Genomic DNA, 72,089 nt, shown 5'->3' with positions numbered 1-72,089 from the left:
TCCGAGCGCTGTTACGTCCTTACCTTCCCGATTTTTCTGCGGGTTGTACGAAGGAGGAAGCAATTCACTGGATGACTCTGGCAAAGGTAAACTGAAATAAACCTGAGATTTACCACATGTCGCTCTTGTAACCTCATCAAAACGATTGAAATCGATTGAAAAATTTCACATACTCACAGGGATAAAAAGCAGAAAATAATTGTTACAATAAGAATCAATTTCATTTTTAATACACTGTATTTTTAAATCGGACTAAATTGTATGAAATAATTTCACCTAGCCCCATAATACCTGTAACCCCCTACAAGTAGTCCTGCAAATCTGTGATTGTGAATTTTTAATAGCTACGACAGTACTCGTAAGTCATAAAGGCGAAAAACATTCATGCATGAGTAGTTCACATTGTCAGAGTATATTTTGTCCTGACATGACAAGACTCAATATAATTTTTTCTTTCTTTTGTTCTTTGTTCCAGCGATTTTGAAGTGCAGTGGGAATGAGCTATGAATGAATATCCTAAAACACATACATCAAAAAAAGTTGTGCATCACCCCAGTTCCCAGGAATCCTGAAGATAGACGTTGACTGTGGACATTTTATCACAGACACGGTCTTTTGACTGTTCAGAGATGTCACTAAACCCACCCAAAGATGTTACTAGATATGTTTTGTTGGTTCTCGCCCACTTAACTCAATTCTGCATTTTCTAAGTAACGCAACAGATTTTTTTTAAAATTCAGAATATTTAATTAACTCAACCGATTTTAGAGCTTCAGATAAATACCTAATTTTTTCAGTAACTCAACCGATTTTAACTAATTATTTCATTGCCCTCAATAAATGACTGATTTCTAACTTCATCATTTCATTTACAACATGATTGTAAGAAAAAAATTTAATGATTAATTTTTCCTAAGTGATTTTAAGAAAATAAAATGAATTAGTTAACCAAAGTAAATTATGTTAAAAAATTTACAGTTTTAACATAAGAAATAAATAAAATAATTAACTAATGAAGCTAAATTACATTAAACATTTTACATTCTGAATGCAAGAAAATAAATTTAATGACATATTTCCCTATGTGATCGTAAGAAAATAAATATAATATTACATGTTATAGGTTGTAAAATCGCTGATACCCTGAAAATCTTCATTAAGAAAGCATAAAATAAATTAGTTAACAAAGGTAAATCATATTAAAAATTCCCATCCTAAATTCTATACTGCATTTTCTAATTAAAACTGAATATTTAAAATTCAGTGTATTAAATTAACTCAACCGATTTCTAAGGTTTAGCTAAATACCAGATTTTCCAATAACCATCCATTTTTACTAACTACCTGCATTTTCTAACTCAACTTATTTTTAAAAATTCAGTGTATTTTAATAACTCAACCGATTTATAAGCTTCTGTTAAACACATAATTTTTTCAATAACTCTATCATATTTAACTAATTACTTCGATACTGCGTTTTCCAATTAACTCAAATGATTTTTTAAAATTCAGCATATTTTAGTAAGTCGACCGATTTCTAAGCTTTGGCTAAATACCAAATTTTACTAAGAACTCTATCGATTTTAAGTGATTACCCCATTATCCTCAATAACCAACTGATTTCTGAGTTCATTATTTCATTAACAACAAGATCATAAGAAAATAAAGTTAATGAATCATTTATCTCAGTGATCGAATAAAATTAAAAAAGTGAATATCAAAATTCATCAATTTTTTCTTCTTTTTTTTAATTCTGACCATAAGAAATTAAATTTAATATAATAATTTTATAAAGTGAATGTCAAAATTCATCCATATTTTCTTCATTTTTTAAGCATAATCTTCAGAAATTAAAAATAATATTAGTTTCTTATAAAGTGAATGTCAAAATTCATCCATTTATTCTTTATTTTTTAAATGTGATTGTAAGAAATTAAATTTACTATTTTCTTTATAAAGTGAATGTCAAAATTCATCAATTTTTTCTTTATTTTTTAAATGTGATCATAAGAAATTAAATTTACATTATTTTTTTTATAAGGGGAACGTCAAAAGCCTCCACTTTTTCTTCATTTTTTAAACGTGATCGTAATAAATTAAATTTAATATTATTTTTTTTATAAAGAGAATGTCTAAATACATCAATTTTTTCTTTATTTTTTTAAATGTGCTCATAAGAAAATAAATTGTATTAGTTAACGAAGATAAAGTATCCACTCTTAGTTTTTACTTTCCGAAAATACTGTAAAAAATTACAATTTTGGTAGAACCATTCAATCCTACCTAAACACATACAGCAAAAATAAAGTGACTTTGATTATTGATAAAAAAAATTATCCATGTTTTAAAGCAAAAAATATCTCTAAGGTATTAGTGTATAGTCACTGATAAAGCTATTAGAATTAATGTTGATAATGAAGATAAAGTAAAATATGACAGTTTCAAACCCCTCCTTGCCTTAATGTAATTCAGTCTGGCTAACTAGAAGTTAATTTTCTTGCTTGTTGATGCCGGTGAAATGCGCTTTTCCTGTCTTGTTGGGATTTTACGTATTTTTGATGTTTGTTGGTTGTGATTTTCGATGTGTATGTGTGGTTAATTGACTAGTATGTTTTTATTCACGACAGATGGTTTCGTTTTATTATAACATTTTGGTTGTTTTCGCTATTATGTATTTCACCACCTACGTTACGCAAGATTCTCGCGCATTACACTAGTGCCCTCTCTTGTTAGATGTTCCATAGCGCAAGTTTTATCTGTTTGACACTAGGACACATGTAAATTGGTTCTATATTTTCTATTTTTAAATGGCCTGATACGTTTCATTTATTATGACAGAAAGTTTGAATTAACACAACTTTTAATAATTTTTGATGCGCTTATGTATATATTCATGGATTTTAATATGCGCGAGTGTCTGGCACATACAAGTGCCCTCTCTCGGCGAAACCATCTGCCCTAGTGCTTTCACACTCTTGTCTCGATAGTTCATAGGCGAGGTAATGGTGCTAAACTGTTCGCTTTGGCGCTGTGCCCATAGTCATGTTGTACTAATGGAGAAGATGTCTCAATTATTGACAACGCCTTTGGCACAATTGTTTTATTAATCTCCATTACATGATGTAATTTCAGTAAGTAACTAAAGATTTTGTGCCTGTATTACTTTGGTAATTTCACTGTTACATAAGCTTTTGTATCTCACTTCCAATGCTATGGCTTTTCTAATGAAAGTGTCTTCCTGTTCAGGATTTTTTTACTTCTGATGAAGGTATATTTATATGTACCGAAACCTTGGTCAAGAAATTTTAATAAATTTTTATCCTGCAACTGTTTTTGGCTGTCATCCTTTATCGTGGAAAATATGAAGGTATTATAAATCCAGCCCCCAAAGCGGTTTTGAAAGGTAATGAAAAACTTCAATATTAATGAATGAATCTGGATTATAATCTTTAATTTTAAAATAAAAAAGAGAATCAAATCAATTTAAAAGATGAATTACTCATGAAGTTTTACTATCAATCAGAAAACATGGAGAATATAAAATTGAAACTTTTTACAAAGATCAAATAAAGCACTAAGATAATTGTATACAAAAACTACAAGCATTGAATAAATTAAACACAGAAATAATTAAAGTAGAACACAATAGGATTAAAATAAAAAACAATTAAAAGTGAACATCAAGAAGATAAAAAAATAGAAAATGTAAAAAATGGACGAATATGAACAAAAATAACAATTAAAAATTGTAATCGACGTGAAGGTCTAGAAGAAGGGTTAGAACTAATTATTTCCAACATTACAATCGAAAATTATTGTGGAAAAAATAGATATAATCTTAAATTCGAGAATATACCAGATTGTTATTGTTCCAATTATTGGATGGAAGAAGAAATTAGAAATCAAAATATAGATCTAAATTACAAAATTAATATTAAACTCGATAAAATTAAAACAACACCAAATAGGAATAAAGATAGGCCTGTATATGTCGTTTAATATACTTTAATTGTTTCGAATTGATCTGGAATAACTATATTATTCTGTTCAATAAAGTCTAACATTAATGGCGGATATTTCTTAATTAAGTCCAACTAAGCTAGCTATACATTTGCGAATGTAATAATCTGCAAAAATATAATGAGGACGAATTAAATTTCCATCTTCTGCACAATAAATGTGGAAAACGTCATATCCTAAATAACTAAACAATAACAGAAACCATTCCTTTTTCTATAGTCTCTTTAGTTTTGTAAATGAATACATCTGTTTCCCAAGGTGCAACTTCTTTAGGAATAATTAATTTCTCCATGTAATCTAATTAAATTTATTTATAATTTACTAAAAATGTGTAGTAGCAAATGGAAGAAGACAGAAACGCTAAAATTACAGATGTATTTTTGAAGAATAAAACGCATTACCAAGATATCCGAGCAAAAATTAAATAGTTTGTTAGATGAAGAATACCAAATAGAATGTTTGGATTTAGTTTTACTTAAAAATAGTTGCGCAAAAACTACAGTTTACGACAAGGAAAAGGATGCTTTTGTAGAATTTAAGCATTTAAATAAACATAGTAGAAACAAGTATATAAAAAATATTCTTAAAGCAATTGACAAATGTTACTTGGTAGAAAATGATTTGGATTCTAATGAAGAAAGCAAAAAAGATATCGATGAAAATTATAAAGAACCATTAACACAGAAAGAAGTCGTAGAAGAGCACAATGGTGGACGAATTTACAGAAGAAGGATTTAATTTTTGTGTATTTTTAGGTAGCCCTGTTTTGGCACTACCAAAGTTTTTCATATATTTTACAATAGTTTAGGTAGTCTTAAAATGGGACTACTATTTTTTATTTTTGTTCTGATTATTTGTAGGGAAAAGGAGATGCGAGATAAAAATAGTTCAGCAAATTCAAACCTCTGCAATTTAAAGGAAAACGAAGATAAATTAATTAAACTTTGAATGTTGATCAATTAATTTTGAAATGACAATAAAACATCCAAACAAACGTTAAACAAACGTTAAACAAAAGTTCGACATGAAAATTTATGTTAATGTTTAAGTTTGGTTTAACATTCGTAAACAAACCTAAACAAGCGTAAACAAACGTTAACGAACATTAGCAAACACAAAAATTAAATCCTGCTTCTTTAAACTCGCCCAACATTGTGCTCTTTTACAACTTCTTCACGTGTAATTGGTTCTTTATAATATTTATCGGTATCTTTTTTCGTTATAATCCGAATCGTTTTCTTCCATGTAACATTTGTTAATTGCTTTAAGAATCTATGTTTATTTAAATCTTTTAATTTTAGAAAAGCATCCTTTTCCTTGTCATAAACTGTAAATTTCTGCACAACCGGTTTTAAGTAAACTAAATCCAAACATTCTATTTGGTATTCTTCATCTAACAAATTATTTAATTTTTGCTCAGATATCTTGGTAATGCATTTTATTCTTCAAAAATACATCTGTAATTTTAGCGTTTCTGTCTTCTTCCATTTGCTACTACACATTTTTAGTAAGTTATAAATAAATTTAATTAGATTAAATGGAGAAATTAATTATTCCTAAAGATGTTGCACCTTGGGTAACAGATGTATTCGTTTACAAAACTAAAGACACTATAGAAAAAGGAATGGTTTCTGTTATTGTTTAGTTATTTAGGATATGACGTTTTCCACATTTATTGTGCAGAAGATGGAAATTTAATTCGTCCTCGTTATATTTTTGGAAATTATTACAGCCGGCCAGTGTGGCCATGCGGTTAAAGGCGCTTCAGTCTGGAACCATGTGACCGCTACGGTCGCAGGTTCGAATCCTGCCTCGGCCATGGATGTGTGTGATGTCCTTAGGTTAGTTAGGTTTAAGTAGTTCTAAGTTCTAGGGGATTTATGACCACAGCAGTTGAGTCCGATAGTGCTCAGAGCCATTTGAAATTATTACATTCGCAAATGTATAGCAAGTTTAGTTGGACTTAATTAAGAAATATCCATCATTAATGTTAGACTTTTTTAAACAGAATAATATATAATCGGAAGGAGAAACAGCCTTGGTCGTATTTTTTTGTTTTATTATCTGCAAAATCGATTTTTGGTCACTTAGTGACCATCCTCAGTGCTGCAAGATACAATTAAAATTGTTAGGCACTGGTATTAACAATTTTAATTGTGTCTTACAGCACTGAGGATGGTCATTAAGTGACCAAAAATCGATGTTGCGGATAATAAATCAATAAATTCGACCAAGACTGTTTCTCCTTCCAATTATATCCATTATCTGGTCGTGGTGCACAGAACACTCCATGGAGTCGCCAATCAACAGAATAATATAGTTATTCCAGATAAATTCGAAACAATTAAAGTAGATTAAACGACATATATAGGCCTGTCTTTATTCCTATTTGGCGTTGTTTTAATTTTATCGAGTTTAATATTAATTTTGTAATTTAGATCTAAATTTTGATTTCTGATTTCTTCTTCCATCCAATAACTGGAACAATAACAATCTGGCATATTCACGAATTTAAGAGTATATCTATCTTTTCCACAATAATTTTCGAATGATTTGTTGGAAACAATTAGTTCTAACCCTTCTTCTAGATCTTCACGTCATTTAAAATTTTTAATTGGTATTTTTCTTAATATTCATCCAATTTTTACATTTTCAATTATTTTTTATCTTCTTCACGTTCACTTTTTAATTCTATCATTTTTTATTTTAATTCTATCATGTTTTACTTTAATTATTTCTGTGTTTAATTTATTCAATGCTTGTAGTTTTTGTATACAATTATCTTTATGTTTTATTTGATCTTTGTAAAAAGTTTCAATTTTATATTCTGTATATTTTTTAATTGATGGTAAAACTTCATGAGGAACCTATCGTTTAAACTGTTTTGCTTCTTCTTATTTTGATTTTAAAATTAAAAAATATAATCCAGACTCATTAATTAATATTGAAGATTTTTCATTACCTCTCAACACTGTTTTGGAGGCTGGATTTAAAATATCTTCATATTTTACTTTATCTTCATTATCAACATTATTTCTCACAGCTTTAATAGCAGATTTTAGCAACATCTTTTGCTTTAAACCATTGATTATTTATTTTTATCAATAATCAAAATTAGTTGCTTATTGTTGTATATATTTAGGTAGCACTGAAATGATGCTATCATAATTCTCATAATTTCTTACAGTATTTTTGGAAAGTAAAAACTAAGAGTGAATAATTTATCTTTCTTGACTAATTGATTTCATTTGTTTTCTTATGAGCACATTTAAAAAATGAAGAAAAAATGGATGAATTTTGAGATTTTATTTATAAAAAAATAGTATTAAATTTAATTTCTTATGATCATGTTTAAAAAATGAAGAAAAGATGCATGAATTTTGACATTCATTTTATAAAGAAATTATATTAAATTTAATCTCTTACGATAATGTTTAAAAAGTAAGAAAAAGTGGATGCATTTTGACATTCATTTTATAAAAAAAGACGTGTAAAGCATTTGTGTGAGGGACCGATGGCCTTTAAAGTCTGGTCCCTTCAACCCCACAATACCACCCAACCATTTTTGTGACTTCTGGAGAGCTTGATGACTAATGATTAACCCTTCACTACTCTAGTGAAACGCCCCTACAGTAATCCTTTAGTGTGGTTTCGGAGTACCCCAATAATTTAAACGAAACTGTAGTTTAAAGAAATTTTATTTTGAATTGCACTTTTATCGCTGAATATTATAAACATTTATATTCATTTGAGATATGATAACAAGCAATTTTGGCACACTGAATATATGTGATCGGGACAAACATGTTTTGAGCATTTTTCACACACTATTTTGGTTTTCATATCCGCATTTCTTGCACAAATGTAGCATCTTGCATTCCTCATGGGTTCTGGCTCTGAAGATGTTGAGGCGAGAGGAGTACCACCAAATTTAACAACAACGTCTCTCAGTTCACGCATTGCCGTTTAATGAATCAAATACGAGTTTAAGGAGTATCGGAGCATACCTGTGGTTGAATTCAAGACTTCCTTTCAGATAGAACTCAACACGTCACTGTTAATGGAACAAAATCGAGAGATGTAAAGGTATTACCGAGAGTACCACAGGGAAGTGTGACAGGACCGTTGCTGTTTACAATATATATAAATGCTCTAGTAGAAAGCATCAAATGCTCTTTAAGGCTATTCGCAGATGATGCAGTTGTAGCAATGCCAGAAGATTGTAAGAATTTGCAGAAAGACCTGCAGAGAATTGACGAATGGTGCAGACTCTGGCAGTCCTTGAGAGTAAATAAATGTAACATATTGCTCATATGTAGGAAAAAAATCCACTAGGGTACAGCTACACTATTAATGACAAACAGCTGGAGACAGTGTCTGTCGTAAAATATCTGGGCGTAACTGTCCATAGCGACCTTAGGTGGAATGACCATATAAAAATGATAATAAGCAGACACAAGACTCAGATTTGTCGGAAGAATGTTAAGGAAATGTAATCCACGATAGAAGTGGCTTATAAGGCCCTTGTTCGCCCGAATCTTGAGTATTATTCATCTATCTGGGATCCCTATCAGGAAGAGCTGATAGAGGAGATAGAGAAGATCCAACGAAGAGCAGCGCGTTTCGTCACGGGATCGTTTAGCTGGCGAGAGAGCATTACGGAGATGCTAAACAAACTCCACTGGCAGATGTTACAAGAGAGACGTTGTGCATTACGGAGAGATTTACTATTGACATTTCGGGACAGCACTCCCCCCATACAGCTCACATATTGACCACGAGGAGGAAATTCAAGAAATAGAGCCAATATGGAGGCTTAACCTGTGGCCTATTTTTATAAAAACTAAATTCCCATCCTTCTTAACACTTATCGCGCACATCTCATCCTTGGAGGTGACTTCAATTGTGTGCCCAACGACAGAGACTAAACTCCTGACTTGAACAGATTTATCGAACTTGAACATGTAATTCATGGCATGTGTCTTCACGATACATGGGAAAAACTGCACGGTGAATGGGTAGCGTACACCTTCGTAACCAGTCATTCGACAAGTCGACTGGATAGGATCCATGAGTCCGATGCCCTCCAGCAACACACTGTGAACTGTGACATAGCTCCTGTCAACATCTCCGACCATTGTGCATATCAGTGTTACCTTAACCTATAATGTCAGCAAATTTGTACAATTTTGGTAAACATTTTTGGATACAGTGATCAATAGATTATTATATTTTAACCAAAGTTCAGTCTTGATCACAACACTTATGTCTCAATAACATAGGTGTCAACTGACTGACTTCGTAGCAGCTGAGGAGAGCTCTGCCTACCATCCTCCAAGGAAGCCATGGGTCTGAAGATGGTTATATAAATATAACTGAAACCGGTCACCTATGTTATTGAGAAATAAGTGTTGTGATCAAGACTAAACTTTAGTTAAAATATAAGTCAGCAAATTTAACGCGGCAAAGACTACTGGAAATTAAATATCAGCCTTCTGCAGGATGCCGAACTTGAAGAGGAGGTGAACATAACATGGCAACAGCTGGAGCGGCACCGACGTCGTTACGCTAGCGTTCTACAGTGGTGGATTCAGTGTGACAAGCCTAAATTACGCCTTACCCTCATGAGCTACGCCCGACAAAAAGCTTTTGGCACAAACAGACTATTGAATTTTAAATGATGACTAACTGAAAACCTCAGCTGCCGACAGGTGTTGTTGATATACCTCGATGTGGACAGGTGAAAATGTGTGCCCCGACCGGGACTCGAACCCGGGATCTCCTGCTTACATGGCAGACGCTCTATCCGTCTGAGCCACCGAGGACACATTTTCAGCTGTCTTCATCGAGGTATATCAACAACACCTGTCGGCAGCTGAGGTTGTCAGTTAGTCATCATTTATTCCAGGGGAAAGCTGCACGGTCATCAACGGTAACTGTTCTTTCGAGAACAAGTTACTGCCTTCGTATATAATAGTGAAAGGCTACCCAGCCATTGACCTTCGTCTGCGCGAATGCGCACAGGTTGCCCAAACTCTTACGGGAATCGCCAAAGCGTGCGCGAGTAATGAGTGGGTGGGCAAAAAAGGTTCAATGCATATGTAGAATTGTGGACAGTTGGGAATGTGAGTCTCATGGGAAGCGTGCAAGGGATAAGTCCCTGCAGTCGCGCTATTCGTCTGTGTCCTCGGTGACTCAGCTGGGTAGAGCGTCTGCCATGTAAGCAGGAGATCCCGGGTTCGAGTCCCGGTCGGGGCACATATTTTCAGCTGTCCACATCGAGGTATATAAACAACACCTGTCGGCAGCTGAGGTTTTCATTTATTCATCATTTATTCCAGGGAAAATCTGCACGGTCATCAACACTAACTGTTCTTTCGAGAACAAGTTGCTGTCTTAGTATATATTGAATTTTACTATCGCTGTTTGAGCGAACTGTACAGTCGCACTACTAATCCTTCTCGCCATATTGATGTAGAGATCAAACGATATAAAGCGATAATCACGGCGATACAACGCAAACGAATGCAAGGTATCATCGTGCGAGCCCACCCCAAAGACGTTGCCGCCGAAGAACGGACTTCCATGTACCGTATTCTCAGAACGACGAAACGGTGTAAAGCCATGTTGATTGAAGCCGTCGTTGATGACGGCGAGAATGCCATCACGAAGCAACGTGACATCATCTCGCACGTCTACGACTATTACAGTCAACTTTACAAGAAGCAATCCGTTGATGAACACTCGTGCGACGATTTTCTTAGGATCTTGAGTTGTCGCTTGTCACAACAGGATAATGCAAATCTGGAATCTCTTTTCACAGAGGATGAAATCCGACTGGCGGTCCACAGTGCAAAAAAAGGGAAATCACTAGGACCCGACGGTCTCAGCGCTGAGTTTTACCAGCACTACTGGAACCTCCTCGGTCCGACACTCCTCGAGATAGTGAAAGAAATCTAGCACCTGGAAGTAATACCCAAGGTATTTACAGAAGGTATCATCTTGCACTTACCGAAAAAAGGCAACAGCAGGAAGGTAGAAAACATGCGACCCATCACCATCCTTAACGCCGATTTCAGAATCATTACCAGATCAGTTAAGCTTCGGATGCAAATCGTTATGCACAAGGTTTTAGGCAGTTACCAGTACAGTGCAGTGCAAGGCCGAAGTGCAATCTCAGCTGCCTGTGATTTAAGGGACATCATCTGTCCATATGCTGAAACCAAAGGACAGAGAGCTCTGATGTTTCTAGATTTTGAGAAGGCGTATGACCACGTACGTCATGACTTCCTCTTTAAAAGCACGGCGAAACTAGGTTTTGGACCTCATCTCATAGAATTAATTCGCAAACTTACTAGAAACGTCTCTTCCCCGGTTCTCATTAATGGCCATTTTACAAAAGAAGTTTTCATTGGGCAATCCATCCGACAATCATGTCCTCTGTCAATGGTTTTTTGCGCCATTGCAGTAGAGTTGCTACTGAACAACCTAGCGTACAGTGGGATCGAGCTTAGAATCGATTCTGTCACTATCCCATGCATTGCGTATTCTGACGATATATGTGTAACTGCGTTATCATCACAACAACATCTGGCAGCAGAAACTCTTTTACAAACATTCACGTTTCTTTCAGGAGCAATATCAGCCGGCCGGTGTGGTCGAGCGGTTCTAGGCGCTTCAGTCTGGAATCGCGCGACAGGATTCGAACCTGCGACTGTGGTGGTCGCGCGGTTCCAGACTATAGCGCCTAGAACCCCTCGGCCACCCAGGCCGGCGAACAGAGCTAAAACCACAGCTTTGCACTTCGGAGGCGGCATCGGAGATATATACCATGTTACATGGTGCAAGGTAAAGGATTATCACAAATCTCTCGGTGTTACCTTTGAGGCCAAACCAGATAAATTCCTGACGAAGAACTGGTCACACATGCTTAATCGATTACGAGCTGCTTTGATACTTCACTCCGACCGTGACTTGAACATACTACAGAACGTTAACACCATATAGCTCGCCATTAGAAGCAACATGAATTATACTACTGGCCATCAAAATTGCTACACCAATAAGAAATACAGATGATAAACGGGTATTCATTGGACAAATATACTAGAACTGACATGTTATTACATTTTCACGCAATCTGGGTGCATAGATCCTGAGAAATCCGCAGAACAACCACCTCTGGCCGTAATAACGGCCTTGATATGCCTGGGCATTGAGTCAAACACAGCTTGGATGGCGTGTACAGGTACAGCTGCCCATGCAGCTTCAACACGATAGCACAGTTCATCAAGAGTAGTGACTGGCGTATTGTGACTAGGCAGTTGCTCGGCCACCATTGACCAGACGTTTTCAGTTGATGAGAGATGTGGAGAATGTGCTGGCCAGGGCAGCAGTCGCACATTTTCTGTATTAAGAAAAGCCCGTACGGGACCTGCAACATGCGGTCGTGCATTATCCTACTGAAATGCAGGATTTCGCAAAGATCAAATGAAGGGTAGAGCCACAGGTCGTAACACATCTGAAATGTAACGTCCACTGTTCAAATTGCCGTCAGTGCTAACAAGAGGTGACCGGGACGTGAAACCAATGGCACCCCATACCATCACGCCGGGTGATACGCCAGTATGGCGATGACGAATACACGCTTCCAATGTGCGTTCACCGCGGTGTCGCCAAACGTGGATGCGAACATCATGATGCTGTAAACAGAACCTGGATGCATCCGGAAAAATGACGTTTTGCCATTCGTGCTCCCACGTTCGTCGTCGAGTACACCATCGCAGGCACTCCTGCCTGTGATGCAGCGTCAAGGGTAACCGCAGCCATCGTTTCCGAGCTGACAGTCCATGCTGCTGCAAACGTCGTCGAACTGTTCGTGCAGATATTTGTTGTCTTCCAAACATCCCTATCTGTTGACTCAGGGATCGAGACGTGGCTATGCGGATAAGATGCCAGTCATCTCGACTGCTAGTGATACGAGGCCGTTGGGATCCAGCACGGCGTCCCGTATTACCCTCCTGAACCCACCGATTCCATATTCTGCTAACAGTCATTGGATCTTTACCAAAGCGAGCAGCAATGTCGCGATACGATAAACCGCAATCGCGATAGGCTACAATCCGTTTATCAAACTCGGAAACGTAATGGTACGCATTTCTCCTCCTTACACGAGGCATCACAACAACGTTTCACCAGGCAACGCCGGTCAACTGCTGTTTGTGTACGAAAAATCGGTTGGAAACTTTCCTCACGTCAGCACGTTGATACATTAACTTTACTTTCGTCCAAAGGTGGTCTAAACCTCATTAAGGTAGACAAAAAATGTGTAACACCGCTCCTAAATCGCATGAGGAAGGAGTTTCGTACCCGGAGGACCAGTATCATCGCAAATCTCATCCAGCGGTGAAAGCCTCATAGCCTTGATCCACCCGTTGATATCACCGGCATTCCGCTTTCTTACCGACATGTGCGACTGTACTACATGGAACTTAGCTACATTCGACACAACATCGTCAATAACGGAAGCCTGACGAAACTTTATGGCCTTCTCATGACATCAAACCATAGAAATCGTCCCGAAGAAAAACGACCACATACACATTGAAGTATAGTATAGCGGAATGTGCACAGCGAAATGTTAACATCACTCGTAGTAGCCGACTGGTATCTAACAGTCAACGATAAAGTAGCAAAGAATGAAAAGCTACATGAAATAGGCCTTCATCCAGCGCCCAACTGTGACGCATGCGGGAGAGTCGAAACGCTTATTCATAGGCTTACGTGCGGACGTGCAGAAGAAATTACCACATTTCTCTGTCAACGATTATCGGTGATAGACCGTACGACGCCCAACAGTGTAGATCTTTTAGAGATCATTCAGCCACAAAAATTGAGATATCCACGAGCAAAAAATTACCTTGCAACGTGGATCATGGGCCACACAGCATCGTTTATTACGCAGAACAGGCCTGCTACTTTCCTAGATTATTATTCTTACACTAGGCGCTCAGTCCGGAACCGCGCGACTGCTACGGTCGCAGGTTCGAATCCTGCCTCGGGCATGGATGTGTGTGATGTCCTTAGGTTAGTTAGGTTTAATTAGTTCTAAGTTCTAGGGGACTGATGACCACAGCAGTTAAGTCCCATAGTGCTCAGAGCCATTTGAGCCATTATTCTTACATCGAAACTGAACAGCTTAAAAAGAGCCAACATTGTGACTATAGGAGGATATTTGTAAATATGCTGAAAATCATAATTAACGGTTAAATCCTTCAGTCCAATATTTCGGATAGTACAGCTTGCCACTGGTCTGTATGTAAGAATCCTAGTTGCTTCCTGAGACTTTAGTTACTGTCGAAATTTTAAGATTATTTTTCCAGGCGCTTTCCACTGCAGAAAGCAGTTTCTCTTTCCCATTTTTATTCTAACATTTACTTTCTCTGGCAGAGCAGGAGAGCAAATATCCTTCAACAATGAAGTGATACTCTTTTCTATACCATAAGTTTTTCTATTTACTACTTTGGAAAAAAAATTCAAGCAGACATTTCCTTTCTTACATTGCGCAACGACAGCCTGGGATAATGTATACTTTGTTCATTCTATTCACAGTACAAATTTGAAAAAATGTTTATATTCCCTTCCTCATCAATCAAATTTCATTGTTTTCCTTTTTTTCAAAAAATAAAAAATAAAAAAGTAGCACCATGGTGTAAATATAGAGGGGAGGTAGCATCTTTGATTTGTAATGAAAACGACTCCGATCCCGGGTTCTAATCCCGCCGCTGCTTAACTTTTGATTGATAATCGGCATTGGCGGCCGAAGTCTTCCGGCATAAGAAGTCACTCATTCCGCCAACGGCCTTGTCAAAGGGGCGGAGGAGCGGACAGAGGTTCAGGGCACTCTCTTGTCTTAGGGAAACTGCCTCTAATGGCGAAAGAATCATAAATGATCAACAGCATGAGGAAAACAAAAAAACAAACCAAGAAAATCAGAGGTTTACCGATAACCATTCTTCCATCGTACTAATCTCGAGTGGAACACAGTTGGAGGGATCAGATAGTGGTACCGAAAGCACCCTCCGCCACACACCATTAGGTGGCTTGTGGAGTACGATGCAAATGTACACTACTGGCCATTAAAATTGCTACACCACGAAGATGACGTGCAACAGACGCGAAATTTAACCGACAGGAAGAAGATGCTGTGATATGCAAATGATAAGCTTTTCAGAGCATTCACTCGCCGGTGGCGACACCGGCAACATGCTGACATGAGGAAAGTTTCCAACCGATTTCTCATACACAAACAGCAGTTGACCGGCGTTGCCTGGTGAAACGTTGTTGTGATGCCTCGTGTAAGGAGGAGAAATGCGTACCAACACGTTTCCGACTTTGACAATGGTCGGATTGTAGCCTATCGCGATTGCGGTTTATCGTATCGGGACATTGCTGCTCGCGTTGGTCGAAATCCAATGACTCTAAGCAGAATATGGAATCGGTGGGTTCAGGAGGGTAATACAAAACGCCGTGCAGGATCCCAACAGCCTCGTACCACTAGCAGTCGAGATGACAAGCATCTTATCCGCACGGCTGTAACGAATCGTGCAGCCACGTCTCGACTCCTGAGTCAAAAGATGGGGACGTTTACAAGACAACAACCATCTACACGACGTTTGCAGCAGCATGGACTATCAGCACGGAGATTGTGGCTGCGGTTACCATTGACGGTGCATCACAGACAGGAGCGCCTGCGATTGTGTACTAACGACGATCCTGGGTGCACGAATGGCAAAAAGTCATTTTTTCGGAATCCAGGTTCTGTTTACAGCATCGTGATGGTCGCATTCGTGTTTGGCGACATCGCGGTGAACGCGTGTATTCATCATCGCCGTACTGGCGTATCACCCGGCGTGGTGGTATGTGGTGCCATCGGTTACACGTCTCGGTCACCTTTTGTTCGCATTGACTGCACTTCAACAGTGGACGTTACATTTCAAATGTGTTACGACCTGTGGCTCTACCCTCCATTTGATCCCTGCAAAATCCTACATTTCAGCAGGATAATGCACAACCGCATGTTTCAGGTCCTGTACGGGCCTTTCTGGATATAGAAAATGTTGGACTGCTGCCTTCGCCAGCACATTCTTCAGATCTCTCACCAATTGAAAACGTCTGGTCAATGGTGGCCGAGCAACTGGCTCGTCACAATACATCAGTCAATACTCTCGATGAACTGTGGTATAGCGTTGAAGCTGCATGGGTATCTGTACCTGTACACGCCATCCAAGCTCTGTTTGACTCAATGCCCAGCTGCATCGAGGCCGTTACTACGGCCATAGGTGGTTGTTCTGGGTACTGCTTTCTCAGGATCTATACACCCAAATTGTGTGAAAATGTAATCACATGTCAGTCCTAGTATGATATATTTGTCCAATTTATACCCATTTATCATCTGTATTTCTTCTTGGTGTAGCAATTTTAATGGGGAGTAGTGTAGATGCAAAGCCAGATGCAATGAAGTGCAGCGCTGGAGCGAGTGCGGCTGACCTGTAGATGTGGGAGTAGTCGTGCTGCGGCTGCGGCGCCCCCGGGTCCACGGCCTGGGGCGGCTTGCGGCCGCGGCCCAGCGGCAGCAGAGGCAGCCCAAAGGGCGAGGGCGCGCCCTCCTGCGCCCTGCGCTCCCGCCAGTCGGCCCAGCGCGCCCTCGCCGCGTCCCTGACGGCGTGCAGGCGTCCCAGCACGCCCTCGTACTCGGCCAGCTTCTCCGCCATCGCTCGGGCTGCGTCCCTGCAAGCACAGGTCGGCACCTCGTGTCAGAAAAAGGGGCGAATGCGAGTGTAGTATTGCGGGTTGCATACTCTGCACTCGGCCAGCTTCTCCGCCATCGCTCGGGCTCCGTCCCTGCAAGCACAGGTCGGCACCTCGCGTCAGAAAAAGGGGCGAATGCGAGTGTAGTATTGCGGGTTGCATACTCTGCACTCGGCCAGCTTCTCCGCCATCGCTCGGGCTGCGTCCCTGCAAGCACAGGTCGGCACCTCGCGTCAGAAAAAGGGGCGAATGGGAGTGTAGTATTGCGGGTTGCATACTCTGCACTCGGCCAGCTTCTCCGCCATCGCTCGGGCTGCGTCCCTGCATCCACAGGTCGCCGCCTCAAGTCTGAGAAACGGGCGAATGGGAGTGTAGTATTGCGGGTTGCATACTCTGTACTCTGCCACCTTCTCTGCCATCGATCGGGCTGCGTCCCTGCTACCACAGGTCGCCGCTTCGCGTCAGAAAAAAGGGGCGAGTGCGAGTGTAGTATTGCAGGTTGCATACGCTACAATTCGAGGCGCCGCCATTCTGTCACTACTGTACTGCCCACCTTCATTCCTGTCACGGTTCCGTGGTAATGGCAATGCTTTGGTCACACCCCAGTTGTTGGGTCATTCCCATGTGGTCGCTTAGCACAAAGTACACTGACAAGGCAAAGTGACCGACTGTCGAGGCGAGACGATGTTTAATGAAGCTTTATTTTGGATACTAGTATTTTACTTCTGAATAACCAGTAAATTTCAGTATTTTCAGTCTTGGTTGTAATGGGTGTTATCTTATGTTTTCTAATAACCAAGCAAGAAAGCAGCGTACCAGTTAGCCACAGCAGCAGCGCTAAAGTCTTTGGTTTTTAGATAATTTTTTTTAAAAATCGTGTGTTTTTAACCGTAACATTTCCATAAATTTAGACAACATTGTCCTTGGAGCACAGCAATCTAGTGCCAATTTTGATTAAAACAACAGTCGAAATCACAATAACTGAGCCATGCACAGCTCGTGTTCACGTCCTATATTGTTTGTAATCGTGGCTCACCGACCCAGGTCATGAAAGTTGAGTGGTGATTTAATTACCGAACCCATGTCTGCTCCCATTGTCCCCTTGGTTGGTGGTTCACTGTTGGCGGTATTCGTGTTTGAGTTGGTGAAGATTTAGCCACCGTGTGGAAGAATTAACTATATTTGTCAGTTTGAAATTCAAGTGCACCAGCGGAATTTCCTGCCTTGTGGCCGTTAGTGTTCTGTTTACCTGCTCTGGTTGCTGACTTCCGCACCTGTTGTCACTGTCCAACATGGTGTGTAGTTTTTGACAGCTTAATGTATTTTTGGTTGTGGGTGGCTATGTCTGTAACGTTTTGGCTTAGGAATTCTCATATACTGGTCGGTGGTTATCGAGTCATCTTGTCGGTGGGTCCCTGACTGTCTCTTGGTTGTGTTGCCGGCAGATCGAATATAGTTGGGCTGACTTCTTGTCTCACCTAAGCAAACGTTAAGGTTTCAAGGGCAGACCGAGCCCCCCGGAAACTTCTGAGCGCCGTTGCATATACTGCCTTTCATGTTGGCGTTTAACTGTGTATTTTTAATGGCTTATAGCGGATGATTGGAATTTGCATGCTTGTAAACGGTGTTTTTAAAATCAAAGGCCTTCAGTCGTTTTGAAAGTAAGTTTCTCTGAACTGGCCAAGTCTTACATTGTCTGAAGATAAAGCTTGGGTCTTCTGCCCGTTGAAAATTTATTGTATTGTTTTAAAGCATCGGCTTTCAGCCACTTTAAGTTTTAAGGATCTTACTGATCAAGTATTACCTTTTGCAAGACAAAGCTGTGGGCTTTCTGTCTGTTGAAAATTTATTGTAGGTGTATTGTTTTTTAACAGCATGCGCCCTCAGCCGCTTTAAGTCTTAAGATTCTTTCTTATCGATTATTACATTCCTTCAAGATAAAGCTGTGGGCCTTCTGCATGTTGAAAATTTATCATAGTTGTGTTGTTCTTAAAATGATGGGCCTTCAGCCACTTTTCTTTGGATTCTTACTTATCAAGTCCTTTATCACTTGGGCTGAAACACTATTTAAGGTTAAAAGCTTTGGGCCTTCTGCTTTGGAAAATTGGTTGCGTCTTTTTTTTTCATTTAACAAAGGCCTTCATCCGTTTTGGACTAAGGTTTCTTATTGGTCATAAAGCTTGGGCCTTCTGCCTATTGAAAGGTTATAGTAGTTATGTTGTTTTACATTTATCGGCCTTCAGCGGCTTTTGAAAAACTTAATCTATTTGACTCGTCAAGTTTTGCATCGCTTGGCCTTAAATACCATTTAAGGTTAAAGTTACTTTAAGTAACAATGCAAAGGAATTTTGTGAAGTGTGATAGAGGAAACCTTCCAAAATTTCATGCATTTACGGGTTATGCCTGCGTCATTCAGCAACGAAGTCAGCCTGTGTCCCTCTCTCTCTCTCTCTCTCTCTCTCTCTCTCTCTCTCTCTCTCTCTCTCTCCAATGGAATTACATAAAACAATACACTGACAGCATGCGAGTTGTAGTAGCGAAGTAGGTAAGGCGATGAACTGTCGTGGCAAATGGCGTAGGTTCGTATGCTGCTGGATGCGAAAATTTTGATTTTTTTTTTTCGTCTTCGTGTTTGCAACATATTCTGAGACTTCGTTAATCGTCAAAGTTACGCATTTTTCTGAAATAATCGTTGGAATATACACGTAGTGCGGTTTCTCAATAACGAGTAACACCGATTTGGTGACTTCCATATGTTTAAGAAATGAAAGATGAAACAACTGACAGTGACAGCTTGAAACAACTGACAGTGACATGTACTCGTATACTATTTCTTGTCACAAATAATTCACCATTTTTTCGGAATACGTAGCGATCTCCGAGAGTGTGGTCAGACAGGAATCTAAGAACATAACGTAAATTACTGTGAATGAAACTAGTAACAATCGTCTTTATATTCTAGCTTCTCACAAGTTTTTTCTGCAATCGGATCGTTAACAACAGTAGACAGACCATACCACAATACATGAAACATTTTGATTCATCATATGCATGTTATAAATTACAACGAACTTCTATAGCTGCACTCCCCACATGCTCTCGGAAAGGCAATTTTTTAAAAAAAAATTGTTTTTATGAACCAAATCCTTGATGTATCATGTAGGGAAGTAGGCTACTTCAACATTTGGATCTCTAGGAGCGAGCTACAACCACATTCTATGCATCTTCTTATTCTTTGACACTCTCTTAAACAATTTTTCGAGTTCATGGAGATGTGTTCCGCCTGTGCAACTATTTGAAGGCAGTTTATTATCATATGCCTTTTGCTTATTTTGTTTGGGAAGCATCATCATGAATAAAGGAAGCAAAGCCCGTTCGGCAATAAACAAACTGCCTTCAATTAGATGCAAAGACGGAACATACCTCCATGAATTTTGAAGCAACTAAGGAACTAGCCTCTTCGAGTTCGTGGCGCTATGGTGCTGCAGTGCGCATGCTCGGATTTGACAAGGGAACCTCCCCATCGCAACCCCCTCAGATTCAGTTATAAGTTGGCACAGTGGATAGGCCTTGAAAAACTGAACACAGATCAATCGAGAAAACAGGAAGACGTTGAGTAGAACTATGAAAAAAATAAGCAAAATATACAAACTGAGTAGTCCATGGGCAAGATACGCAACATCAAGGACAATGTGAGATCAGCAGCGCCGTGGTCCCGTGGTTAGCGTGAGCAGCTGCGGAACGAGAGGTCCTACTTTCAAGTCTCCCCTCGAGTGAAAAGTTTAATCTTTTACTTTCAGAAAATTATTGTCTGTCCGTCCAAAGTAGCGAACAGTCAACTGCCAGCCAGGGAGCCTCGTTAGCAGGAATACTCTCTCTTCCGCGCGCTGTAGTCGACTGACGTCGTGTGTTTCGATGTTTGTTTAGGTGTAGCGTCCCCATACTACGGCGCAGTTACCTCGCATCGGACGGACGGACGGACGGACAGATAATAATTGTCTGAAAATAAAAAAATTAAACTTTTCACTCGAGGGAAGACTTGAACCAAGGACCTCTTGTTCTGCAGCTGCTCACGCCAACCACGGGACCACGGCGCTCCTGAGTGCACATAGTCCTTGATGTTGCGTATCTTGCACATGGACTACTCAGTTTGTATATTTTGCTAATTTTTTTCATAGTTCCACACAACTTCTTCCTGTTTTCTCGATTGATCTGTGTTCAGTTTTTCAAGGCCTATCCACTGTGCTAACTTATAACTAAATCTGAGGGGCGTGTGATGGGGAGGTTCCCTTGTGAGGCAGATTTCTTCTCATTGAACATCGTTGCGTTTCGCTAGGACCGTTCGGGATCGCTTTCGAAACGCTTACAGAATAATGTTGGGGCTCTGTTTCGAAAACAAGACCGTTCGGTGGGCTCACGTACCGAACCGATTGGCAAAATGGCGGAAAGATACAGAATGGGGCCCCTGGTAGGTGCACCCGTGTTGACTACTGTTCGCTGTACCATCAGGCCAACGCAAAATGTCACAAAGTTTACAGTCTACATACGTCATTCAAAGAGCACCGGGATAACTTTACTGTATTTCTCTCGCCACCGAACTCCCCGGGCTAAAACCCAATCGAGAATATACGCGCCAATACCGCAACTGCACTTCCACCGAATCGCTACGAGTGGCCTTTCACACCAATCACGTTTCGTGCTCCGTCACACAGATGGGAGTTGCCATGTACGGTGCAAAACGTCCGAAACCCTGTAACCAGGATGGTGCCTCGTGGTCTGGGGAATGTTTCCATCGCAGTGATTTAAACATTGTGGGAGGCAAAATGGATCAACAAGAGTATGCATCTATTGTTGAGACCTTGTCGAGTCCTACATACAGTTTGTTTTGCCTCAGCACAATGGCCTGTACCATCAGGCCAACGCAAAATGTCACAAAGTTTACAGTCTACATACGTCATTCAAAGAGCACCGGGATAACTTTACTGTACTTCTCTCGCCACCGAACTCCCCGGGCTAAAACCCAATCGAGAATCAGTGGCAGCACCTCGATCGGGCTGTTGACGTCACGGGTAGTCAGCCGAAGAACCCGGTGCAGCTGACCACGTCACTGGAGTTGTCACAGATCCACATTGCTGATGGTACTTTCCAGATCCTCACTGGGTCTCTTTCTGCACGTCTCGCAGTGGTCTGTGCTACAAGAGGTTCAGCCTGTGTGGGACCCATGTCTTCTGTATGGTAGTTCCTCACTGCTGTCATTGTTTATCAATTGTGTTACAGAATGGCACCATCTCTGCTCTTACAAAGTGTGCAGTCGACAAAGTACAATGTGGAATTTGGTTTAAAAGATTAAAAATGGGGGTCGCCACAACAAAGCTGCGATATCATACAAGTAGAAAACCTAAAAAGTCAATATTGGTTCATAGTATACAATACAAGAAGAACGTACCTGATCTGTGCTCTGTGTGCACACAATATGCTTTTATCCTATTAGACAAATTAACATGAAAAATATAATACTTCAGTCTCACTTTTCAACCTTTAGCACTGACTCTTCGTGAAGCCCAAACATTTGATCCTCCATTACAACATGATTTTTGAACAGAGTTCCAAAAAATTAAAATTAATACGAGAATATGGGTGATTGGTTGTAGTATTCAACCACTTACTGTTTTCGAAAAAAAAAGCAACAAATGATAGCCACATTAACCTTCATTTTATTTGCCTGTTTCATTTAATACTTTTATTCTATGACTTTTGGAACTGAGACAGTCAACGTTTTTCAATAGTTGTTAGCTCTCTACGTTTATTATAGGAAATACGATGGTTGTCCAGAAAGTAAGTTCCGATCGGTCGGTCGGCCGGCCGTGGTGGCCGAGCGGTTCTAGGCGCTTCAGTCTGGAAGCGCGCGACCGCTACGGTCGCAGGTTCGAATCCTGCCTCGGGCATGGATGTGTGTGATGTCCTTAGGTTAGTTAGGTTTAAGTAGTTCTAAGTTCTAGGGGACTGATGACCACAGATGTTAAGTCCCTCGGTGCTTAGAGCCATTTGGACCGGTCAGTCGCGAAATGGACACCACTGGGAAAATCCGGTAAAGCTTTGCAGAGATGTGTTGGGCAGTGTCTCTAGTATGCCCGTCGATCGTGTCGCGTCGCTTTTTTCAGTTTTGAGTGAACAGTGAGCATGTAAAAATGTGCAGGGAATGGCGTCTCCCACCAAGTATGAGGGCCTGGTTAGAGATTTCGCCTGTGCCATGGAGCCCACATAACACAACTGTCGAGCAGTTGCTTCCTCATGCCAATTCTCGGCCGCACACCGCAGGGGCAATGAAGTCGCTCCTGCAGCGTTTCCGATGAGAAGTGTTTGGTCACCCACAGCACAGTCCGTAATTGGCTCCCCCTGAGCCTCATCTCTGCTCGCAAAAACCGCTGGCTATGAAGACAAAACTTTTCCACAGACAACGAGCTGCAGACCAGTGCAGGTAACTGGCCGAAAGCACAGGCGGCTGCTTTCTATGACGAGGATATTGCAAAGTTGATACAATACAACAACACTGGAAGTTGCAGCGGCGACTACGCAGAGAAGTAGGTGGAAGGTGTACCTAAACGTTGCAAATAAAACGTTTCTGGTGTTCACTGTAGTTTCCCGACAGATCGGAACTTACTTTCTGGACAACCCTCGTAATATGACTAAAAAACCGGAAATCTCGCACTGCAGCTGCTCACGCAAACCACGGGACCACGGCGCTCATAAGATCAGATTGTCCTTGATGTTGTATATCATATGCATAGACTATTCGGTTTGTATATTTTGCTTATTTTTTTCATACTTCCACACAACTTCTTCCTGTTTTCTCGATTGATCTGTGTTCAGTTTTTCAAGGCCTATCCACTGTGCCAACTTATAACTAAATCTGAGGGGGGTGCGATAGGGAGGTTCCCTTGTGAGCACTATGGGACTTAACATCTGTGGTCATCAGCCCCCTAGAACTTAGAACTGCTTAAACCTAACTAACCTAATGACATCACACACATCCATGCCCGAGGCAGGATTCGAACCTGCGACCGTAGCAGTCGCGCGGTTCCGGACTGAGCGCCTGAACCGGTAGACAATCGAGGCCGGCAAAGGATTTCAAACGTAAAGACTTCCAAAACGGAACACAACTTCAGAAACGTTAACAACATATGTTTTGACAGAGCACAGAGAACCTTTGTGATTGTGAAACACTTGCGTTCATTTGTTGCAGCTTATGTAACAAATTGCACACATCAAAAAAAGTTCTGCGTTGCGTCGGTTCTCAGAACTCCTGAACATAGGCGCTACTCTGGATATTGTGCCACAGTCCCTTTGACTGTTCAGAGATGTCACTAAACACGCTTGAAGACGTAAACAACCATGCATGAGTAGCGGCTATTACACTACTGGTCATTAAAATTGCAACACCACGAAGATGACGTGCTACAGACGCGAAATTTAACCAACAGGAAGAAGATGCTGTGATATACAAATGATTAGCTTTTCAGAGCATTCACAACAGTCTAATTTGGGGTTGAATAAACTATATAACCTAAAATCGGTTGTTTCAACGATATCTGCCATCCCTGATGTAAGACAAAAATCAAGTGATGCTGTGAATAAAATTGCAGGTGTCTTCCATTGGACAAGGAGTGATGGTGTAGAATAAGTGTCATACTATAGTCCACACTTCAGGCGAACAACATACACTTTTCATCCAGTGCAAAGAAAGTAGTTATATTCTTGTTACTCCACGTCCACCATGAAAAACATACATGCTCCATCAAACGAATAATAGTGCAGAGGGCAACGTAGCTCTCACGTGGCTGTGACAAAAGAGTGTCCTATCTGTGTATTTCTCGCGTTGTGGCAGGTTGCGTTTATCGGGTAACAGGGAGTTGTGTAGACTAGAATTCATTTATCTAGCTTTTTTTTGCAGTAAATTTATTTTCATATTTAATCACCATTTAGAGAATTCATTTCATACTCGTATCATGGTGTCTTGTACTGTCGTTACACATTTCGTACTGTCTCAGAAGTGTGTGGGGGTCAACGTAATTTTAACCATTCTCTGAGCAGTTATTAAATATTTAAATAAAGTTACGGCAGTCTTCCTAAAGGTATTATACATACACTTACTTGTACACATACTTACATAAATAATACCTATATATACGAGGCAAGGCATGTTATCGACAGTTCCTGTCTCTCTGTATCTCTTCCGTCTCCGCACAACATCCCCTTGGTTCACTCCGAGACGCATGGACACTAACCTTGTTGAGGGCCCTTCCTGGTACATAGTAACAATTCGGACGCGATCGAACCGCGGTATTGATCGTCTAGGTACCAACAAGAACCGTATACCTCCTTCCTGTTGGAATGACTGGAACTGATTGGTTGTCGGACCACCTCCATCTACACTACTGGCCATTAAAATTGCTACACCAATAAGAAATACAGATGATAAACGGGTATTCATTGGACAAATATATTATACTAGAAGTGACATGTGATTACATTTTCACGCAATCTGGGTGCATAGATCCCGAGAAATCAGTACCCAGAACAACCACCTCTGGCCGTAATAACGGTCTCGATACGCCTGGGCATTGAGTCAGAGCTTGGATGGCGTATACAGACACAGCTGCCCATGCAGCTTCAACACGATACCACAGTTCATCAACAGTAGTGACTGGCATATTGTGACGAGCCAGTTAATCGGCCACCATTGACCAGACGTTTTCAATTGGTGAGAATTCTGGAGAATGTGCCGGCCAGGGAAGCAGTCAACATTTTCTGTATCCAGAAAGGCCCGTAAAGGACCTGCTACATGCGGTCGTGCATTATCCTGCTGAAATGTAGGATTTCGCAGGGATCGAGTCAAGGGTAGAGCCACGGGTCGTAACACATCTGAAGTGTAACGTCCACTGTTCAAAGTGCCGTCAATGCGAACAAGAGGTGACCGAGACGTGTAACCAATGGTACCCCATACTATCACGCCGGGTGATACGCCAGTATGGCGATGACGAATACACACTTCCAATGCGCGTTCACCGCAATGTCGCCAAACACGGATCCGACCATCATGGTGCAGTAAACAGAACCTGGATTCATCCGAAAAAATGACGTTTTGCCATTGTGCAACCAGGTTCGTCGTTGAGTACACCATCGCAGGCGCTCCTGTCTGTGATGCAGCGTCAAGGGTAACAGCAGTCACGGTCTCCGAGCTGATAGTCCATGCTGCTGCAAATGCACGATCCGTTATAGCCGTGCGGATAAGATGCCTGTCATCTCGACTGCTAGTGATACGAGGCCGTTGGGATCCAGCACTGAGTTCCGTATTACCTTCCTGAACCCACCGATTCCATATTCTGCTTAGAGTCATTGGATCTCAACCAACGCGAGCAGCAATGTCCCGATACGATAAACCGCAATCGCGATAGGCTACAATCCGACCATTGTCAAAGTCGGAAACGTGATGGTACGCATTTCTCCTCCTTACACGAGGCATCACAACGTTTCAGCAGGCAACGCCGGTTAAATGCTGTTTGTGTGTGAGAAATCGGTTGGAAACTTTCCTCATGTCAGCAAGTTGTAGGTGTTGCTACCGGCGCCAACTTTGTGTGAATGCTCTGAAAAGCTAATCATTTGCATATCACAGCATCTTCTTCCTGTTGGTTAAATTTCGCGTCTGTAGCACGTCATCTTCGTGGTGTTGCAATTTTAATGACCAGTAGTGTAATAGCCGCTACTCATGCATGGTTGTTTACGTCTTCAGGCGTGTTTAGTGACATCTCTGAACAGTCAAAGGGACTGTGGCACAATATCCACAGTAGCGCCTGTGTTCAGGAGTTCTGAGAACCGACGCAACGCAGAACTTTTTTTGATGTGTGCAATTTGTTACATAAGCTGCAACAAATGAACGCAAGTGTTTCACAATCACAAAGGTTCTCTGTGCTCTGTCAAAACATATGTTGTTAACGTTTCTGAAGTTGTGTTCCGTTTTGGAAGTCTTTACGTTTGAAATCCTTTGCCGGCCGCGGTTGTCTAGCGGTTCAGGCGCTCAGTCCGGAACCGCGCGACTGCTACGGTCGCAGTTTCGAATCCTGCCTCGGGCATGGATGTGTGTGATGTCATTAGGTTAGTTAGGTTTAAGTAGTTCTAAGTTCTAGGGGACTGATGACCACAGATGTTAAGTCCCATAGTGCTCACAAGGGAACCTCCCCATCGCACCCCCCTCAGATTTAGTTATAAGTTGGCACAGTGGATAGGCCTTGACAAACTGAACACAGATCAATCGAGAAAACAGGAAGAAGTTGTGTGGAAGTATGAAAAAAATAAGCAAAATATACAAACTGAATAGTCTATGCATATGATATACAACATCAAGGACAATCTGGTCTTATGAGCACCGTGGTCCCGTGCTTGGCGTTAGCAGCTGCAGGGCGCGAGATCCTTGGTTCAAATCTACCCTCGAGCGAAAATTTTAATTTTTTATTTTCAGACAATTATTATCTGTCCGTCCGATGCGATCACTTTTTTGGGAGTGATTATCACATCCACACGAAAACCTAAATCGGGCAAGGTAAAAGAATCTTTTTACCCATTCGGCAAGTGTGCAAGTTAGGTGAGTCGACAACATATTCTTGTCATATGACGCACATGCCGTCGCCAGTGTCGTATAGAATATATCAGACGTGTTTTCCTGTGCAGGAATCGGTTGATCTATGACCTTGCGATCAAATGTTTTCTGTTCCCATTGGAGAGGCACGTCCTTTTGTCTACTAATCGCACTGTTTTGCGGTGCGGTCGCAAAACACAGACACTAAACTTATTACAGTGAACAGAGACGTCAATGAACGAACGGACAGATCATAACTTTGCGAAAATAAAGTAGGTAAAAATTATCACCCGAGGAAAGACTTGAACCATGGACCTCTCATTCCGCAGCTGCTCACGCTAACCACGAGACCACGGCGCTCCTGAGCTCGCGCTAACCTTGATGTTGCTTATCTTGCACATGGACTACTCAGTTTGTATATTTTGCTTATTTTTTCATAGTTCCACACAACTTCTTCCTGTTTTCTCGATTGATCTGTGTTCAGTTTTTCAAGGCCTATCGAATGTGCCAACCTATAACTAAATCTGAGAGGGGTGTGATGGGGAGGTTCGCTTGTCAGAACCATTTGAACCATTTTGAAATCCTTTGTTGTAGCATAGTTCACAACCGTTTATTTGTTCTTTTCATTTCTGTGAGATGTCTATGAGATATCTGGCCTACTCTTACTATTCATCACAATACCTCGCGACAGTGACGTATTCTTATCACTCTATAACCAACGTATAGTGTGACAACTACCAAGACTACAGATAGAGAACAAAGATTTCAGTGTTGTGAAAAAAAATAGTACGTGACAGTTTCGAACACGGCCGTCCTCGTTGGTAGTGCAACACGAGAACCACTTTTTTTTTTTTAACAAAGTAAAACGAAAAAAGAAGATAGTTGGTATATGCCGGAGTCGAACCCGAGTCTGCTAACTCCTTCAAAAAACGATAATCTTCACCGAGTTTTTTTTGGAAAGAACTCATTGAAGGCAATCAATTAAAATAAAACAAAAGAAGTCATTTCTACAAAAACGAAAGGGTTAAATCAAAAAACGTATGTGAAGGAATGGGGCGTAAATTTTAACGTGCCCACACCTTCTTTCCTCCGTCACTTTTACATCGTGGAACATCTAAATCCATAGAAGAGTGTCCACAAAAAAAAGGGGGGGGGGATTGTCAACTAATCCAACATCTTGTCGATGATGAACAAAATACAGCATATTAGAAAAAAGTTCACGATAACGGGGCATCCTGAGCCACGTCCAATGGGCTGTGGCCCTATATTGGGAAAAGCTACTCGGATCTGCGTCATATCCACTCACCATCACGTAGGGGACATAATGTCCAACAAGCCACATGATGGCATTGTTCTTCCATCGGGGAAAGAATGCTGAATCGGAACGCACGAGAATTTTCCCCGAGATAGCAGCCTCCGACGTCCTGAGGAGAAAAGCCATCTCCAATGGTCATGACCGCAGGAGATAATCCGATGATGTGAGGTATGAGTTTCATGGCAACAATTGCAGCGATCAGTCGCACTGAGACCAACACGAAAAAGTCGAACGTTGGTAGGTACGATATCACGAACAGCTTGAAACCACGAGGACACCACTTCCATCGGGAAAAAAAGGGAGGCTGATGTTAGACCAAACAATCTGTAAGTAGGCTGTTTATGTTTTCTCTATGTAAGTAGGCTGTTTATGTTTTCTCTATGTAAGTAGGCTGTTTATGTTTTCTCTATGTAAGTAGGCTGTTTAGGTTTTTTTATTGGTAACGCCACCTCTGTATGAAAATCACTGGCTGTGCTGTGTGCAGTCTGTGGCTGCTTTGCATTGTTGTAATACTCGCCATTGTAGTGTTAGGCAGCTGGCTGTGAACAGCGCGTAGCGTTGCGCAGTTGGAGGTGAGCCGCCAGCAGTGGTGGATGTGGGGAGAGAGATGGCGGAGGTTTGTAATTTGTCATGAACTGATATATATATTATGACTTGTGATGATATCAAGGTAAATACATTGTTCGTTCTCTATTAATATCTTTCATTTGCTAACTATCCCTATCAGTAGTTAGTGCCTTCCATAGTTTGAATCTTTTATTTAGCTGGCAGTAGTGGCGCTCGCTGTATTGCAGTAGCTTGAGCAGCGAAGATTTTTGTGAGGTAAGTGATTTGTGAAAGGTATAGTTTAATGTTAGTCAGGGCCATTCTTTTGTAGGGAATTTTGAAAGTCAGATTGCGTTGCGCTAACAAAATATTGTGTGTCAGTTTAAGCACAGTCGTGTATAAATGTTCAAAGGGGACGTTGCGTATGTCGACCCTTAGCCTAGGATACCTCACTGGAATCTTCTGATTTTTCTTGTAGTTTGTGTATTTAGTGTAGCTTTTGTTTGTTGCTAGTGCGTAATTGTAGAGAGAATCTCCTTTGTAGTTGTAGCCTTTCATTGTTGTACAGTAAAACAGTTGTGGCATGCATATAGATTTGCACCAAGTATTTCGCAGCTGTAATTAACTAGATATTATTTTCAGTGTTATGTTAATGTGTTCTCTTATTTTTGCTCTTCAAATTGTGTTTTTCTGTGTTGTCGTGTGAAATACTGTGACAATAATGGCGTGTGAAAAACGTAATACTAGGCTTCAAAGTAAACTGAGAAATGACAGTGAAAATGAGAGCAGTGTGTTAGCGCCACCGAGTAATGAATTAACTGATGTTCAAAGTAGTAATTTGGTAATTGTGCATAGGGAAATGGAGCGGGCGGCAAACAATGGCGTGGACAGTGAAACAATTAGTGAAGAGGGAAGCATTATCGATCGATCGGTCGGCAACAGCTCGCCTCAGGAATCCGAAATGACAGGACACCATTTCGCACATACTGTAGATTCAGGTTTTGGGTCATCACCGTTTTCTCAAATAAGTCAAGACACATTTTCTGCTTGTCAAAATGTGAATGTTGTCGGTGCAAATGCACTGCCGAAAAGCGTAGAGAAACAGATTCCAGACACTAATACATTATTATTGAAATTAATGCAACAAATGGAACAAAATCAGAGACAAACACAGCAACAGTTAGACACAGTGGAACAAAATCTCAAAAAGTTAGACACAATGGAACAAAATCTTCAAAAGTTAGACACCACACTTGAACAAACACGTGAAGATTTAACTAGTGAGTTACATAACATTGAATCGAAATGTCAAAAAGTCTGTAATGACGTAAAAACACAAATTTGTGAGCATTTCCAACCTATTTTTTCGCGGCATGAAAATGCATTACAGAATCATGAAGCAGCCATAAAAGAACTGCAAACTATTTTTCATGAAAATCACAACACCTTGCAAGCTAAAATTGACTCAGTTGCATCTACCGATTTGGTTACGCAACTTGCAAAAACTCAGGAAAACTTAAAGGTCACAGTAGACACGATTGCAACACAAATGGACACTCTGAAACTTGGTTCAGAAAAACATACAGAGGAAATGATTTCACTATCGGATAAAGTAGCCGAACTTTCAGATCAGTTCACTAACTTATCTACAAAGGTAGATGATGATCTGAATGACACAACACCTGTAGCCTTCACTGACACAGAAGAGTATGAACAAATTAGAAAATTCAAACAAAATCAAAATCAAATCAATACACAGTACAAAAGAGAAATCCGGGAAGTGCAAGATCAGTTGGCACAAGTAGTACAAGAATTACGTATTTCAGAGGACACTCGCGCCCCAATACGGGAAGAGGGACATACAAATACGGAACAGACACAAAATAACAACACAGGGCACTTCGGAAATTGTGAAAGAAGTTGGCAAGGTACGCCGAATTTTGAGATGGAACCGCCGAAACGACGTAACTATGACCGAGATGCTACTCGCCGACACGATGATTTTGACTATAAGCTGTTCATTACTACACGTAAATTCAAAACATTTAAGAATTCTGGCAATGACATTCATCCACAAGCATGGCTCCATCAATTCTCTCATTGTTTTCCTCCCAACTGGTCGTTGGAACACAGATTAGAATTTATGTGTGGCTACTTAGAGAATGAACCAGCTGTAAGAATGCGATCGGTCATTCACGATTGCCACAGTGAAGGAGAATTTTACCATGCCTTCCTCTCAGCATATTGGTCTCAAGCCACACAAGACCGAGTAAAACATGGTATCATAATGATGAAACATTTCGAACAATCTGAATTCTCCAGTCTGGTGAAATATTTTGAAGACATGTTGCACAAGAATCAGTACCTGTCAAACCCATACAGCCCCTCAGAACTCATCCGCATTTGCTTAATCAAATTACCTGAACATTTACGGCATATTATTTTAGCAGGACGTTTGCAAAGACGACATTGAAGCTTTTCAGGGACTGTTACAAGAACTAGAAATTGACACTGATAATCGCGGAACGCGAAAACAAGGACACTACAATTACAGGTCACATCCGTCACAATTCCGTGACGACAGAAACAATAACCAGACACGACTGGTCTATTCTTACAACGCAAATCGTGACCAAAATAGACACCACCCGTACGACAACCGTTGGCAGAGTAGTAATAATTACAGGGAAAGATCACCTCTCCGCGGTAGTGACTATCACAGAGACAATCAGAGAAACAGACAATATGGGAACCAAAATAATTATTATCAAGGGAGACAGAATAACTTCAGACGCAACAGTTCAGCGCGCAGTTACGATTCAGGGAGAAATTCTCCACCACTTAACCGACAAGAAAGAAACTACAGGAACTACCGACATGACGACAGACGATGTGATCGTAACGACAGACCTGAATTGCATCAGAACTGGCGGGATTCAAACAGAGCAGGGCCCTCTCGTCACGGTGAATTTGTAGAAGTTAGGTCTCCTAATCCCAATAACGACGCGCGCCAACAAAGGAACAGACAATGACTCGCACCGCAGGCAGCCGCGTGCGCCCGCTGGCTCCGAGAAAAATAACATAAGACGCTAGCCTTGAGAAAAGATTTAGCATTCTTTACCAATGTAAACAACATGATAATTGCTTTGAAGTTGAAAGTCTGCGTACTAGGAAGAGTAAAGGATTGCACCACACTTCACATGTAAAACCGCTTACTGAGAGATAATCTGTCTTTTAACTTTGTCTTTGCCATAAAACGTTTCACTTCACGTTACTAGTATGCTTAAGAAACTGTTAACATACAACAATATTTGAAGTACAATATCCAGTCTAGAACCTAGGGAACATTTTTAAACAGAAATTACGAATGCATTGTTATAGTGAACAGTCGACACAGTGTTGTATTTGTACATTCTTGCTTGTTAGTTGCACGATTAGAACATTTACCAGTACTGCTAATGAGATTTTAATGCAACATTTTGGTTTACTTGAAAATACATTCCGGATTTAAAGTACTTTCTGTGAGATACCAGATGAGACAATAGTTAGTTTATGTGACAGCTACACGATTTTATCACGACGCTACTAATGAGTGACAATTTACAATGTTGCTTTTGCAGTGTTTCTGTTTTATATCCGCACAGTTTTTCTGAATTCTTCTGGAAAGCAAAACATGTTTTAGTAGTAAGCTACAATGTGAGGGCCTTTTTCTTAGCACAACAATACTTTACAGTATAGTATTTTCTTGATCACAGTAATGTACATAATAATTATGATATCTATACACAAAGCATTTCACTTTCGTTTCTGATGGGGTAAGTACATTGACTTCTGCAGAACTTAGCTTTCGGAGGAAAATAACTACGACACTTCCACAGAGAATTATCTTACAGCAAGACGCACATTTAGCGCTACAGGACTCGCATTTGAGAAATTTTGTACTTAAAACATCTATTTTTCAAGATTTTTGAATTACAAAGAAGGTTTTCAATGATACATTTCATTTCATTGCTGTAATCTGTAACACCTGAGGGTATAATTACATTAATCCTCAGGGGGGTACACGCTTACTTTGTGTACCATGTGTGTGGCAACCACAAGGAACCCTAGCTAATATGGTATTTGCTTATACAACTTTACACATCGGTACCATATTTCTCTAACACACAAATTACACAGCTATCTGATCATTTAACTGAGAGAGACAAACATTTTTTTTACTACGTCAGTGACAGATGTTTACGTAATTACACAGCTGGATAATTTCACACTTATGAAACTGTATTTTGTCTGTACTTTGTAAACTGTTCATATTTTTTCGGAACCATTGTGATACTATGAGAGCTTTGAATGATGTATTTGGTAAAGGGATTATGATTTTTAAAGTACGTTTGAGGCAGATGACACTTTTGACATGAGCAGAGAATTTTTTTAATTATTGGAGGAAGTTACGACGATTTTGAGATTTGACTGAGGTGTTATGATGTTATTTTTACGACGACGATGTGTATTATGCTGCTGAGGTATGTTTACGATTAATAGGCTGAGGCTATATGAGTTATTTGATTATGCTTCATATTTATAATGACAAAATATTGACGAGTGTCGATGGATACGTATATGTGTAATAAGGTAAGGAGTAATGAATAGTGGGTAGGGACTCTTGACTTGTGAAAAAGGATGTTGGAAACCAAGAATCGTACTTTAAGAGTTATGACATGTGTGAATCATGTGTGAATGTATCACAATGCCACTGAACATTTTTTGGACACTGTTATATTCATAGGATTTTGTTTCTACAGATTTGCAACGCTAATTCTTGACCTGTGAAATATTTTTATGTGAGGCTGTCACTGTAGCGGTAAATATTTCCGTAAGAAAGTTAAGTGACCACCTGCACGTAATGCGTCGCGGGCACCCAGCTGTGTCAGACGCCTGGAGAAAAAGCCATTATTGCGAGCCCTTTTCAGCGGCACAGGTAGAAAAAAAGGGGACGTGGGACGTGTCAAACACCTGGAGAACAAGCCATTAGGGTGTGCCTTTCATCGCTAATGCGACACCCTCGTTACTTGAAAACATATGATTACTCGCACTTTGTGCTAATTGCTGAAATGCTTATGAATTGATGGGAAATATTCGTACATCTGCACACCTGATTATGACAAGCGTCTTTCTACGAGCATTGAGAGCTACTGACTTACGAAATGCCACATAGCTATTGAATGATGTTTTTATGCTTTGTACATAATTGCTTATTTCATTTGATATCTGGTTTCCAGCTGTGTTGCAGCATTGCTTTTATAAAATGAAATGCATTTGCTAATGTGAACACTTTCTGTCAACAGATCTATTAAATAATTATTTTATGATCCACATTCTTTAAAAAAAGGAGCACTTGGAAAGGAAAGAACAATAAGAAGGAACTAGTAACTGCATTCATAATTTTCTTTTCAAGTAATTGGTAACTTTTTGGTAGAATAACTTCTTGTGGTGCACCACTTTAATTACATAGACATTAAGATGTGATTATACATTTCCCTTATCTGCATTGTTATCTTTAGTGTACTATTTTTTCTGCTTGAGCTATGTCATGTTTTGATATAAGTTATTACATTTGCTGCTGCTAGCTTTGCCAATCTGTATTTTTTGTCATTGCTGCTTGTGTTAATTGTTTTGTGCTGCTGCATTGCCTCGTTCCTTAGTTTAGCATCTGAGCTCAGTAGATTTAAGTTAGCTTAAGAGGGGGTAGCCTCTAAGAGAATGAGTTGCGATGAATTGGAAGAAATGCATTGAGAAAACAGGTTTAGGTAGGATTTTCTTGGAAATAAATGATGAGGTAAGATAATGGAAAATAAAAATGAGGTAAGAAATGTGTGAACATATAAACACAGAAAGCATGCTTAGTTAGAATTTTTTTTGGTGGAAACAAAGGATGAAATAAGAGGAAAGATATATGAAGTTTTGGGTTGGACTGCAGTACCAAATGTTACACTGAAAACGAACCCTGTCCTTTCCTATTGGTGTTATCCCACTATGTGTTTGTGTACCCTTGTGTATTTGTTTTCTTCCTGTCTCTGTGTAGTTTCATAGAATTTTTTCTCTTTTAATATTAAGCTACATTCACTATGATGAGGAATACTGTTATCCTCGAATATAATTGGCATTAATAATATGTTATTTACCTTATAAATATGCTTACACATTATTTATTCTGTTTAATGCTCATGTGTGAAGTTGATGTTTCAAAAATTATTGTGATCTTTTATGTATGTACTCATGTCATAATTCCACTGATGTATATGTTAGTTCGATTCTTTTGTAAAGCCTGTACTACAGATGTTATCTGTATTATTATGTTTTTAATGATGTATTTTGTACCTTTGTTATTGTATTTTTATGTTATCAAATTGTAATTGTTACCAGTTCTTCCAATTAAGTTACATTTCACTGCACACGTTTCTGTTGGTCATAGTATATGGACAATATGTGAGAAGTAGGGACTGTTAGTGTTTGCACGTGTGTTAATAATTCTGCAAGGGACTGGATAACAGCATTGCTGGTTCTAAGGACAATTCCAAAAACTTTGTGAGTGCACAAGTGGTGGTTTATGGACTTGCTATATTCTCCGCAAGACTCTTCGATGGTGAATGTGCACCTGCACAATCGCAACAGATGGCTGCTGGTCATCTCTACAAGGACTACAGTGGGTCTGCATCTCTGGTGGCCCACCAATACCATTACCTCTACAAGGACTACAGTGGGTCTGCACCTCTGGTGGCCCACCAATACCATTATCTCTACAAGGACTACAGTGGGTCTGCATCTATGATGACCTACCAACGCCATTATTTCTACAAGGACTGCAGTGGGTCTGCACCTCTGGTGGCCCACCAATACCACAATCTCTACCAGGACTCCAGTGGGTCTGCTCTGTGATGACCTACCTACCAATATTCTTCCAAACTTCGAATGACTCTGCTGTGGGTTTGCTCTGTTGTGGCCCATTACCTGTCTGCATGTCGAGAGTCAGCACTGTCTTTCCGTTGGAAGGTCAACACTACTTCTTGAAGACTGCATGGAAATCCACTACTTCTATGTGCATTTTCTTTTACTGCTTGGACTTTGAGAAAAACTCTGCATTTTTACTGTGATGAACAATGTGGACTGTCTTTATGGACTGTGAGAAATTTTGATCTTTTGACCAACATAATATTAATAAGTGTGTGCATTTTATATCTTTGTTACTGTAATTGTGAAAAATTTTTGTCAAATCTGTATTGGCCAGTGCCCAACACCATTTGTAAAAATTTTTGTGGGGAGCATGGGGGCTATGTAAGTAGGCTGTTTATGTTTTCTCTATGTAAGTAGGCTGTTTATGTTTTCTCTATGTAAGTAGGCTGTTTATGTTTTCTCTATGTAAGTAGGCTGTTTAGGTTTTTTTATTGGTAACGCCACCTCTGTATGAAAATCACTGGCTGTGCTGTGTGCAGTCTGTGGCTGCTTTGCATTGTTGTAATACTCGCCATTGTAGTGTTAGGCAGCTGGCTGTGAACAGCGCGTAGCGTTGCGCAGTTGGAGGTGAGCCGCCAGCAGTGGTGGATGTGGGGAGAGAGATGGCGGAGGTTTGTAATTTGTCATGAACTGATATATATATTATGACTTGTGATGATATCAAGGTAAATACATTGTTCGTTCTCTATTAATATCTTTCATTTGCTAACTATCCCTATCAGTAGTTAGTGCCTTCCATAGTTTGAATCTTTTATTTAGCTGGCAGTAGTGGCGCTCGCTGTATTGCAGTAGCTTGAGCAGCGAAGATTTTTGTGAGGTAAGTGATTTGTGAAAGGTATAGTTTAATGTTAGTCAGGGCCATTCTTTTGTAGGGAATTTTGAAAGTCAGATTGCGTTGCGCTAACAAAATATTGTGTGTCAGTTTAAGGACAGTCATTGTATAAATTGTTCAAAGGGGACGTTTCAAATCTTCCAATTCGTTTCTGGCGATAGGGCTTCCACAGAGTGAATGCTATCAAGATAGAACCTTCTTCAGATCTGCAATTTTGGTTACAGGAGTAACCCTTCCATACCTTCACTTGCTGCGTCACGTAAGGTGAAGCTTGCTGTGTATGGACGGGTTACTCCTGTAACCGAAATTGCAGATCTGAAGAAGGTTCTAGAGGAACCGAAACCGGTCATGTGAATAAACACTTTCTGCAATCAAGACGGATTAAAAAAACATTGATTGCGGTTATCCGATCAGACATTATGTCTGTTTTTGCAAATGCTGTGAGGAGTTGGCTAGAGGCTTAACAGCATTTTTAGTGAGAGATTCACTTGGAAAAGGATAGTTACTCCTAAATAACTGACCTCAAGAAAATGTCCCTTCCGTAGTTTATAACTAATTCTAGCCAGGCGGAGTGGCCGAGCGGTTCTAGGCGCTACAGTCTAGAACCGCGCGACCGCTACGGTCGCAGGTTCGAATCCTGCCTCGGAGAGCTGACGTAACATGCTGTTGCATACTCTATGTCGACAGATTCTAGATGTACCCTTGTCCGTTTTTAAGCTACGCTACAGATCAATTTATTTATGAAAATACAAAGTACAGTCTCCAACAAATTTTACATATTCACAAGTACCTTTACCTTTAATCCAAATAAATACAGTTTCATTTACAGATATCTTACGTCTATTACGAGTATACAAGGAAAAGGGTGAGGGTGACATATATGATGATTTACCAAAGTCTTTATTTGCGTTTTCACAAACATGGTATGTCCGGTAGGCTATGACGTCACGGTCGACGAAACTTTCCAGTCCTGATACATTGGGTACGCCTGTACCACCTCGTACAATTGCGACGGTTAGCCAACCATTACCATGGGAGAATGTATCATTAAGGTCAATACTGAAGTTAAGTCTACATCCACAGAAGACAGCGGGTCCATCTAGTACAGAGTGTGCAGCGACAGATTTTATGGTATTCTTCTTCTTGTTAGCAGCAGATGTTGTCATTTCGACATCTTCAATTGTTTTATATATTGTCTGTCTTACACGACGACTGTATATTCTGTAGGGCAGGTTCGAATCCTGCCTCGGGCATGGATGTGTGTGATGTCCTTAGGTTATTTAGGTTTAAGTAGTTCTAAGTTCTAGGCGACTGATGGCCTCAGCAGTTAAGTCCCATAGTGCTCAGATCCATTTTTGAACTAATCCTACCAATACCTACTGGAGGTGTTAAGTTCGCCAGTCGGATACAGTCATAAAGGCGAGCTGTAAGTTACTGGGGAGCGTGTTGACACGTTAAAACTGTGCGACGGATGAATAACGCAGAAGCCTTAACCCGAATGTCAGGGAGGCCTAAACCTCCCAGCAGACAGGGGCGCGCCATGACCCCAAATGGTTCAAATGGCTCTGAGCACTATGGGACTTAACATGTGAGGTCATCAGTCCCCTAGAACTTAGAACTACTTAAACCTAACTAGCCTAATGACATCACACACATGCATGCCCGAGGCAGGATTCGAACCTGCGACCGTAGCGGTCGCGCAGTTCCAGACTGAAGCGCCTAGAACCGCTCGGCCACATCGGCCGGCGCCATGACCCCATAACACACGTGAAATACAGAGTTGCGCCAGATAAACCTGCCAGTTAAACTTTGCAACTTGCGGTACATCATCGCAGGAAGTGGAAAGATTTGTGCAATAAAATAAGCCTTACTTAACACATAAGTTTCCATGTCCCGGACCTTATGATGAAGTGAGAGGCAGCGACGCACGTGTTCAGCGATTGCTCTCTGAATCTTATCCGTGACAGACTTGCAGTTTATCGTAGCCATCTTTAGCGGACAACTATCAATTATAACACCCAACACCACTTAACTCACGTCGCCGTTGATCTTTCAGGCTGCTCTATGTTGCACTCCTTGTTCTTGGAGCGTTCACTGTTTATATTTTGCTTTTTTTCACAGTCCAGCACACCTTCTTCCTGCTTTCGTGCTCGATCTGTGTTCAGCGTTTGGCAGGTTGTCCACTGGGCCATCTTACCACTAAATGTGAGGGGAGGAGGGGGGGGGGGGGGGTGCGATAGGCAGTTCCCCTTGTAGTAAGAACGACGGAATGTTCCTTCGGGACATGTATGCAGGAAGGACGACGTATGGAAAAGTGGGTCTGGCGTGAGTTGTGCATTGATAGCCGAAGCGGTTAAGGCGACCACTCGAAATAAAATCCGCGTTCGAGCCCCCGTGCGGCAGAGATTTTCACTGCCGTCATTCCCTTACGCAGCTGGTGGTTGTTCGTGCTCGCAACTACGAGTGCACTGAAATGTATGTTTCTCGATATTTCATAATGGCTGTAGTCGCCGCAGGAGCTGTTCGTTGAAACACGCGAGCACGTTCGTAGGGACATTGCGTCGCACTTCTGGACAAGACAGCCGCTGCAACACCGTAAGAATCTTAAGGTTTCATTGTCGTTCTACATCTACATCTACATTTATACTGCGCAAGCCACCCAACGGTGTGTGGCGGAGAGCACTTTACGTGCCACTGTCATTACCTCCCTTTCCTCTTCCAGTCGCGTATGGTTCGCGGGAAGAACGACTGCCGGAAAGCCTCCGTGCGCACTCGAATCACTCTAATTTTACATTCGTGATCTCCTCGGGAGGTATAAGTAGGGGCAAGCAATATATTCGATACCTCATCCAGAAACGCACCCTCTCGAAATCTGGACAGCAAGCTACACCGCGATGCAGAGCGCCTCTGTCGCAGAGTCTGCCACTCGAGTTTGTTAAACATCTCCGTAACGCTATCACGCCTTTCAAATAACCCTGTGACGAAACGTGCCGCTCTTATTTGGATCTTCTCTATCTCCTCTGTCAACCAGACCTGGTACGGATCCCACACTGATGAGCAATACTCAAGAACAGGTCGAACGAGTGTACTCCCTGCACCAAGTGCCTATCCGCTGCAGATCTTCCTGCATTTCACTGCAATTTTCTAATTCTGCAACTTCTCTGTATACTACAGCATCATCCGCGAAAAGCCGCATGGAACTATCGACACTATCTACTAGGTCATTTATATACACTCCTGGAAATGGAAAAAAGAAGACATTGACACCGGTGTGTCAGACCCACCATACTTGCTCCGGACACTGCGAGAGGGCTGTACAAGCAATGATCACACGCATGGCACAGCGGACACACCAGGAACCGCGGTGTTAGCCGTCGAATGGCGCTAGCTGCGCAGCATTTGTGCACCGCCGCCGTCAGTGTCAGCCAGTTTGCCGTGGCATACGGAGCTCCATCGCAGTCTTTAACACTGGTAGCATGCCGCGACAGCGTGGACGTGAACCGTATGTGCAGTTGACGGACTTTGAGCGAGGGCGTATAGTGGGCATGCGGGAGGCCGGGTGGACGTACCGCCGAATTGCTCAACACGTGGGGCGTGAGGTCTCCACAGTACATCGATGTTGTCGCCAGTGGTCGGCGGAAGGTGCACGTGCCCGTCGACCTGGGACCGGACCGCAGCGACGCACGGATGCACGCCAAGACCGTAGGATCCTACGCAGTGCCGTAGGGGACCGCACCGCCACTTCCCAGCAAATTAGGGACACTGTTGCTCCTGGGGTATCGGCGAGGACCATTCGCAACCGTCTCCATGAAGCTGGGCTACGGTCCCGCACACCGTTAGGCCGTCTTCCGCTCACGCCCCAACATCGTGCAGCCCGCCTCCAGTGGTGTCGCGACAGGAGTGAATGGAGGGACGAATGGAGACGTGTCGTCTTCAGCGATGAGAGTCGCTTCTGCCTTGGTGCCAATGATGGTCGTATGCGTGTTTGGCGCCGTGCAGGTGAGCGCCACAATCAGGACTGCATACGACCGAGGCACACAGGGCCAACACCCGGCATCATGGTGTGGGGAGCGATCTCCTACACTGGCCGTACACCACTGGTGATCGTCGAGGGGACACTGAATAGTGCACGGTACATCCAAACCGTCATCGAACCCATCGTTCTACCATTCCTAGACCGGCAAGGGAACTTGCTGTTCCAACAGGACAATGCCCGTCCGCACGTATCCCGTGCCACCCAACGTGCTCTAGAAGGTGTAAGTCAACTACCCTGGCCAGCAAGATTTCCGGATCTGTCCCCCATTGAGCATGTTTGGGACTGGATGAAGCGTCGTCTCACGCGGTCTGCACGTCCAGCACGAACGCTGGTCCAACTGAGGCGCCAGGTGGAAATGGCATGGCAAGCCGTTCCACAGGACTACATCCAGCATCTCTACGATCGTCTCCATGGGAGAATGGCAGCCTGCATTGCTGCGAAAGGTGGATATACACTGTACTAGTGCCGACATTGTGCATGCTCTGTTGCCTGTGTCTATGTGCCTGTGGTTCTGTCAGTGTGATCATGTGATGTATCTGACCCCAGGAATGTGTCAATAAAGTTTCCCCTTCCTGGGACAATGAATTCACGGTGTTCTTATTTCAATTTCCAGGAGTGTATATTGTGAAAAGCAGTGGTCCCATAACACTCCCCTGCGGCACGCCAGAGGTTACTTTAACGTCTGTTGACGTCTCTCCATTGAGAACAACATGCTGTGTTCTGTTTGCAAAAAACATTGCATACATACTAAAAGCAGATACTCATAGGGAGGAGCAATCCAGAGTATTGTTGTTGTGCCGCCTCGGTTGTTTCCTGCTAGTTGTTTATCTTCCACTCTCGACCCGGCTGGGTGTTTACTGCCGTGATAATGGACAGCCACGAATATGGGAGCCTGTAGCCGTCACCTCTGTTGAAACTGTACTAATTCTTTGATTTCCTCTGATATTTTGACTCTTTCATGGACTTTCCTTCTACAGATATCGCGCTTTATATCCTTAAAATACAGCCGACCGCTGTGGCCGAGCGATTCTAGGCGCTACAGTCTGGAGCCGAGCGACCGCTACGGTCGCAGGTTCGAATCCTGCCTCGGGCATGGATGTGTGTGATGTCCCTAAGTTAGTTAGGTTTAATTAGTTCTAAGTTCTAGGCGACTGATGACCTCAGAAGTTAAGTCGCATAGTGCTCAGAGCCATTTGAACAAACAGCAGTTTACCGGCGTTGCCTGGTGAAACGTTGTTGTCATGCCTCGTGCAAGGAGGAGAAATGCATACCATTACGTTTCCGACTTTGATTAACGTCGGATTGTAGCCCATCGCGATTGCGATTTATCGTATCGCGACACTGCTGCTCGCGTTGGTCGAGATCCAATGACTGTTAGCAGAATATGGAATCGGTGGGTTCAGGACGGTAATACGGAACGCCGTGCTGGATCCCAACGGCCTCGTATCACTAGCAGTCGAGATGACAGGCATCTTATCCGCATGGCTGTAACGGATCGTGCAGCCACGTCTCGATCCCTGAGTCAACAGGTGGGGACGGTTGCAAGACAACAACCATCTGCACGAACAGTTCGACGACGTTTGCAGCAGCACGGACTATCAGCTCGGAGACCACGGCTGCGGTTACCCTTGACGCTGAATCACAGACAGGAGCGCCTGCGGTGGTGTAGTCGACGACGAACCTGGGTGCACGAATGGCAAAACGTCATTTTTTCGGATGAATCCAGGTTCTGTTTACAGCATCATGATGGTCGCATCCGTGTTTGGTGACATCGCGTTGAACGCACATTGGAAGCGTTTATTCGTCATCGTCATACTGGCGTATCACCTGGCGTGTTGGTATGGGGGTGCCATTGGTTTAACGTCTGGGTCACCTCTTGTTCGCATTGACGGCACTTTGAACAGTGGACGTTACATTTCAGATGTGTTACGATCCGTGGCTCTACCCTTCATTCGATCCCTGCGATACCCTACATTTCAGCAAGATAATGCACGACAGCATGTTGCAGGTTCTGTACAGGCCTTTCTGGATACAGAAAATGTTTGACTGCTGCCCTGGCCAGCACGATCTCCTGATCTGTCACCAATTGAAATCGTCTGGTCAACCACAATAAGCCAGTCACTACTCTTGATGAATTGTGGTATCGTGTTGAAGCTGCATGGGCAGCTGTACCTGTACACGCCATCCAAGCTCTGTTTGACTCAATGCCCAGGCGTATCAAAGCCTTTATTGCGGCCAGAGGTGGTTGTTCTGGGTACTGAATTCTCAGGATCTACGCACCCAATTGTGTGAAAATGTAATCACATGTCAGTTCTAGTGTAATATATTTGTCCAATGAATACTCGTTTATCATCTGCATTTCTTCTTGGTGTAGCAATTTAATGGTCAGTAGTGTAGTTGTTAAGCTTATTGCATGAAAGGTACCAAAACGGTGTAATGAATGAATGCCTATAGTAGTAGAGGTTGGAACGCCAGTGGAAATTAAACGGCAGGCGTAGCTCAGGCCCTGGGTGGAAAAGACCTTACAGGTGTGTTGGTCCTGCTCTACACAGGAAGTATCCCAAGACGGTAGGTCGGGGCACCTGATCGCTGAAGCACAATACAGCGGCGACCGGCCGATAATGTAGCGGGGCCGGAAGGGTAACCGGATAATATTTCGGAAACTCTGAAAATCTTGGACGCAGTAAAGACGAACAAGGAAGCGTTACCTCAGAAATCACGCAGACTGGGTTATTTCCGAGGATTTTTTCGCTGAGAAGCGTGCCATTGTGTGAATTCCCAATTAACGGCGATAGGTATTTCCTCGCAAACTTTACGCGCTGGACGATAAAAAAACTAAAATGTGGTTGGTCGGCGTTCGGAAGAATCTGTGGGGAGGGAGAATATTCTGTCGTTTCGAGAATATGATTCGCCTTCTGCAGTTATGATGGACGGGAGCCTAGCTTTGCTGGGAAGCCAACAGTGGAGAGAAAGAGGTGTTCCGTTTTGAGCACCCGTGTTTGACGGTCGTGTAGTGTCAGCTTTTGTTGGTACAGACGGTCTTGATGTCTTTGCTCTCAGGAGATTTTATAGTTAGAACGGTTAGCCACTCTGCTGTTGCGAACTTATACGATTCTGGACTTCGCCTCTGGGTAGGAAGTCGTCGTTGAATATGCAGCCTTCAGTGACTGAGAGCACTTCTTTTGTCTATACTCATACATAGATGTTATCTGAATTCCGTCCTTGTGGCTGGGAGTTCGCGTTTCTTGTCTGTAAAACACAGGAGAAAGTATTAGAGTGTACTAGTCAGAGGACCACTTTCTGCCATCCTAGTGTTTGAAAGAGTTTTATTTTGTGGCTGGAGTTCTTCCATCGTCGCAGATGTGTACAAGAACCATCACTCCGACGCAGTACATACGGTGATATTGCTAATTTCTTCGGCTTATTAGGGCTGTGATCATGTAATTTTAATTTCAAAATGGCTCTGAGTACTATGGGACTTAACATCTGAGGTCATCAGTCCCCTAGAACTTAGAACTACTTAAACCTAACTAACCTAAGGACATCACACACATCCATGCCCGAGGCAGGATTCGAACCTGAGACCGTAGCGGTCGCACTGCTCCAGACTGTAGCGCCTAGAACCGCACGGCCACTCCGGCCGGCAATTTTTATTTCCACTGAGGTTGCACACCACTGTAGAACTTCTTTGAAGGTAGTGTCTTCTAGTGTTTGGTACGTAGTTGATGTCAGTCATCTCGCGTTATTTACATTACATCGCATAGCCATAGAAAAAGGGGCGGATTTGGGCAGTTGATCACTAATATTAGCTAGGAAATTCATTTGTGTCTCTTTATGTCTATTGGACAATACGCTCAAAGTAGTAAATGAGTTTTGCTATTTGGGGAGCAAAATAACTGATGATGGATATAAAATGTAGACTGGCAATGGCAACGAAAGCGTTTCTGAAGAAGAGGAATTTGTTAATATCGAGTACAGATCTAAGTATCAGGAAGTCGTTTCTGAAAGTATTTGTATGGAGTGTAGCCATGTATGGAAGTGAAACGTGGACGAAAAAAGTTTAGACAAGAAGAGAATAGAAGCTATCGAAAAGTGGTGCTACAGAAGAATGATGAACATTAGATGGGTAAATCACGTAACTAATGAGGAGACACTGTATAGAATTGGGGAGAAGAGGAATTTGTGGCGCAACTTGACAAGAAGAAGGGACCGGTTGGTAGGACATGTGTTGAGGCGTCAAGGGATCACCAATTTAGTACTGGAGGGCAGCGTGGAGGGTAAAAATCGTAGAGGAGACCAAGAGATGAATACACTAAGAAGATTAAGAAGGATGTAGGTTGCAGTAGGTCCTGGGAGACGAAGAAGCTTGCACAGGATAGAGTAGCATGGACAGCTGCATCAAACCAGTCTCAGGACTGAAGACCACATCATCATCATGTCCATTGGACATTGATATATAAACATTTTATAGTTACTAGTTCCCTTGACCATTCATTTATGCTTATGTTGTAATTTATATGTTAAAGAACAAGAAGGAGGAGATATCACCATTAAGACATCCTAAGATCTGCTTCAGGGGGTAGTCAGATAGGGCCAAATCTTCATTTTCGCGTTCAGTTTTTTCCGTTGCGCACATTCATCTTGGACGTTTAGAAACGTATTAATCAACAAGCAAGTAGTGTACTCGAGAACTGACAGATACTACTAACTCCGATCATTGCATCACCGTTCGACAAATGCCCGCAGTAGGGGAAGGTTTGAAAATCGCGTGTATGGATACAGCATGCTGCAAGTCAAAATCAGAAAATGAAGCGGTATACGATGTATAGATCTCGGCTTGCTCGTCATCAATTGGCACGTGAACAACACCGAAGGTTCATTCCACTTCCGTGTCGTTACTGATGGCGAGAAGTTGTGTCTTTACAACGCAATGAATACCCTTAGTTGCAAAATGACGCTGATAAGAGTCAACAGGGACAGTTGAAAATGTGTGCCCTGACCGGTACTCTAACCCGGGATCTGCTGCTTACATGGCAGACGCTCTATCCATCTGAGGCACCGAGAATAGTGCCACTGCACGCTTCCCATGAGACCCACATTCGCAGCTTATTGTCTCGCACTATATTCAAATGCCCCTGCTCATCATACTCATTACTCGCGCCTTTACCGCCCATTCCCGTAAGAGTTCGGGCACTGTTGGTGCATCCGCACAGAAGAAGATGGCCAGTGAGCCTTAACTATACAGGGTGAAAAGTACAGGGTTATTACAAATGATTGAAGCGATTTCACAGCTCTACAATAACTTTATTATTTGAGATATTTTCACAATGCTTTGCACACACATACAAAAACTCAAAAAGTTTTTTTAGGCATTCACAAATGTTCGATATGTGCCCCTTTAGTGACTCGGCAGACATCAAGCCGATAATCAAGTTCCTCCCACACTCGGCGCAGCATGTCCCCATCAATGAGTTCGAAAGCACCGTTGATGCGAGCTCGCAGTTCTGGCACGTTTCTTGGTAGAGGAGGTTTAAACACTGAATCTTTCACATAACCCCAGAGAAAGAAATCGCATGGGGTTAAGTCGGGAGAGCGTAGAGGCTATGACATGAGTTGCTGATCATGATCTCCACCACGACCGATCCATCGGTTTTCCAATCTCCTGTTTAAGAAATGCCGAACATCATGATGGAAGTGCGGTGGAGCACCATCCTGTTGAAAGATGAAGTCGGCGCTGTCGGTCTCCATTTGTGGCACGAGCCAATTTTCCAGCATGTCCAGATACACGTGTCCTGTAACGTTTTTTTCGCAGAAGAAAAAGGGGCCGTAAACTTTAAACCGTGAGGCATCCAGAAGCTTTAAACTGCGCATACCATTGCCGAATGGAGTTAGCAGTTGGTGGATCTTTGTTGAACTTCGTCCTGAAGTGTCGTTGCACTGTTATGACTGACTGATGTGAGTGCATTCCAAGCACCACATGCGCTTTCTCGGCTCCTGTTGCCATTTTGTCTCACTGCGCTCTCGAGCGCTCTGGCGGCGGAAACCTGAAGTGCGGCTTCAGCCGAACAAAACTTTATGAGTTTTTCTACGTATCTGTAGTGTGTCGTGACCATATGTCAATGAATGGAGCTACAGTGAATTTATGAAATCGCTTCAATCATTTGTAATAGCCCTGAATTTAAACCGACAAACTCTGGGAGATTATAGTGGACATCAAAACAAATATTTTTCCCTAATGTCATTTTTTCCTATGAGGAGTATTTAAAGCAGTAGAGGAACATTTCTCAGGCGGCAAATTAATTAAACCAACACACACTTTTCCATTTTTTATGACCAAGAGACAACACATCAACACAACCCAATATCAGTTACAATAGATTTTCAAAAATGCCTCCATTGACACGTAAACAAAGGTTACACCATCGGATCATGTTCTGTCTGACATGGGAAAAGCCCCAGGAGTATTCCGAATTGTTTCTGCTGTTGCTACTATCGGGGCAACCAGATCCTCTTCTGATGCAACAGGAGTTGCAGAAACAAGGTTGCGCTTCTCTCCCCACACAAAAAAGTCCAGAGGGGAGATATCTGGGGATCGAGCAGGCCACGGTACAGGACCACCTCTGCCAGTCCACGTTTCTGGGAACCGCCGGTCCAGGAATCGATGCACACGACGACTGAGATGTGACGGCGCCCCGTCATGTTGGAACCACATGCGTTGTCTTGTAGGGAGCGGGACGTCTTCCAGGAATTCTGGCAATGCTCTGGCGAGAAAATTGTAATATTGCCTGCCATTTAATGGCCTAGGTAGCAGATACGGCCCAATTAAGCAGTCCCCAACAACACTGACCCACACATTAACGAAGAACCGCACTTGATGAGCGCTAGTAACTGTGGCATGTGGGTTATCCTCACTCCAAACATGCGAACTGTGCATGTTGAAGACTCCATCACGCCCGAACGTTGCTTCATCGGTAAACAATAGAGAGGATGGAAATGTAGGATGCATTTCACAGTGATCCAGGTACCACTGCGAAAACTGTGCTCTGGCTGGATAATCAACTGATTCCAGGTTGTGGACACGCTGTAAGTGCAATGGACGTAACAATTGCTCTCGAAGGACTGTTCTTACATTCGTCTGATTCGTCCCCATGCGACGTGCAATTGCACGAGTGCTGATTGAAGGATCCCGCTCCACATGCTGCAAGACAGCTTCCTCAAATTGCAGCGTTCTTACCGTGAGAGGGTGTCCCTGTCCAGGTAATCTGCTAAATGACCCGGTCTCACTTAGATGTTGGTACACAGCAGCAAAGGTGGCATGATGCGGGATACGGTAATTAGGATATTGTTGTTGATAAACCCGCTGTGCAGCTCGTCGATTGTGGTGCGCTACGTAGTACGCACCAACCATATCAGTGTACTCACTCCAGGTGTATCGCTCCATTAGTAAACAGAGACAATGCACTACTACACTGGTGGACAGCAGTTGCCTACAACTGAAGAGCGTAATACGGCCTCTAACAACTGGAGAGCGTAATACGGCCTCCACCGGTTTAAATAATCCTCATAGGAAAAAATGACATTAGGGAAAAATATTTGTTTTGATATCCCCTACAACCTCCCAGAGTTTTTCGGTTTAAATACTTCTCACCATACATACATATATATATATATATATATATATATATATATATATATATATATATATATATATATATATAGGGTGTTACAAAAAGATACGGCCAAACTTTCAGGAAACATGCCTCACACACAAAGAAGGAAAATATGTTATGTGGACATGTGTCCGGAAACGCTTACTTTCCATGTTGGAGCTCATTTTATTACTTCTCTTCAAACCACATTAATCATGGAATGGAAACACACAGCAACAGAACGTACCAGCGTGACTTCAAACACTTTGTTACAGGAAATGTTCAAAATGTCCTCCGTTAGCGAGGATACATGCATCCACCCTCCGTCGCATGGAATCCCTGATGCGCTGATGCAGCCCTGGAGAATGGCGTATTGCATCACAGCCGTCCACAATACGAGCACCAAGAGTCTCTACATTTGGTACCGGGGTTGCGTAGACAAGAGCTTTCAAATGCCCCCATAAATGGAAGTCAAGAGGGTTGAGGTCAGGAGAGCGTGGAGGCCACGAAATTGGTCCGCCTCTACCAATCCATCGGTCACCGAATCTGTTGTTGAGAAGCGCACGAACACTTCGACGGAAATGTGCAGGAGCTCCACCGTGCATGAACCACTTGTAAAGTCACATGTTCTAGTAGCACAGGTAGAGTATCTCGTATGAAATCATGATAACGTGCTCCATTGAACGTAGGTGGAAGAACATACAGACGAAACTAAAATGAGCTCTAACATGGAAATTAAGCGTTTCCGGACCCATGTCCACATGACATCTTTTCTTTATTTGTGTGTGAGGAATGTTTCCTGAAAGTTTGGCCGTACCATTTTGTAACACCCTGTATATGAAGATGGTATCTGTTCTTGCGGACATGTCCGAAAGAACAGATACAGTCTCCATATATATAAAGTTGTGTCTTTATGCGACCGTAAGGAAATGAAAGGAATGGTTGAGCTCAAACAAAGCACCAACTCCCCGTAAAGACCTGCGCACATCCACAAAATATAATGTTATGGATCTGGTGGAACAGTGACAGAGTGGTGTACTACGAATTGCTTTGCCAAGGGGTATCCATGACTGCTGGGGTTCATTACCAACAACTGAAAGGTGCTGCAGATGGAATCGGAGAAGAACGATCAGGAAGAAGTCGTGATGCGGAGCTACTCCGCACGCATGCTGCTACACTGTCAAAAACGCGATACAGGAGTTGCGTTGGGAAATCATTTCCCATCCACCTTATTCGCCTGGTCTCGCGCTAAGTTTTTCACCTTTTCCGACGTCTATCGAAAAGCCTTCAAGGAACTTGCTTTCCGGATGAAAATGCGCTCCGAACGTAGCTCGACCGTTTCGCCTCAAAACTATGTGTTTCCCACAGTCGCAGAATGGAAAAGTTACCCAGCTTTGTGAGACTTGTAAATAGTGAAGGAGAGCATATTATTGATGACTAAAGTCTCTTTGATGTGTATCCGTTGTGTTTACTACTCATGGAAAAACGCTACGTTTTTGTGTACTACATCTACATCTACATCTACATACATACTCCGTAATGCATCATACGGTGCGTGGCGGAGGGTACCTCGTACCACAACTAGCATCTTCTCTCCCTGTTCCACTCCCAAACAGAACGAGGGAAAAATGGCTGCCTATATGCCTCTGTACGAGCCCTAATATCTCTTATCTTTATCTTTGTGGTCTTTCCGCGAAATGTAAGTTGGCGGCAGTAAAATTGTACTGCAGTCAGCCTCAAATGCTGGTTCTCTAAATTTCCTCAGTAGCGATTCACGAAAAGAACGCCTCCTTTCCTCCAGAGACTCCCACCCGAGTTCCTGAAGCATTTCCGTAACACTCGCGTGATGATCAAACCTTCCAGTAACAAATCTAGCAGCCTGCCTCTGAATTGCTTCTATGTCCTCCCTCAATCCGACCTGATAGGGATCCCAAACGCTCGAGCAGTACTCAAGAATAGGTCGTATTAGTGTTTTATAAGCGCTCTCCTTTACAGATGAACCACATCTTCCCAAAATTCTAACAATGAACCGAAGACGACTATCCGCCTTCCCCACAACTGCCATTACATGCTTGTCCCACTTCATATCGCTCTGCAATGTTACGCCCAAATATTTAATCGACGTGACTGTGTCAAGCGCTCCACTACTAATGGAGTATTCAGACATTACAGGATTCTTTTTCCTATTCATCTGCACTAATTTACGTTTATCTATATTTAGAGTTAGCTGCCATTCTTTACACCAATCCCAAATCCTGTCAAAGTCATCTTGTATCCTCCTACAGTCACTCAACGACGACACCTTCCCGTACACCACAGCATCATCAGCAAACAGCCGCACATTGGTATCCACCCTGTTGTGTACATAGTTCCGCGTAGTCAGCGCGTACACAACTTTCTCACCAGAGCGCGCCCCGCTAAGCACAACAGCGCAGGTGCAGCTCTCGTCCGTCTCCGCACTACGAGATGGCGCTGTCTTAGATACGGACCAAATTCTGCTTCCACCGAACCGCATATTAATATGTAACGCAGCCAATGAGATTGCTGCTAACGTAGGACCGTTTCTTCTCGTGGATAACACTCGCGCACTGATACCTGAACGCTCGAGGTATTATAACGAGTATATAGACCTCCAATTAGTCAGTCTGCATCAGTCTGCATTAGTCTGCATTTGTCTGTAGTCAAGTTTCAGTCTGCGCCTAATAAGATTACCATATTCCTGTACATAGCCATTAAGATAAATGAATAGACACTTTGTCAAGTATCAGAGATATGTGAGAATAAGAGTAACGTACCAAGACCAAAGGAATTTCAGATTGTCAATTGTAAATAGCATCCAGAGTCAAGTTATGTAATGTCTATGATTTTTATTATTTTAATAAATATGTGTGAAAATTAATCAAGTTCTGTTTAAAGTTGGTCACCGTCAATCTGCTACTCTAAGCATGCAAGTGGCATTTCTATCGTCTGACCTAACGGCAGAAGATAAACACGCCACGATAAGACCACGAGACATATTGCTGACACTCGCCTACGTCGTTAGAGCGACAAGTCAAATAATCTTATGGTGTGTGTATCATTTATGTAGATAGAAAACAACAGCGGACACTTCCCTGGGGCACTCCAGATGATACCCTCACCTTCGATGAACACCCACCATCGAGGACAACGTACTGGGTTCTATTACTTACGAAGTCTTGGAGCCACTCACATATTTGGGAACCAATCCCATATGCTCGTACCTTAGTTAGGAGTCTGCAGTGGGTCATCGAGTCAAACGCTTTCCGGAAGTCAAGGAATATGGCAACCCTCCAATGGTTTTTCGTCTGCGCTGACTCGAGTAGCGAAAGTTAAATTATAACCACCCTGCACTGTCTTCTGCAAATGCGGCGCTCATGTTACGCGATGGCTTTAACGTGCGACAACGTGTGTTAAGTTTCTGATGTGCCTGTTGGGGTGAGGGGGAAGGACACGAATTTTAGAGTCCGGGGTTGGGTATAATAGCGTACGCGCTAGCACTTACCTCGTGTGCTGTACAGAGTCGAACCTGGGACCCAGGCGGCAAAATTGCTAGTGATAACGGTACCGCTCCGGCGAGCGCGTCCACAACGATTCTGACGTACGTTGAGGGCGGTCGTCTCTTAAGTACACTGCCGGCAGGAAAAGTACTCGCCGATACCGAGGCTGAGCCACGGTGGCCCGCCAGGGAGGCTCTGTTGTGCAACTCACACGCAGCGTTCACTGGATCCTAGGAAGTTCTGGTCTTACGTTAAATCACTAAGTGGATTGAAACAGCATATCCAGACACTCTGGAATGATGATGGCATTGAAACAGAGGATGACACGCGTAAAGCTGAAATAATAAACACCTTTTTCCAAAGCTGTTTCACAGAGGAAGACCGCACTGCAGTTCCTTCTCTAAATCCTCGCACAAACGAAAAAATTGCTGACATCGAAATAAGTGTCCAAGGAATAGAAAAGTAACTGAAATCACTCAACAGAGGAAGGTCCACTGGACCTGACGGGATACCAATTCGATTCTACACAGAGTACGCGAAAGAACTTTTCCCCCTTCTAACAGCCGTGTACCGCAAGTCTCTAGAGGAACGGAAGGTTCCAAATGATTGAAAAAGAGCACAGGTAGTTCCAGTTTTCAAGAAGGGTCGTCGACCAAATGCGCAAAACTATAGGCCTATATCTCTGACATCGATCTGTTGTAGAATTTTAGAAAATGTTTTTTGCTCGAGTATCATGTCGTTTTTTGAAACCCAGAATCTACTCTGTAGGATGCACATGGATTCCGGAAACAGCGATCGTGCGAGACCCAACTCGCTTCACTTATCCATGAGACCCAGAAAATATTAGATACAGGCTCCCAGGTAGATGTCATTTTCCTTGACTTCCGGAAGGCGTTCGATACAGTTCCGCACTGTCACCCAACAAACAAAGTAAGAGCCTACGGAATATCAGACCAGCTGTGTGGCTGGATTGAAGAGTTTTTAGCAAACAGAACACAGCATGAAACTTCCTGGCAGATTAAAACTGTGTGCCGGACCGAGACTCGATCTCGGGACCTTTTCCTTTCGCGGGCAAGTGCTCTACCAACTGAGCTACCCAAGCACGACTCACACCCCGTCCTCACAGCTTCACTTCTGCCAGTGCCTCGTCTCCTACCTTCCAAACTTTACCGAAGCTCTCATTCTAGAACACAGCTTGTTGTTCTCAATGGAGAGACGTCTACAGACGTTAAAGTAACCTCTGGCGTGCCACAGGGGAGTGTTATGGGACCATTGCTTTTCACAATATATATAAATGACTTAGTAGATAGCGTCGGAAGTTCCGTGCGCCTTTTCGCGGATGATGCTGTAGTATACAGAGAAGTTGCAGAATTAGAAAATTGCAGCGAAATGCAGGAAGATCTGCAGCGGATAGGCACTTGGTGCAGGGAGTGGCAACTGACCCTTACCATAGACAAATGTAATGTATTGCGAATACATAGAAAGAAGGATCCTTTGTTGTATGATTATATGATAGCGGAACAAACACTGGTAGCAGATACGAAATGGTTCAAATGGCTCTGAGCACTATGGGACTCAACTGCTGAGGTCATTAGTCCCCTCGACTTAGAACTAGTTAAACCTAACTAACCTAAGGACATCACAAACATCCATGCCCGAGGCAGGATTCGAACCTGCGACCGTAGCGGTCTTGCGGTTCCAGACTGCAGCGCCTTTAACCGCACGGCCACTTCGGCCGGCTTGGTAGCAGTTACTTCCATAATATATCTACATCTACTTCCATGCTCCGCAAGCCACCTGACGGTGTGTGGCGGAGGGTACCCTGAGTACCTCTATCGGTTCTCCCTTCTATTCCAGTCTCGTATTGTTCGTGGAAAGAAGGATTGTCTGTATGCTTCCGTGTGGGCTCTAATCTCTCTGATTTTATCCTCATGGTCTCTTCGCGAGATATATGTAGGAGGGAGCAATATACTGCTGGACTCTTCGATGAAGGAGTGTTCTCGAAACTTTAACAAAAGCCCGTACCGAGCTACTGAGCGTCTCCCCTGCAGAGTCTTCCACTGGAGTTTATCTATCATCTCCGTAACGCTTTCGCGATTACTAAATGATCCTGTAACGAAGCGCGCTGCTCTCCGTTGGATCTTCTCCATCTCCCCTATCAACCCTGTCTGGTACGGATCCCACACCGCCGAGCAGTATTCAAGCAATGGGCGAACAAGCTTACTGTAACCTACTTCCTTTGTTTTCGGATTACATTTCCTCAGGATTCTTCCAATGAATCTCAGTCTGGCATCTGCTTTACCGACGATCAACTTTATATGATCATTCCATTTCAAATCACTCCTAATGCGTACTCCCAGATAATTTATGGAGTTAACTGCTTCCAGTTGCTGACCTGCTATTTTGTAGCTAAATGATAAAGGATCTATCTTTCTATGTTTTCGCAGCACATTACACTTGTCTACATTGAGATTCAATTGCCATTCCCTGCACCATGCGTCAATTCGTTGCAGATCCTCCTGCATTTCAGTACAATTTTCCATTGTTATAACCTCTCGATACACCACAGCATCATCTGCAAAATGCCTCAGTAAACTTCCGATGTCATCCACAACGTCATTTATGTATATTGCGAATAGCAACGGTCCTATTTCACTCCCCTGCGGCACACCTGAAATCACTCTTACTTCCGAAGACTTGAGAATGACATGCTGCATTCTGTTATCAAGGAACTCCTCAATCCAATCACACAATTGGTCTGATAGTCCATATGCTCTTACTTTGTTCATTAAACGACTGTGTGGAACTGTATCGAACGCCTTGCGGAAGTCAAGAAACACGGCATCTACCTGTGAACCCGTGTCTATGGCCCTCTGAGTCTCGTGGACGAATAGCGCGAGCTGGGTTTCACACGACCGTCTTTTTCGAAACCCATGCTGATTCCTGCAGAGTAGATTTCTAGTCTCCAGGAAAGTCATTATACTCGAACATAATACGTGTTCCAAAATTCTACAACTGATCGACGTTAGAGATATAGGTCTATAGTTCTGCACATCTGTTCGACGTCCCTTCTTGAAAACGGGGAGTATGCGTACGGAACGATTTGAAGTGGAACGATCATATAAAATTAATTGTTGGTAAAGCGGGTACCAGGTTGAGATTCATTGGGAGAGTCCTTAGACAATGTAGTCCATCAACAAAGGAGGTGGCTTACAAAACACTCGTTCGACCTATACTTGAGTATTGCTCATCAGTGTGGGATCCGTACCAGATTGGGTTCACGGAGGAGATAGAGAAGATCCAAAGAAGAGCGGCGCGTTTCGTCACAGGGTTATTTGGTAACCGTGATAGCGTTACGGAGATGTTTAGCAAACTCAAGTGGCAGACTGCAACAGAGGCGCTCTGCATCGCGGTGTAGCTTGCTGTCCAGGTTTCGAGAGGGTGCGTTTCTGGATGAGGTATCGAATATATTGCTTTCCCCTACTTATACCTCCCGAGGACATCACGAATGTAAGATTAGAGAGATTCGAGCGCTCATGGAGGCTTTCCGGCAGTCGTTCTTCCCGCGAACCGTACGCGACTGGAACAGGAAAGGGGGGTAATGACAGTGGCACGTAAAGTGCCCTCCACCACACACCGTTGGGTGGCTTGCGGAGTATAAATGTAGATGTAGATGTAGTGGGCGGGATTACTGGGGGGGGGGGGGGGGGAGGGAGCGCACACGAAACCAACTGGGGACGCTGCCGATGCAGTAACCACGCGCGGAGCCCACCGATGAGTCCAACAGGCGCCTGCTGTACTAGCCCCAGCGACACTTCGTTAGCTGTTCTAGGAGTACGTCCACTGGACTCGGAAATTACGAAAAGGCGAGCCATTTACTTAGAACATCTACATCTACGTCTACATGGTTACTCTGCAATTCACACTTAAGTGCCTGGCAGAGGGTTCATCGAACCATTTCCATTCTACTTCTCTACCATTCCACTCTCTAATGGCGCGTGGGAAAAAGGAACACCTAAATATTTTCGTTCGAGCTCTGATTTCTCTTATTTTATTATCTTGATCATTTCTCCCTACGTAGGTGCGTGGCAACAAAATATTTTCGCATTCGGAAGAGAAAGTTTGTGATTGAAATTTCGTAAACAGGTCTCGCCGCAAAGAAGACCGCCTTTAGAATGAAAAGGTCCCGAGTTCGAGTCTCGGCCCGGCACACAGTTTTAATCTGCCAGGAAGTTTCATATCAGCGCACACTCCGCTGTAGAGTGAAAATTTCGTTCTAGAAACATCCCCCAAGCTGTGGCTATGCCATGTCTCCGCAGTATCCTTTTCTTTCAGGAGTGGTAATTCTGCTAGGTACGCAGGAGAGCTTCTGTTAACTTTGGAAGGTAGGAGACGAGGTACTGGCAGAAGTAAAGCTGTGAGGAAGGGGCGTGAGTCGTGCTTGGGTAGCTCAGTTGGTAGAGCACTTGCCCGCGGAAGGCAAAGGTCCCGAGTTCGAGTCTCGGTCCGGCACACAGTTTTACTCTGCCATGAGGTTTCAAGACCGCTTTTGTTTCAGTGACTGCCACCCCAACTCGCGTATCATATCAGTGACACTCTCACCCCGATTGCGTGACAACACGAAACGAGCTGCCCTTCGTTGCAGTTTTTCGATGTCCTCTGTGAATCCTACCTGGTAAGGATCCCGTACCGCGCAGCAATATTCCAGCAAAGGACGATCAAGTGTAAAGTAGGCTGTCTCTTTAGTGGGTCTGTCGCATCTTCTAAGTGCTCTACCAACAAACCGCAGTCTTTGTTTCGCGTTCCCCACAATATTATCTATGTGGTCTTTCCAATTTAAGTTGCTCGTAATTGTAATTCCTATGTATTTAGTCGAATTGACAGCCCCTAGATTTGTGCCGTTTATCGTAGACCCAAAATTTATCGGATTTCTTTTTGTACCAGTGTGTATGGCCTCGCACTTTTCTTTGTTTAGTGCTAATTACCAACTTTCACACTATACAGAAATCCTCTCTACATCATTTTGTAATTGGAATTGATTGTCTGATGATTTTACTAGATGGTAAATGACAGCGTCATCTGCAAGAAATCTAAGGGGGCTGCTCAGATTATCACCTAGATCAATTATGCAAATCAGGGACAGCAGAGAGCCCATGATACTGCCTGATCACTAGTTGGTATCAGAAATACTCTCTGCCACACGCCGTTAGGTGGCTCGCGGAGTACGATGTAGATGCGGAAAATAATTGTCTGGAAGAATTATGCGGACGTGGAACGTAGACGCTGACGAGGACGTAGAAGAAGAAGACGTGGTGCTGCAGAAAATTTTGAAGGTTGCATGGATAGATAGAATAAGTACTAGGGAAAGACTAAATCGAATCCTTCGGAAAGGAAATTTATCGTAAAATTTGATCAAACAAAGGGACCGGTATGAACGACTCATAGGCATCAACAAATACACTGCTGGTCATTAAAATTGCTACACAACGAAGATGACGTGCTACAGACGCGAAATTTAACCGACGGGAAGAAGATGCTGTGATATGCAAATGATTAGCGTTTCAGAGCATTCACACAAGGTTGGCGCCGGTGGCGACACCTACAATGTGCTGACATGAGGAAAGTTTCCAACCGATTTCTCATACACAAACAGCAGTTGACCGGCGTTGCCTGGTGAAACGTTGTTGTGATGCCTCGTCTAAGGAGGAGAAATGCGTACCATCACGTTTCCGCCTTTGATAAAGGTCGGATTGTAGCCTATCGCGATTGCGGGTAATCGTATCGCTACACTGAAGCCGGCGTTGGTCGAGATCCAATGACTGTTAGCAGAATGTGGAATCGGTGGGTTCAGGAGGGTAATACGGAACGCTGTGCTGCATCCCAACGGCCTCGTATCACTAGAAGTCGAGATACAGGCATCTTATCTGCACGACTGTAACGGATCTTGGAGCCACGTCTCGATCCCTGAGTCAACAGATGGGGACGTTTGCAAGACAACAACCATCTGCACGAACAGTTCGACGACGTTTGCAGCAGCACGGACTATCAGCTCGGACAACACGGCTACATCACAGACAGGAGCGCCTCCGATGGTGTACCCGTGGCTCTACCCTTCATTCGATCCCTGCGAAACCCTACATTTCAGCAGGATAATGCACGACCGCATGTTGCAGGTCCTGTAGGGACCTTTCTGGATACAGAAAATGTTCGACTGCTGCCCTGGCCAGCACATTCTCCCGATCTCTCACCAACTGAAAACGTCTGGTCAATGGTGGCCGAGCAACTGGCTCGTCACAATACGCCAGTCACTACTCTTGATGAACTGTGGTATCGTGTTGAAGCTGCATAGGCAGCTGCACCTGTACACGCCATCCAAGCTCTGTTTGACTCAATGCCCCGGCGTATCAAGGCCGTTATTACGGCCAGAGGTGGTTGTCCTGGTTACTGATTTCTCAGGATCTATGCATCCAAACTGCGTGAAAATGTAACCACATGTCAGTTCTAGTATAATATACACTCCTGGAAGTGGAAAAAGAACACATTGACACCGGTGTGTCAGACCCACCATACTTGCTCCGGACACTGCGAGAGGGCTGTACAAGCAATGATCACACGCACGGCACAGCGGACACACCAGGAACCGCGGTGTTGGCCGTCGAATGGCGCTAGCTGCGCAGCATTTGTGCACCGCCGCCGTCAGTGTCAGCCAGTTTGCCGTGGCATACGGAGCTCCATCGCAGTCTTTAACACTGGTAGCATGCCGCGACAGCGTGGACGTGAACCGTATGTGCAGTTGACGGACTTTGAGCGAGGGCGTATAGTGGGCATGCGGGAGGCCGGGTGGACGTACCGCCGAATTGCTCAACACGTGGGGCGTGAGGTTTCCACAGTACATCGATGTTGTCGCCAGTGGTCGGCGGAAGGTGCACGTGCCCGTCGACCTGTGACCGAACAGCAGCGACGCACGGATGCACGCCAAGACCGTAGGATCCTACGCAGTGCCGTAGGGGACCGCACCGCCACTTCCCAGCAAATTAGGGACACTGTTGCTCCTGGGGTATCGGCGAGGACCATTCGCAACCGTCTCCATGAAGCTTGGCTACGGTCCCGCACACCGTTAGGCCGTCTTCCGCTCACGCCCCAACATCGTGCAGCCCGCCTCCAGTGGTGTCGCGACAGGCGTGAATGGAGGGACGAATGGAGACGTGTCGTCTTCAGCGATGAGAGTCGCTTCTGCCTTGGTGCCAATGATGGTCGTATGCGTGTTTGGCGCCGTGCAGGTTGGCGCCACAATCAGGACTGCATACGACCGAGGCACACAGGGCCAACACCCGGCATCATGGTGTGGGGAGCGATCTCCTACACTGGCCGTACACCACTGGTGATCGTCGAGGGGACACTGAATAGTGCACGGTACATCCAAACCGTCATCGAACCCATCGTTCTACCATTCCTAGACCGGCAAGGGAACTTGCTGTTCCAACAGGACAATGCACGTCCGCATGTATCCCGTGCCACCCAACGTGCTCTAGAAGGTGTAAGTCAACTACCCTGGCCAGCAAGATCTCCGGATCTGTCCCCCATTGAGCATGTTTGGGACTGGATGAAGCGTCGTCTCACGCGGTCTGCACGTCCAGCACGAACGCTGGTCCAACTGAGGCGCCAGGTGGAAATGGCATGGCAAGCCGTTCCACAGGACTACATCCAGCATCTCTACGATCGTCTCCATGGGAGAATAGCAGCCTGCATTGCTGCGAAAGGTGGATATACACTGTACTAGTGCCGACATTGTGCATGCTCTGTTGCCTGTGTCTATGTGCCTGTGGTTCTGTCAGTGTGATCATGCGATGTATCTGACCCCAGGAATGTGTCAATAAAGTTTCCCTTTCCTGGGACAATGAATTCACGGTGTTCTTATTTCAATTTCCAGGAATGTATATTGCCCAATGAATACCCGTTTATCATCTGCGTTTCTTCTTCGTGTAGCAATTTTAATGGACAGTAGTGTAGTTAATTTGGTAATGGAGGAAAGTAATATTTTATTAATTCATTCAGAAACACTTTCTTACGTGTGATGCAAGTGATAGTTTGATGATTAATGCGATATTACAGTGAGGACTCAAGTCGCCTGACCAAAATTACGCCGATCATATTACCATTTCAGTGTGTGCAGTGTTTTGTTTTGCAGTGAGCAGAGATATAAAATGACTGGACTAATGTACTCCAGTTTCAAGGCGCTGTCTACAGCCGGACAGAGCGCCGTCGTCTTTCATTTGTCGTCTGAGAACGGTTTGTGGATCTAAGACGTCTCGCGATTGAAACAAATAGCAGCGAAACATACAAAAGCGCGCTCTTTCATTCTGACATATGGTGGCGGTAAAGCGCAACGCGAGCTGAGAATCCATTATCGTAATGAAGAAACGTCTAGGGAAGAGAGAGTACTGCAGAGTCAGCGAAAACGTTTCAAATCACGGGAGAATGTTTCGCTGTCTTTAAGAAATTGTGAGGTTCATTACATAAAGAGTGAAAAGCCCGTACAGTTTTGTTTATGACGGTGTGGAAAGGGTAGGCAGTACAGAAATATCAGCATGTAATTTCTCTGTGTCCATTATTGTACCAAACACGAATCAATGAGGCGCTACGGGTAAGACACTTTACTTATTGTAGTCGCGTGGCAGAGGTTTCAAATCATCTCGCATCAAACCACTTTGCAGATTTATAGACTTCTCGTAAGCACTTCACGCGAATGGCGATGTGTTTTCTTCAAAAGCATCTCGAGAAAAACTTTCTTCCTCGTCCTTCCTCATTCCCTTTCTAATAAACACTACGTCGCCGGCCCGTTAAATTCACATCTTTCTTCTTTCCTTCGTAAATAAATGTAAATAGTCTTGGATAATATTGCGCTTTCTACTGCTTTTATAAAGGGTATTCGTAAAAAGTGAGCTTCCGAAGAGAATTCTGTTTCCTCTCGTTTCCTCTGTGATTACGTGAAATTCGTAAGTACTTTAGAGCAATCACAGCACGAACTATCTTTTTATGGTTTGGTAATGTATAGACCATTATTTTCTAGTTACACTTTTTCCTTGCAAAATCTGTTTGTTTTCATCTGGAACAATGTGTGTACGAGTGTACAATCTTTGTCAGTTCTGGTATCATACCCAAACTTTCCAGTGGAAGAATCGTCATTTAGTACTGGTTCGAGTCCCGCGTTAAAATCTCCCATCATTTTGCAGTAGGATTAACCAGCTTCTTTAACTGTACGTAATGTTTTTCTGTCTCCTTATCGGAATGTAAGCTTGTTGGTACAGAATCCTGAGTGATATTCACGGAATATCTATTGTTTATTCTTAAACAATTCTCGTCATTCTTTCTGGTCGTCCTCACGCACAGTCACACACACATCCACACTTAAGTTCACAGGACTCGCATTCGGGAGGACGACGGTTCAATCCCGCGTCCGACCATCCTGATTTAGGTTTTCCGTGATTTCCCTAAATCACTCCAGGCAAATGCCGGGATGGTTCCTGTGAAAGGGCACGGCCGACTTTCTTCCCCTTCCTTCCCCATCCTACCCTAATCCGATGAGACCGATGACCTCGCTGTCTGGTCTCCTTCCCCAAACAACCAACCAACTTAAGTTCACTGATTACCTCCTTTAATGTATGTTGGCGATAGCATAAGCCATTTTAAGCACCATTACATAGTTTTCTTTTAATTGTCGGTCCTTCCAGCGTGTGACAGGTGCCGTAAACAGTTTCAGCATACTTTGCAACAAATGGGGCAGGGGAGGCGTAGCATTGTGCCGTGTGGGACACTTTCCTCGTCTCTATCTTATCTGAGGGCCTGTGTCGTGTGTCACTTACCAAATGTCCTCCTGTTTTGTTTGGTCTGTATTGACGCATTCCGTTACTTCACGCCGTGAATGAAACTCTCTGTGGAATTTTAACCTCTGTCCCGATTAGCTGCTGGAAATCTGAGGTTACCTACCCCCACAATATGCGTGTGAGTTACTGGATAGTACTGCTAAAAATTGGGTCGCTTTTAAAAGTAGTTATAATAATCGAGTATCGAAAATGTATTCTCAGACTACAAAAATGGTACTGGTCCGAACAAATGGGTTTCCTTCGAATGAACGTCGTAGCATATTTATAATACGCTATCTAACGGGGAATAAGAACGGACAAGTGTGGGAATAAGGGAAGTGACTGAGCAAAATTTCCTGGTCTTACGGTCAACAATATAATATGACTTTTATACGTCTTCCATACGGGCTCTTAAAAGGAGAGCCCGCATCTCGTAGTCGTGCGGTAGCGTTCTCGCTTCCCACGCCCGGGTTCCCGGGTTCGATTCCCGGCGGGGTCAGGGATTTTCTCTGCCTCGTGATGGCTGGGTGTTGTGTGATGTCCTTAGGTTAGTTAGGTTTAAGTAGTTCTAAGTTCTAGGGGACTGATGACCATAGATGTTAAGTCCCATAGTGCTCAGAGCCATTTGAACCATTTGAATCTTAAAAGGAGACAGTATATACCGTTTGGTTACCTGAAAGGTAAGTCTTTTTGAAGCTGAATAACAAACACACTGTTATTGTTCTACTGATTTTTGCTTATTTCGAACTAGATTTCGGCTTTCCACTGTCCGTCATCTTGTTTTTACAGCTAGTAAACGGTGACAACTCAATACGGAGAACTTGACAGTAAAGAGGGTAACGAAAAAAGAAAACGTAAGTGAAACATAATGTAAACACACACACACACACACACACACACACACACACACACACACACACACACACACACACACACACACAAACAAACAAACAACCATCACAGGAAATTATTAATTTCAGGCATAGCCATAACAGTTTAGAAATGGTAATTTTTATAATTGTATATGGTTGCAGATGACAAACTGCAAAGAAAAACAGACCCTGTTAAAACGTAATACAGCAGGAAAACCACACCATGTGGTAGAGGGTATGAATACACAATTTTATGTGCTCTTCAAAAATCTGTAATTACGATTTAGAAACTAATATTTACATGTATTTAAACAGTAAAGAACATTCCTTGTGTTTAACAGCCATAAAATATAAAAAAACACTGATGATACTGCAACTGCAGTGAAAGGTGTCTGGGACAAAAAACAAAACTGTGTTTTGCTAAAGGCGGTCCCCGCCCAAAAAAATATGTTATTAACCTGTAATTATTTATTTTACTTAACATTGCCCGCTGTGTACCAGGTGTAGAAATATGAAACCGGAATTTGGTTGCAATAATTACATGTTTGTTGTTTGAAACTGATAAACACTATTTTATTCAAAATAATCTCAGTTGCTATTTATACGTTTCTCCCACCTCTCCGGCAGGCTATGAATGCCACGCCAAAAAAATAGTTCTTCTTTTGAAACGAATCAGTCAGTGAGCCATTTTCGTACGTTTCCATACGAAGTGAAGCGTGTCCCAATGATGAAAATAGATGATAATTGAACTAAACGCCTCGATCATTTCCCTGTCCCGTTTTGCTGTGTGTGATGGGGCGATGGGGCGTTATCATGGAGCAATGTGACTTTGTGTTGCCTTTTTCCATATTCCCGACGTGTTTCACGCAATGTTCGATTTAAATCGGTCATTTGCTGTTGGTAGCTATCAGTGTTAACGGTTTAACCAGGTTTTAGCAGCTCATTATTGATGACACCCTTCTGATCCCACCAAACGCAGAGCATTGTCTTCTTTCCAAAGCGATTTCGTTTTGCAGTGAATGTCGATGGTTTGCCTTGATTCACCCATGATTAACGATGCTTAGGATTCTCAAAATATACACATCAAAAAGAGTTTTGCATCACCTCGGTTCCGAGAGTTCCGGAACCTGTACAAAAAACTGGAATAGAGATCAACATAAACATCATTTCCGCCCTTTTTATTGCTCATGAAAACCGCGCATTGCATGTTGTACCACCATACAGCGACACCAGAGCTGGTGGTCCAGACTGCTGTACGCACTGGTACCTCTAATACGCAGTAGCACGTCCTCTTGCATTGATGCATGCCTGTATTCGTCGTGGAATACTATCCACAAGTTCATCAAGGCACTCTTGGTCCAGATTGTCCCACTCCTCAACGGCGATTCGGCGTAAATCCCTCAGAGTAGTTGGTGGGTCACGTCGTCCATAAACAGCCTATTTCAGTCTATCTCAGGCATGGTCGATAGGGTTCGTGTCTAGAGGACATGCTGGCCACTCTAGTCGAGCGATGTCGTTATCCTGAAGGAAGTCATTCACAAGATGTGCACGGTGGGGGCGCGAATTGTCGTCCATGAAGACGAATGTCTCGCCAATATGCTGCCGATATGGTTGCACTAACGGTCGGAGGATGGCATTCACGTATCGTACAGCTGTTACGGTGTCTTCCATGACCGCCAGCGGCGTACGTCGGCCCCACAAAATGTCACCCCAAAACAGCAGGGAACCTCCACCTTGTTCCACTCGCTGGACAGTGTGTCTAAGGCATTCAACCTGACCAGGTTGCCTCCAAACACGTCTCCGACGATTGTCAGGTTGAAGGCATATGCGACACTCATTGGTGAAGAGAATGTGATGCCAATCCTGAGCGGTCCATTCTGCATGTTGTTGGTCCCACCTGTACCGCGCTGCATGGTGTCGTGGTTGCAAAGATGAACCTCGCCGTGAAGTTGCCCATCACGCAGCCTATTGGCACAGTTTGAGTCCTGTGGCTGTACGAAAAGCATTATTCAACATCGTGGCGTTGCTGTCAGGGTTCCTCCGAGCCATAATTCGGAGGTAGCGGTCATCCACTGCAGTAGTAGCGCTTGGGCGGTTTGAGTGAGGCATGTCATCGACAGTTCCTGTCTCTCTGTATCTCGTCCATGTCAGAACAACACCGCTTTGGTTCAATCCGAGACGCCTGGACACTTCCCTTGTCGGGAGCCCTTCCTGGCACAAAGTAACAATGCGGACGCGATCGAACCGCGGTTTGGACCGTCTAGGCCTGGTTGAACTAGAGACAATATGAGCCGTGTACCTCCTTCCTGGTGGAATGACTGGAACTGATCGGCTATCGGACCTCGTCCGTCTAATAAGCGCTGCTCATGCATGGTTGTTTACGTCTTTGGGCGGGTTTAGTGACATCTCTGAACAGTCAAAGGGACTGCGTGTTACAATATCCACAGTCAGTGTCTATCTTCAGCAGTTCTGAGAACCGGGGTGATGCAAAACTTCTTTTGGTGGGTGTAGTTTTCGAGCTTTTTCGGGATGACCGTCATATGGGATATAGTGGAGTGACATTTATTTCGTGGTGTTGTGCTGGGTTCCGGGTTGCGGCGCCACGAGTGGTCATGTGTTGGTATCTTCCGGCAACGTCTACCATAAACGCCGGTTGGCCACAGATTAATAACTTTTCGCTATGAACTCTTTGGCACGGTTGTTTCTGAGGCGATCCCTTCCGCGACACAGTGCACGATGCGACTCGTGATATGAGGCAGAAGCAACCTGCTGTGGTGGACGGACGGAAAAGTAGCGGAAGAGACTTGACTGGCTCACGCCCAGCCGGGACCTCGGCGATTCTCCGCCGCATCGCTCGGCGCAACACAGGCTGCTGGTCGCTGCACGCTGCTGCCTCCGAGGGGCGTGCAAAAATGAAAACTACTTATGTGTTTGTGGTAAACCTTTTTTATTTTTCGACGTAGTCTCCTTTTTTAGTTATACACTTCGTCCAACGCTGTTCTAATTTGTTGATCCCTTCCGAGTAATAGGAATTGTCCAAGTCTGCAAAATAGCTATTAGTTGCTGCAATCTCCTCCTCGTGTGAATAAAATCTTTGTCCCGCCAGCCATTTCTTCAAATTGGGGAACAAATAGTAGTCCGAGGGAGCCAAGTCTGGAGAATAGGGGGATGTGAAACGAGTTGGGATCCTATTTCCACTAATTTTGCGGCCACAACTACTGAGGTGTGTGCTAGTGCATTGTTGTGATGGAAAAGGACTGTTTTGCGGTCCAATCATCGGCGTTTTTCTTGCAGTTCGATTTTCAGACGGTCCAATAACGATGTATAATATGCACCCACAATAGTTTTACCCTTTTCCAGATAGTCGATAAGGATTATCCGTTGCGAATCCCGAAAGACAGTCGCCATATCCTTTCCGGCGGAAGGAATGGTCTTCGCCTTTTTTGGTGCAGATTCTCCCTTGGTAACCCACTGTTAAGATTGAAACTTCCTGGCAGATTAAAACTGTGTGCCCGACCGAGACTCGAACTCGGGACCTTTGCCTTTCGCGGGTAAGTGCTCTACCATCTGAGCTACCGAAGCACGGCTCACGCCCGGTCCTCACAGCTTTACTTCTGCCAGTATCTTGTCTCCTACCTTCCAAACTTTACAGAAGCTCTCCTGCGAACCTTGCAGAACTAGCACTCCTGAAAGACTGAGGACCGGGCGTGAGTCGTGCTTCGGTAGCTCAGATGGTAGAGCACTTGCCCGCTAAAGACAAAGGTCCCGAGTTCAAGTCTCGGTCGGGCACACAGTTTTAATCTGCCAGGAAGTTTCATATCAGCGCACACTCCCCTGCAGAGTGAAAATCTCATTCTGGGCACTGTTAAAATTGTTGTTTGATCTCATAAGTATAGTAATCTATCTGTGTTTCATCCACAGTGGCGAAACGACGCTAAAAGACGTGCAGATTCTTCTTGAACAGCTGCAAACCATCCTTGCAACACTTCATACGATTCCGTTTTTGATCAAGCTTTGTATCCGTTCATTCGAGATGCCCACAGTGCTAGCAATCTCACGCACCTTAACTCTTCTGCCATCCATCACCATATCATGTATTTTATCAATGATTTCTGGAGTCGTAACCTCCACAGGGCGTCCAGAAAGTTCAGCATCACTTGTGCCCATGTGGCCACTCCGAAAATTTTGAAACCACTTATAAACTGCTCTAATCGAAGGTCCAGAGTCACAGTAATATTTATCAAGCTTCTCTTTAGTCTCCTGAGGCGTCTTGCCTTTCATAAAGTAATGTTTAATCACCACGCGAAATTCCTTTTCGTCCATTTTTTGACTATCACTCGACTTCCTTGATTGACACGAATGCCAAACACAAAGAAGTAGACCAATATGGCTGAAACTTGGTGTGCGTTCATTTCAGAGATGCTAATACCTAACATGACCTCCATACGCGCCGGTTGCGCCATGTCTCGGACTTTGCACGGACTTTTCAAACGCCACTCGTACGAATCACCAGATGTGCCGCGAAAAAAACTGTTTTATGGAAATAAAGGAAAGCTATCGCCACCTCTACTCACTTCCTCTGTAAACCTTTTACTTTTTGCGGTAAAAATGTAAAACTGTGGATTTTAGATTTGCACGTGTTCTTCGCTACGCAATCTTTCTCATTCGATTCTAACAAGGGAACCTCCCCATCGCACCCCCCTCAGATTTAGTTATAAGTTGGCACAGTGGATAGGCCTTGATAAATTGAACACAGATCAATCGAGAAAACAGGAAGAAGTTGTGTGGAACTGTGAAAAAATAAGCAAAATATACGAACTGAGTAGTAGCGTGAGCAGCTACAGAACGAGAGGTCCTTGGTTCAAGTCTTCCCTCTAGTGAGAATTTTACTTTCTTTATTTTTGCATAGTTATCTGTCCGTTCGTTCATTGACGTCTCTGTTCACTGTAATAAGTTTAGTGTCTGTGTTTTGCGACCGCATCGCAAAACCGTGCGATTAGTAGACGAAAGGACGTGTCTCTCCAATGGGAACCGAAAACATTTGATCGCAAGGTCATAGGTCAACCGATTCCTCCACAGGAAAACATATCTGATATATTCTATACGACACTGGTGACGGCATGCGCGTCACATGACAGGAATATGTTGTCGATCCACCTAACTTGTACACTTGGCTAATGGGTAAAAAGATTCCTCTACCTTGCCCGATTTAGGTTTTCTTGTGGATGTGATAATCACTCCCAAAAAAGTGATGAAAACACAAGAGTTTGTCACATAATCTGAAAATAAGAAATTAAAACTTTTCACTCGAGGGAAGACTTGAACCAAGGACTTCTAGTTCCGTAGCTGCTCACGTTACCACGAGACCACGGCGCGCCTGCGTTCCCAATAATCCTTGATGTTGCTTATCTTCCCATCAACTACTTAGTTTGTATATTTTGCTTATTTTTTCACAGTTCCACACAACTTCTTCCTGTTTTCTTAGTTGATCTGTGTTCAGTTTTTCAAGGCCCATCCACTGTGCCAACTTATAACTAAATCTGAGGGGGGTGCGATGAGGAGGTTCCCTTGTAAGGAAACTAGTGCGCAAAAAATTTTTGATATTTTAATAACTTGAATACAAAACAATGTTACACGATAACATTTATCTGTTCTTTATGAATCGGCTTTGGTTTCTTAGGCCATCTTCGAATAACTTAGTGCTAAACAGACAGTCCACACAACTTCAGCGAGATTTCATACCTGTACTAATAATGCAGTACAAATATATGTGACATTTTATGACTATTTCGATTCAAAATACAAGCACGATATGTACCTAACAAGACACTGAACAAATAGATCTTGTATTACGGCATATACAAAAATAATAAAACTTTGTGAGTGTATAAAGGAGAAATGTTCTAAAAACGAACAATGAGGCAGGCTATTACATTATATGGACAAACAGGTGAATGTGACGAACAGACCGAATAAAGAGAGGGGAATAAACAAGTCTGTGGAATGTGGGTGTGAAACAGTTATAACAAACTTATGAGCTAATGGTGAGAGGAATAATAACATATGTTTCTGGGTGGGGTCCGCCTTACGAAAACATAATAATAATGGCTGCTACTTTAATGAGGGCAGGTAATGGTACCGTGTTTGGTCATTAAGGACCAGGTCAGGATTCTATGATTGGTCTTTATTAATGGCCAGAATTTCGAGTAATGTTACTTTTCTGCCTTCAGTTCCTTTATGGAGGATATCGCATTTCACATCATACGCTGAACATCCTCTGAATGAGGGTCATTCATATGATGTGAAATGTGATGTCCTCCATAAAGGAACTAAAGGCAGAAAACTAACATTACTTGAAATGCTGACCATTAATAAATACCAATCATAGAATCCTGACCTGGTCCTTAATGACCAAACACGGTTCCACTGCTATCCCTTAGCAGCCAGTTATTATTCCTCTCACCATTAGCTCATAAGCTTGTTATAACTGTTCCACACCCACATTGCACAGACTTCTTTCTTCCCCTCCCTTTATTCGCTCTGTTAGTCACATTCACCTGTTTGTTTACATGGCTGCGCCATTGTTCACTTTTAGAACATTTCTCACTTATACACTCACATAGTTTTTTTATTTGTACATACCGTAAGATAGGATTTATTTGTTCAGTGTCTCCTTAGGTATCACATCATGCTTGTGTTTTGTATCGATATAGTCATAAAATGTCACATATCTTTGAACAGCATTCTTTGTGCAGCTAGGAATTCTCGCTCATGTTATGTGTTCTATCTCTTCAACATTAAGTTATCTGACGAAGACCTAAGAAGCCGAAAGTCAGTTCATAACGAAGTAATGAATACTATTGCGGAGCATTAATGCTTTGTGTTCAAGTTATTAATATGGCTTGTTCCTCCTAGACCCTACGGAATGTTCCATCAATATTGATATTTTCACAGCTTACAGCCCCACATCACAGCTTGATAGTCAATTATTCTCTTTTCCTTATTTCCCGTAGTTATTGTGACACTTCGCACAATAGTAAACCGCAGGGCATATTTTGGAAAATTTGAGTGAAGAATGTAGTAGTTATTCATCTACATCTGCATTATTACTGTGCTACTCACAATAAAGTGCCTGGCAGAGGATTCAATGATCCACCTTGAAACTGTCTCTCTACCGTTCCACTCTCGAACGGCGCTCGGGAAAAACGAGCACTTAAGTTTTTCTGTGCGAGCCCTGATTTCTCTTATTTTACCGTAATGATCATTTCTCCCTATGTGGGTGGGTGCCAACAGAATGTTTTCGCAATTGGAGGACAAAATTGGTGATTGAAATTTTATGAGAAGATCCCGTCGCAACGAAAAACGCCTTTGTTTTGACGATTACCACTCCAGTTCACGTAGCATGTCTGTGGCACTATCTCCTCTATTTCGCGAGAATACAAAACGAGCTGCCCTTCTTTGTACTTTTTCGATATCATGCGTCAGTCCCACCTGATGCGGATCCCACACCGCACAGCAGTACTGCAGAATAGGGCGGACAAGCGTGATGTAAGCAGTCTCTTTAGTAGACTTGTTGCACCTTCCAAGTGTTTTGCCAATGAACCGCAGTCTTTGGTTTGCTCTACCCACAACATTATCTATGTGATCATTCCAATTTAGGTTATTTGTAATCGTAACCCCGAAGTATTTAGTTGAATGTACAGCCTTCAGATTTGCGTGACTTATCCGGTAATCGAAATTTAGCGGATTTTTTTTAGTACTAATGTGAATAAATTCGCACTTATTTATTTAGGATCAATTGCCACTTTCCGCACCATGCAGATATCTTATAAAAATCATTATGCAATTGGTTTTGGTCATCTCATGAGTTTACAAGACAGTAAATGACATCGTCTGCAAACAATCTAAGACAGCTACTGAGATTGTCTCTTATGTCGTTAATATAGATCAGGAACAATAGAAGGCCTGTAACACTTCCTTGGGGAACACCGGATATTACTTCTGTTTCACTCGATGACTTCCCGTCTATTACTACGAACTGTGACCTTTATGACAGGAAATCACGAATCCAGTCGCACAACTGAGGCGATATTCCATAGGCACGCAGTTTGGTTAGAAGACGTTTGTGAGGATCGGTGTCGAAAGCCTTCTGGAAATCTAAAAATATGGAATCAATTTGACATCCCCTGTCGATAGCAGTCATTACTTCATGAGTATAAAGAGCTAGTTGTGTTTCACAAGAACGATATTTTCTTAATCCGCGCTGACTAACAGTAAATAAATCGTTTTCTTCGAGGTACTTCGTAATGTTCCAATACAGTGTATGTTCCAAAACCCTACTGCAAATTGACGTCAGTGATATGGGCCTGTAATTCAGTGGATTATTTCTAATTCCCTCCTACTGGTGTGATTTGAGCAATTTTCCAGTCTTTAGATACGGATCTTTCTGTGAGCGAGTGGTCGTATGTAATTGCTAAATATGGAGCTATTGTATAGTATCAGCATACTCTGAAAAGAACCTGACTGGTATTCAGTCTGGACCGGAGGCGTTGCCTTTATTAAGCGATTTAAGCTGCTTTGCTATACGGAGGATATCTACTTCTGTCTGCCTCATCTTGGCAATTGTTCTTGACTGGAATTCAGGAATATTTACTTCGTCTTCTTTGGAGAAGGAGTTTCGGAAAACTGTGTTTAGTAACTCTGCTTTAGTGGCACTGTCTTCAGTGACTTCACCGTTGTTATCGCGCAGTGAAGCTATTGATTGCGTCTTGTCACTGGTGTGCTTTATGTATGACCAGAATCTCTTTGGGTTTTCTGCCAGATTCCGAGACAGAGTTTCGTTGTGGAAATTATTAAAAGCATCTCGCATTGAAGTACACGTTATATTTCTAACTTCTGCAAAACTATGCCAATCTTGGGGAGTTTGCGTTCTTTTAAATTTGGCATGCTTTTTTCGTTGCTTCTGCAACAACGATCTGATCTGT

At 42.9% G+C, this 72,089-nt stretch overlaps 2 non-coding genes across 2 annotated transcripts; one reads left to right on the top strand and one right to left on the bottom strand.

Annotated features, from left to right (window-relative positions):
- Positions 1-9,771: 9,771 nt before the first annotated feature.
- Trnat-ugu (transfer RNA threonine (anticodon UGU)) lies at positions 9,772-9,845 on the bottom strand. The gene has a single exon. It is a non-coding gene; the product is annotated as a tRNA-Thr (tRNA).
- A 46,963-nt stretch (positions 9,846-56,808) lies between these two features.
- On the top strand, positions 56,809-56,883 carry Trnap-cgg (transfer RNA proline (anticodon CGG)). The gene has a single exon. It is a non-coding gene; the product is annotated as a tRNA-Pro (tRNA).
- The last annotated feature ends 15,206 nt before the right edge of the window (positions 56,884-72,089 follow it).

The sequence above is a fragment of the Schistocerca serialis genome, chromosome 12 (assembly GCF_023864345.2).
Source record: "Schistocerca serialis cubense isolate TAMUIC-IGC-003099 chromosome 12, iqSchSeri2.2, whole genome shotgun sequence".
Taxonomy (NCBI): Eukaryota; Metazoa; Arthropoda; class Insecta; order Orthoptera; family Acrididae; genus Schistocerca; species Schistocerca serialis.
The sequence above is the reverse complement of the archived record's forward strand: the minus strand, read 5'-3'. Positions and strand labels throughout refer to the sequence as shown.